This window comes from Corella eumyota, chromosome 6 (genome assembly GCF_963082875.1).
Source record: "Corella eumyota chromosome 6, kaCorEumy4.1, whole genome shotgun sequence".
NCBI classification, from domain to species: domain Eukaryota; kingdom Metazoa; phylum Chordata; class Ascidiacea; order Phlebobranchia; family Corellidae; genus Corella; species Corella eumyota.
In genome coordinates, this window is record NC_137495.1 from 13,713,580 (window position 1) to 13,785,668 (window position 72,089).

The 72,089-nt window shown below is 29.5% G+C and overlaps 3 protein-coding genes across 3 annotated transcripts; 2 read left to right on the top strand and 1 right to left on the bottom strand.

The window, feature by feature from the left end:
* The first annotated feature begins 1,438 nt into the window (after positions 1 to 1,438).
* LOC145755400 (thioredoxin-like protein 4A) lies at positions 1,439 to 2,209 on the top strand. The gene is made up of 2 exons (XM_082571625.1): positions 1,439 to 1,482; positions 2,056 to 2,209. Exons 1-2 carry the CDS (start codon positions 1,439 to 1,441, stop codon positions 2,207 to 2,209), a joined length of 198 nt encoding a protein of 65 aa, XP_082427751.1.
* A 2,397-nt stretch (positions 2,210 to 4,606) lies between these two features.
* Positions 4,607 to 5,377, top strand: LOC145755402 (thioredoxin-like protein 4A). Its single transcript, XM_082571628.1, has 2 exons — positions 4,607 to 4,650; positions 5,224 to 5,377. Exons 1-2 carry the CDS (start codon positions 4,607 to 4,609, stop codon positions 5,375 to 5,377), a joined length of 198 nt encoding a protein of 65 aa, XP_082427754.1.
* Positions 5,378 to 18,198: 12,821 nt separating this feature from the next.
* Positions 18,199 to 19,864, bottom strand: LOC145755903 (uncharacterized). Its single transcript, XM_082572137.1, has 4 exons — positions 19,600 to 19,864; positions 19,231 to 19,461; positions 18,887 to 19,101; positions 18,199 to 18,318 (listed from the first exon to the last, which is right to left on the bottom strand). The coding sequence occupies exons 1-4, from the start codon at positions 19,862 to 19,864 to the stop codon at positions 18,199 to 18,201; spliced, it is 831 nt and encodes a 276-aa protein (XP_082428263.1).
* Positions 19,865 to 72,089: the final 52,225 nt, after the last annotated feature.

Here is a 72,089-nt window from a genome sequence, read left to right on the forward strand (position 1 = left end):
TAGCACCTAGTGGTCAAATGCCGGAGTATTTAATATGGCAACAAATTTGTAACTGCCTATAGCCGTTTGCCTTATAAAGTAAGTAGCGCTTAGAGGCACACTACAGCAATAACTCTTCTTGGATAAAAAACCACTTCGTTTACATGTATTTAACACGAATAATGGCACACAAATTTCATCCACGTTCAAAAATTAGTACCCGAAGTTTCTAAAAGAAACGAATAACGCGTGTGAATATACAAAAAATATGATAACAATAACTACACAGGTATTAACTATAGTAAGGCACAAATTAATCTTACCAACACAGTATGCTAACCACTCAAAAATACTGGCAAATTCGGCAAAAACAGTGATACAATAACAGTAGTGAACACTAGAAGAATAAAAAACCTAACGTTAGTCTATATGCATTAATAAGAGGTTATTTGGCATAAAAGTAGATCCATTAACAAAATTTACAAGTATCAATAAAAACATACCAGTTATTAAAAAAGGTGTTCAACTCTTAATGGGCAGTGTGACACAATAAGGTAAGCTGCTCACTCACTGCAATAGTAGGCAAGCATGTTAAAAGTAAGAAATTACAGTCTACATCAAATAATACAAACAGCAGTTAACAATACAGCAATATTAAAATACCTGATATCCAGTCAGTACGATCTAACAGAAAAACAGTGTCAACCAACAGTACTACCCAAGTGAACAATCACAGTTCTAAAAGTGTGTTATAAAAAACATTAAAAAACACTGTTAAGATACCCCAAGACTATGTATGTTATTGGCAAGTTTTGCACGTGGTTAAAGATTAAGACATATTTTAAACATTTAAAAAACAGATTAGTAACTTATTTATACTACAAAAAATAATTACCAGAAATTCCAATCAGTCAATGAAAGATCCACCGTGATTAACAATTAACTATTATATCAGTGAAAACTAATTTACATAAAAACTCTTCCAAATTGTAACGATTTACTTTGATAACAATCAGTTCTAATGACTGTTCTAGAAAGTTCTTTTACGACATGTGGTGCAATACATTGCATGAGAGTATTAACCGCAATACGATTCAAAATTGAGGATAAACATATTAGCGCGTATTTAACACTACGTTTAAAGAAAGTTTAATTAAAATTAGTTTATTAAAGAAAATTAAGTTTCTATAGAATAATATGCTGTGTAGTGATAAGGTGTCATAATTTTAAAACAAATTTAAAAAAGAAAATGTTTTATTATAAAATTAAGTTATTTTGATCATTCTATTTAATTTTGACGTTTATACAACACAAATATTTTGCTTTAGAATTCTGTAGGTGACATTTTAATAAATCAACAATTTTTAATGTTTAGACCTTGTATAGTATAGCTGACAAAGTGAAGAACTTTGCTGTTGTTTACTTGGTTGACATTACTGAGGTGCCAGACTTCAACAAAATGTACGAATTATACGACCCCTGCACAACTATGTTCTTCTACAGGTTGTTGTTCACATTAAGAATGTAATTTTGTCGGCACAATAATTAAGCATTAGAAAGACTAACCCGCAGTTTGTGGTTTGATTCTTATTGGTTCAGTGAGCTAGCAATAAGGTATAGTGGTCAGAACACTTGGCTACACTACATAAGGTTCTGGGTTCAATCCCAACTGCTTGTATGTTGTTGCGCCCTTGAGTAAGGCGCTATGAACGGTATAAACTCCTGCTGAGCCAGCACTTAATTAGCAGCATAATTATCAGGCAATTATAATCTATAATATCTCGAACTGCCACAGGCAACTCGAGACTAGGTCGGAGTAACAGATGTTAGTCTATGTTTAAGTCGTGCTTTAGACTTTCCCACATCGAGGATAAAGATATATACAAAAAAAAAATATCCCGAACTACCAAAGGCAACTAAAGACTGGGTGGGGTAACTGATGTTGCTCACAGTTTAGGTCATGAAGTCGACCTTTCCATATCAAGAACGAATAAATACATGAAAGTTTAACAAATCAAATATTAAAATTAGGTTTAAAATATTTACAAATTATTAACTGAATAAAATTGTTTTCAGGAACAAGTACATAATGATCGATCTTGGGACGGGAAACAACAACAAGATTAACTGGCCGATGGAGGATAAACAAGAAATGATCGACATTCTAGAGACAATATTTAGGAGGGCAAGAAAGGGGACGGGGCTGGTGGTTTCCCCAAAGGATTACTAAACAAAATATCAATATTAACGAGTAGGAATATTCAAAAATTTATTGGTTTGTTGTCAGTTTAAAAAAATGAAGTTTATTTAAAACACAAAATTTTAATAATTTAATTTTATGCGTGGTATTAAGTATTTATATTCGATATTTTTTATAAAATTTTAATTTTTTTTTTCAAATTTTATTTGATTTATTTTTTTAGATGCCAACATGAAAGTTTAATGGATTAAGTGTGACGTCATAGATTGTAGTAGTCTCATGTCAGTCGTACAAGGATGTTATGTGGTTTTGCATAAGGCCAGTGTCATCGATTACAAGGAATTAGTTCCTTGCCAAAAATTATGGAAAATAAATGTTGGAGGTAGGCATTGTGATGTCATAAATTACATCTTTGTTATATTAGAATTCGACAACATAGTTCATTTATTCTAGAACTTAAATGGTGCAGATTACTACAGCCTATTCTTTAATATATTATGACGTCATATAGGAACAATGAACGTGCTGGAGGCTTGTTGTGCAAACAATGTCGGTTATTGTCTCTACACGAGCTCAATCGAGGCTTTCGGACTAAATTGAACCATGGAACCACTAGTGGGCGGTACTAAAGACACTATTTACTGTTACTCTTCTGTGACGTCATACAGAAGTACAAAGAAAGCGCGAAAGAGCTTGTGCTGGAGTGGAACGAAAAAAAAGATGAAAAATGGAAACATTTTAGGTAAAGTCACATTATTTTTATTTATTTTTTATGTTTTTATCCTCGATGCGGGAAAGTCGAACAAGTGTCCTAAACATAGAGTAACAATAGTTAGTTCAACCCAGTCTCAAGTTGCCTGTGGTAGTTTGAGATATTATAAATAATCATTGTTCGATAATTATGCTGCTGATTAAGTGCTGGCTCAACAGAAATTTATATTGTTTATAACACATTACTCAAGGGCGCTACAGCATGAGAGTAAGGGGGATTGAATCCACGACCTTATGGTGGTGTACCAAGTGTTCTTACTACTACACCACGCTGTCTGTCTACTCGGCATATAATTGTCTGCTTTTGTTCTTTTTATTATTGACAGCATAATATTTTGTAGAAACTGGTCACGTGTGCACTTAGAGGTTCTTGTATTTATGGCGAAGATGACAACTTTACCAAATCGATTCTTTTGCGCCATCTTGCGACTAAAGTAATCAAGTCTCTTATTTCACCAGAGGCGCTACAAACTCGAATATACGTTGAAAACGTGACTTAGTGTCACATGATCGCGGCCACAAAAATGCAGGTAAACAAAATTAAGTTGTTCACTGCTTTAATATTGGGTTAGTGTGCAAAAAGTTTCTGGTTCGAGCACCACCACAGCCATATATAGCTCCGGTTGTAACTAATATGTCTCTGCATGTTCTTACTGAAAGATTAGGTTTTAAGTTTAGTGAAAAATATTGGTTTATATTTTGGTTATATTAAAAAATTCTAATAAATTAACTTGTACTCTGACTATAACTTATATTGTACAGAAGTCTCCTTCTTTGGTTGGGGGAAACACCTACTTTCTGTGTGACGAAACCCCAGAATTATCTTACCTGAGATTGAACTTGAAATTCTACGAGCATTTGGGTTTCACCATCCACAAGAGGGAGCCAGTGTTGCCGTTTTGGTTGTTTATCCTCATTTCAACGTTGGTTGTTTAGTGTTGTCAGGTGCTGGGTTGGTTTGGGATCAAAAAAGAGGTAAATATTTAGTTTATTGAGTAGTTTTTAGCTGGGTTACTGAAAGGTTTTACTTAAAAACATATGCGCAAAAACACCATTTTACCATAAACATCGACCTAAATTTTGGTTAAATGTCGTGGTCTAAAACTTATCCCTTTGAAATAAACCTCATATCTATTTGGATAATACTTTGGTGACGAGGGTCAGTATGTTAAGTTATTGCAAGGGTTAAACATTTATTTCATGTATAATACTTTTAATGATAACTACTTTGTGATTTTTAGCCCAATATTACACCAAACATGGCCAAGTTGTCCTGCACAAGATTCACCGTCTCCAATCGAAAGTTTGTGGAACATTTTGGCTACAAACCGAGGTATAGTTGGCCTGAATCGTTAAATATAATGAAGGAATATGTGAACAAGATTGTAAATGAAGTAGAAAATAATAATTTGAAAAAAATAGATTAAAAAAAACAAAATGTTTTATTGATAAAATTAAGTTTTTTTTGATCATTCTGCGAAATATTTAATTTGGACGTTTATACAACACAAATATTTTGCTTTAGAATTCTGTATGGGACATTTTAATAAATAAACAATTTTTAATGTTTAGACCTTGTATAGTATTGCTGACAAAGTGAAGAACTTTGCTGTTGTTTACTTGGTTGACATTACTGAGGTGCCAGACTTCAAGAAAATGTACGAATTATACGACCCCTGCACAACTATGTTCTTCTACAGGTTGTTGTTCACATTAAGAATGTAATTTTGTCGGCACAATAATTAAGCATTAGAAAGACTAACCCGCAGTTTGCGTGTTGATTCTTATTGGTTCAGTGAGCTAGCAATAAGGTTTAGTGGTCAGAACACTTGGCTACACTACATAAGGTTCTGGGTTCAATCCCAACTGCTCGTATGTTGTTGCGCCCTTGAGTAAGGCGCTATAAACGGTATAAACTCCTGCTGAGCCAGCACTTAATTAGCAGCATAATTATCAGGCAATTATAACCTATAATATCTCAAACTGCCACAGGCAACTCGAGACTAGGTCGAAGTAACAGATGTTACTCTATGTTTAAGTCGTGCTTTAGACTTTCCCACATCGAGGATAAAGATATATACAAAAAAAAATATCCCGAACTACCAAAGGCAACTAAAGACTGGGTCAGGGTAACTGATGTTGCTCGTAGTTTAGGTCATGAAGTCAATCTTCCCATATTAAGAACGAATAAATACATGAAAGTTTAACAAATCAAATATTAAAATTAGGTTTAAAATATTTACAAATTATTAACTGAATAAAATTGTTTTCAGGAACAAGCACATAATGATCGATCTTGGGACGGGAAACAACAACAAGATTAACTGGCCGTTGGAGGATAAACAAGAAATGATTGACATTCTACAGACAATATTTAGGAGGGCAAGAAAGGGAATGGGGTTGGTGGTTTCCCCAAAGGATTACTAAACAAAATATCAATATTAACGAGTAGGATATTCTAAAATTTATTGGTTTGTTGTCAGTTTAAAAAAATGAAGTTTATTTAAAACACAAAATTTTAATAATTTAATTTTATGCGTGGTATTAAGTATTTATATTCGATATTTTTTATAAAATTTTAATTTTTTTTTTCAATTTCTATTTGATTTATTTTTTTAGATGCCAACATGAAAGTTTAATGGATTAAGTGTGACGTCATAGATTGTAGTAGTCTCGTACAAGGTTGTCATGTGGTTTTGCATATGGCCAGTGTCATCGATTACAAGGAATTAGTTCCTTGCCAAAAATTATGGAAAATAAATGTTGGAGGTAGGCATTGTGATGTCATAAATTACGACGTTGTTATATTAGAATTCGACAACATGGTTTATTTATTCTAGAACTTAAATGGTGCAGATTACTACAGCCTATTCTTTAATATATTATGACGTCATATAGAAACAATGTACGTGCTGGAGGCTTGTTGTGCAAACAATGTCGGTTATTGTCTCTACACGAGCTCAATCGAGGCTTGCGGACCAAATTGAACCATGGAACCACTAGTGGGTGCTAGTGAAGACACTATTTACTGTTACTCTTCTGTGACGTCATACAGAAGTACAAAAAAAACGCGAAGGAGCTTGCGCTGGAGTGGAACGAAAAAAAAGATGAAAAATGGAAACATTTTAGGTAAAGTTACATTATTTTTATTTTTTTTATGTCTTTATCCTCGATGCGGGAAAGTCAAACAAGTGTCCCAAACATAGAGTAACAATAGTTAGTTCAACCCAGTCTTAAGTTGCCTGTGGTAATTTGAGATATTATATATAATAATTGTCCGATAATTATGCTGCTGATTAAGTGCTGGCTCAGCAGAAATTTATATTGTTTATAACACCTTACTCAAGGGCGCTACAGCATGAGAGTAAGGGGGATTGAATCCACAACCTTATGGTGGTGTACCAAGTGTTCTTACTACTACACCACGCTGTCGGTCTACTCGGCATATAATTGTCTGCTTTTGTTCTTTTTATTATTGACGTCATTATATTTTGTAGAAACTGGTCACATGTGCACTTAGAGGTTCTGGTATTTATGGCGAAGATGACAACTTTACCAAATCGATTCTTTTGCGCCATCTTGCGACTAAAGTAATCAAGTCTCTTATTCCACCAGAGGCGCTACAAACTCGAATGTACGTTGAAAACGTGACTTGTTGTCACATGATCGCAGCCACAAAAATGCAGGTAAAGAAAACTTAGTTGTTTACTGCTTTGATATTAGGTTGGTGTGCAAAAGGTTTCTGGTTCGAGCACCACCACAGCCGTATATAGCTCCGGTTGTAACAGATATGTCTCTGCATGTTCTTACTGAAAGATTAGGTTTTAAGTTTAGTGAAAAATATTGGTTTATATTTTGGTTATATTAAAAAATTCTAATAAATTAACTTGTACTCTGACTATAACTTATATTGTACAGGAGTCACCTTTTTTGGTTGGGGAAAACACCTACTTTCTGTGTGACGAAACCCCAGAATTATCTTACCTGAGATTGAACTTGAAATTTTACGAACATTTGGGGTTCACTATCCACATGAGGGAGCTGGTGTTCAAGGGCTCTACAGCATAAGAGCAGTGGGGATTAAACCCAGGACCTCATGTAATAAATTTAAATGTTCTAACCACTACATTCCTATTTCGTTGTGGCAGTTTTTATTAGAGTTATTATGCGATCCAACCTGTAAAAATCTGATTAAATGGACCGGCGAAAAATGGCAGTTTAAAATGGAAGAACCTGATGAAGTGGCAAAGTAATTTTTTCTACCATTTTTATATTTTACATCCAAAGTTTTTTAATATTTTTTTTATTAGTGGTTGCTGTAAAGCGGCTTTTTGTAGTAATTTCTTTGGGATTTAGTACATAAAGTTGAGGCCACTGCATTCATACTGTAGCGTCCTTGATTAAGGAATTAAAAACTAAAGCTAAAAACTGTCAGCAGGTTAATTACCAGACAATTATAATCAACTAGCAGCGTGGTGTAGTGGTCAGAATAATTGCTACACCACCATGAGGTCGTGGGTTCAATTCCCACTGCTCTCATGCTGTAGCGCTCTTAAGTAAGGCGATATAAACGGTATGAACTCCTGCTGAGCCAGCATTAACTTAGCAGCATAATCAACAGCAAATATAATCTATGTATTATCCTGAACTGCCAGAGTTAACTTAAGACTAGGTCGGAGTAACTGATGTTCTTTTTTTTCAGGCGATGGGGCTTAAGAAAAAATAAACCAAAAATAATGTACGAGAAATTATCGAGAGGAATTCGGTATTATTACGATAAAAATATCATCGTCAAATGTCCAGCAAGGTAATAAAATGTTCAATGTTTTTATAACGATGTTTTATTACATAGAAATGTTAACATTGATTCCTTTGAAAAAATAAAATTTAAACAAAATTTTTGTAATATGTGGTTTTAAAATTTTGACATGTTAAGGTAACTAGTTTTTGTGGCATATTGGCTTTAACATTTTAGTTTTTTAACTCTCTTACTCATTTTTAATCTGACAGCAAATCTTACCGATAAGAACACTTAGCATCACTACAAAAGGTCTTAGGTTCGATCCCCAGTGATTTCATGCTGTAGCGCCCTTGAGTAAGGCGCTATATATAAATAGAACTCCTGCTAAGCCAATACCTAATCAGCGGCATAATTATTGGGCATTTATAATCAATAACATTCCAAACTGGCAAAGACAACTCGAGACTGGGTCACGGTACAAAAGTTGGTCATGAAGTCGATCTTTCGGCATCAAAGATAAATAAATATATAAACAAAAAGAATTCTGTTTTTTTTATTTTTTTAAAAAAAATTTTTAATATTTTTTTTGTTTTAGGCGTTATGTTTACAAGTACGTAAACAACTTGGAACGGATTTTGGGTTTCACAGCTTCTGAAATTCATAAAATGATTGGAATCCAACCTTTATTTGATGAAATTAAGAATTCAGAACTGAATAGCGAAAAAAATGCCGGTAAAAAAATAATTTTCACCATTTTCATGTTAAATTATTTATCTTCAATGTGGGAAGGCTGACTTCATGGCTTAAACATAGAGTTACATCAGTTACCCTGACCCAGTCTCGAGTTGCCTGTGGCAGTTTGGGATATTATTGATTATAATTGCCCGATAATTAAGCTGCTGATTAAGTGTTGGCTCAGCAGGAGTTCATACCGTTTATAGCATCTTACTCAGGGGCGCTACAGCATGAGATCAATGGGGATTGAACCTACGGCCTCATGTGTGGTGAAGCAAGTGTTCTTACCACTACACCAGACCACTTAAGGGTGTTACATCTTTAAAGTAGTGGGGATCGAACCAAAGACTTCATGTAGTGAAGCCAAATGTTTTAACCATCATAACTTTAGTAAATAATGACCTATTAATTTTTTTTTTTTTTAGACCCTGGCAAGTTTGGTTTAATTCTACCAAAGGCAAAGCAAGACGCATCGAGTTCAAATCCCACTGAATGCATTCAAGAAAACATTTTTTCTACGAACTTGGATACAAAGAATATTGCCAATCTTTCGGGTATGTACTTTTAAATTTTATTTATAAAAAATTTATTTTGTAGAAAAATAACTTTTTAAACTCCTGCTGAGCCAGCACTTAATCAGCAGCTTAATAAGTTAACAATTATAATCAATACCGGCAGCGTGGTGTAGTGGTAAAAACAACTGCTACACCACCATGAGGTCGTGGGTTCAATCCCCACTGCTCTTATGCTGTAGCGCCCTTGAGTAATGCGCTATAAACGGTATGAACTCCTGCTGAGCCAGCACTAAAATCAGCAGCATAACTACTGGGCAATTATAATCTATAATATTCCGAACTGCCAAAGGCAACTTGAGACTGGGTCAAGGTAACTGATGTAACTCTATGTTTAAGCCATGAAGTCAGCCTTCCCACATTGAGGATAAATAAAATACAAGACGTATTGATAATGCATTTTTTTTTATTTTTTAGATGTGATCAGCACTCTAAACTACAATGACAACTACGTAAACACATTAAATGAACAACCCCTGCTCTCCGAGACCGAAAACAAACAAAACTAAAATTTTAAGATTTTTGTTAATTTGATGAAATATAAAATTCAAAAATTTAAATTATTTTAGCACTGTCTCTATATGTATATATTAAATTCTGTCTAAAAATCATTTTTTTAAATAGTTTACTTTAGTAAAATTCGTTTTTAATGTACATATTTTAGCATCATAAATACATATTGTAAAAAAAATTTATTTTTGAGTAATATTTTTAAATTGTTCTCAAGTTAAGGTGGGGTTGTTGCCCGATAGTTATGCTACTAAATAAGTGTTGGCTCAGCAGTCCGGTAGTGTGGTTAAGCGGTCATAGCAGCGGATTACGAGCCGAATGGTTTCGGGTTCGAGCTGCACCATTGCCACACTATTCGCCCTTGAGCCCGGCGTTTACGGATAGCTCATACACGTCATAACAGCACACACTTAGCCAATAAAAATATCAAAACCTATCACAAAAAAAAGTGTTGGTTCAGCAGAAATTTAAACTACTTATAGTTGAACTGAATAGCGCTACAGCGTGAGGGCAGTGGGGGATCGAACCAAGAACCTCTTGCTGGAGCTTTTCACAGTACTTTGTTCTATTAATACGACGGTAAAAAACGACAAAATCAATTTAACGATTTAAACAGGAATATAAATAATAAGTTAACACAAAGATTTGTATATAAAATAAAAAAATATTTATTTTGGGCTGTGTAACTATGTTATATGTTCAAATTATTTTTGATATTTCAACTTTTTAACTAAATCAAATTTCGTAATCTCCTTTTAGTAAGGTAACTGATCGATAATCTTCTGGTAACAATAAAAAACCCTTTTCTGGTTTGAGTATTAAAATAATTATTTAAAATATATAAATATTGTTCAAGTTTGTTTTATTTTTCTTGCAATATAATGTTTTGTAGTGGAGGACAAATAATTAAAATAGTTAATGGTGGTTGTGGCGTTAGACGTAAATGTATCACTTAATCTGTTGATATAAACATCAACACTCGAAGGTCGCTACAAAGTCATTCATGTTTCGTGTAAGTTAAACATAAAAGTTGTTTTAACTTTAAGCTAGTATTATTAACAATGTTATAAAAACAAGTTTGTATTAGTAACGATTTAATAAAAAGCAAAATGTAAACACCGCTTTTTATTTTATATTCTAAAAACCAAAATTTAAAACTAACAAAGACATATTTTTTTTGGTTAAAAATTCACGCTAGCATATATAATAAAATAATATAATTTTTTTTATTTTAAAAATGTATATTTAAAACGGAAAAAACAGGTGCTTTTGAGGTAAAAAATGCGTGCTAGCGTACGTGGGGACCAGAGGATTTGGCATGAAGGTTCAGTCTACAGCGTGTAATGCCAGCATAAGATCGACCATAGATAATATTATAGATTATAATTGCCCGGTGATTACGCTGCTGATTAAGTGCTGGCTCAGCAGGAGTTTATACTGTTTATAATGCCTTACTCATGGGCGCTACAGCATGAGAATTGTGGGAATTAAACTCATGATCTCATAATGATGTAGCAAGTGTTCTTACCACTACACCATGCTGCCGGTTAAGGTTCTTATAACATATAATCGTTTTGAACGTTTATACTTTAATGTTGCTTGATTGCCCAACAGGCCAATTAAATATTCACCAATTTGTAAGAAATAAGTCATGAACAGTGTTTTCTTTAGGCGCAAAACACTTCGCAAAACCTGCAACTTTGCAGGGCACCTGCGCAGTAAAATCTTGGGGCTGCGCAAAAAAGAACGCCAATTTAACAAAATTTTAAAGTTTCGGTGTAATAAGTATATGTGAAAATGTAGATAACCATTTTTAAAACAAGAGACCCGTGGTGTGAATTAAGGATACACTACGAAAATTTTAAAAAAGGCACAAAACGACTCACTGCTGAAACGAGAATTGTTATTAATACAGAGGATTATGTAAGCGCACAAACAAAATGTCAGCAGTTTTATTCGTTAACTTACGTATTATTTTTTAATAAAACACATAAATTGATCATAAATTGATCTTGTTTATAAGGCGCTTTTTTTGGCACCTGTGCGGTAGGGTTTTTTTCTTAGCGGAAACACTGGTCATGAATAAAAAGGAGAAATTAGACCAATGAAAGACAGTATTTACCTTGCTGCTTGAGAGCACCTTATTTCAAATAGATTTTGCTTAAAGGCACCTTATTTAAAATATACTTTTTTGTTTATATCTGTATATAAAATAGTGTTGGCTATAGTGTTGGTGTATTTTTGACATTGCAAAAGTGGTTAGGGAATTAAATGTGATTTAAAGTGAGTGTTATCAGAATATGAAATTTTGTGTTAATTTTTCAGGTGTCTTGCTAAAAATAATATCATTGAAAACTATTAAATTTTGTTCGAAATTTTTATTATGGAAGAATCCAATGAATTGAATGATCCAGTGTTGCCAAACAATAATGATCCAGAGTTGACAAACAATAGTGATCCAGAGTTGCCAGACAATAATGATTCAGAGTTGACAAACAATAATGATCCAGAGTTGACAAACAATAATGATCCAGAGTTGACAAACAATAATGATTCAGAGTTGCCAAACAATAATGATCCAGAGTTTCCGAACAATAATGATTCAGAGTTTTCGAACAATAATGATCCAGAGTTGCCAAACAATAGTGATTCACAATCAAATTTAAATTATCAGGTATTTTATTGTTAATAAAAAATTGAGTCTTCTTTTTTTAACTAGGTACACCTTTTAACTTTGATGAAACACTTGTACTAAACGGTTCTCGTAAAAAAAATTTAAACCGTAAATACGAGATAGAATTAGTGAGGGCTGTAAAGTACAAGAGAGAGTCAGCTAGGACTGTAAGGTATAAGAGAGAATTAGCAAAGACCATAAAGTACAAGAAAGAATTAGCTAGGACTGTAAAGTATAAGAGAGAATTAACAAGGACTGTAAAGTACAAGAGAGAGTCAGCTAGGACTGTAAAGTATAAGAGAGAATTAGCAAAGACCATAAAGTACAAGAGAGAATTAGCTAGGACTGTAAAGTACAAGAGAGAATCGCAAGGACTGTAAAGTACAAGAGAGAGAGAGTCAGCTAGGACTGTAAAGTACAAGAGAGAGAGTCAGCTAGGACTGTAAAGTATAAGAGAGAATTAGCAAAGACCATAAAGTACAAGAAAGAATTAGCTAGGACTGTAAAGTATAAGAGAGAATTAACAAGGACTGTAAAGTACAAGAGAGAGTCAGCTAGGACTGTAAAGTATAAGAGAGAATTAGCAAAGACCATAAAGTACAAGAGAGAATTAGCTAGGACTGTAAAGTACAAGAGAGAATCGCAAGGACTGTAAAGTACAAGAGAGAGAGTCAGCTAGGACTGTAAAGTATAAGAGAGAATTAGTGAGGACTGTGAAGTACAAGAGAGAATTAGCTAGGACTGTAAAGTATAAGAGAGAATTAGCTAGGACTGTAAAGTATAAGATAGAATAAGCGAGGACTGTAAAGTATAAGAGAGAATTAGCTAGGACTGTGAAGTACAAGAGAGAATTAGCTAGGACTGTAAAGTATAAGAGAGAATTAGCTAGGACTGTAAAGTACAAGAGAGAGAGTCAGCTAGGACTGTAAAGTATAAGAGAGGGTCAGCTAGGACTGTAAAGTATAAGAGAGAATTAGTGAGGACTGTAAAGTACAAGAGAGAGTCAGCTAGGACTGTAAAGTATAAGAGAGGGTCATCTAGGACTGTAAAGTATAAGAGAGAATTAGTGAGGACTGTAAAGTACAAGAGAGAGTCAGCTAGGACTGTAAAGTATAAGAGAGGGTCAGCTAGGACTGTAAAGTATAAGAGAGAATTAGTGAGGACTGTAAAGTACAAGAGAGAGTCAGCTAGGACTGTAAAGTATAAGAGAGGGTCAGCTAGGACTGTAAAGTATAAGAGAGAAATAGCAAGGACCATAAAGTACAAGAGAGAGTCAGCTAGGACTGTAAAGTATAAGAGAGAGTCAGCTACAACTGCAAGGTACTTGAGTGAGTTAGCTAGGACACAAGGTACTTGAAAAAATAACTTAGGACCGCAAACTACCGTAGAGAATTCGCTAAGACTGTACAATAAGAAAGTTTTTCTGAGAACCGTAACGTACAAGTGAATTATTAATGTAACAATAATTTACTGGTTTACTTATAATAAATTGTAACGACACTTTAATTTTGTATTAACTTCAACTTTACAAAACTTGCGAGCAGAACCTTTTAGTTTAAATGTTTCTGGCGGTGAATTTGCTGAAATTTCAAGGAATTTGCCTCCAAGTAAGTTGTTTGTTAGTTTAATATGAGTGGGTTTGCCCGACTATAGAAACCAGACCAAGTCTTAATTTAAATATAGACTCAACAAAACATTATCTACACCACCATTAGGTTGTGGGTTCAATTTCCACTGCTCTCGTGCTGTAGCGCCCTTGAGTAAAGTGTTATAAACGGTATGAACTTCTGCTGAGCCAGCACTTAATCAGCAGCTTAATTACTGGGCAATTTTAATCTATATTATATCCGAAACTGGTAAAGGTAACTCGAGACTGGGTTAGAGTAACTGATATTAGTCTATGTTTAGGTTGCGCATTTAACCTTCCCACATCGACAATAAACATAATACAACTGTAGCTTTTTATCATTAAAATTTATTTTATTAAAGATGCTGTAATAAACTTTAATAATCCACAAATCAACATAATTCGTGAAGTTCACCAAAATGAAATCACCAAAAATATCACTTACCATGAAAATAAGCAATATGGTGGAGTACTCATGCCTGGGGCTTCAGTATATGATTCTGAATTTTATAAAACAGGTATTTTTACCAAATCTTTTTACTTTTGAACAAGTTAGTAGTATAGCTCAAATATTAAATAAATAAATCTTGTTGAGTTGGCATAATAAAACAGTTTTAGTTTTATCATAAGTTAAAAATCACTCTATAACAAGTTATTAACCTAGCATTGTTAAATTATGTTTTATTTCTGTTCATTTATTTATAAATCAATATTTAATGTTACTACCTGAAGGTAATGGGGTTAAGAAAAATTTAATCATGAAATTCCTAGCTCTTAAGTATCATAAAATTCCTAATTTTCTGTTATAAATTTGACAATGTTTACCCATAGTTAATATGTCGCTTGTTAGTACATTTAATGATTCGTTATCTCTTCTTTTTCTATTGTGAAGTTCATTCAATTCAGTTCATTTCGGGACAGAAAAACCTTTTCTAAATTGATACTTTATTGCGAGAAAATTAACACACAACTGTTCACAGCTCGCATCACGAATCTCTATACATATCATTTCAATACATTTTAAGTAACAAGTCAAGTGGTACAGCTTATGTGATAGAGAGAAGGTGTAAACACGTGACTATAGGTTAAACATGTGACTATATGTGTAAACACGTGACTGAATGCAGATAACAATTTTGACTAAATAAGATGATGTAAAATTCATAACACACTTCCCTTCCCAAAAAGTGATATACAATAAATGAATACACTATTTAGCTAACCCATGTTTATACAGCCGTGATCTACTAACTACCATCGGTTTGTTATGATACTTTGGTCTTTTAATCTGGTAAGTATTGTCTTTAAGTTTTTTCGTTATTACAAAGGCTAAGCAAGCATCTCTTTGTGAATTTTAAACCACAATTTTGTTGTAAAGCCAAATCGTTTCACCAGGAAATAGATGCTGCTGTTTATCTTTTCTTTTTATTTTTGCTTCCAAACAACCCGCACATTTTTTTTAGGGATGGGCTGAAATCAAAATTACTCAGATTCGACGAGCCTAAGTATTTTGTCGCGATACTTGGCCGAGTCCGAGTACTCGGTTATGACGTCATTTAAACGTATATTACTGTTCACGAGAATCTTTCCCGCATAATTTTAAACAGCAAAATTTGCCAAAAAACATGTATTTATGGATTATAAAGTGTTTAACGTTGGCAAAACTACTTACCGTTGATAGCAATATCATTTTAAGTCCAAACAAAAATGTTAAAGTCTCAAATTTATTATGCGTACCATTTTACTATGTAAAAAGTGTATTTGTTGCGCAATCGTTGCTTAAATAACGTGATATAATTGAGAGTAGATTATAAATTATTAAAAAAGGCAAACATCATGTTTTTTTTATGTTTAGTAAATCGTATACGATCTTGAATGACAAATTATTACTCGGCATCCGAGTACTGAAAAATGCTCGACGAGCGCGAGTATTAAAATATTCCTAGCATGGGTCGAGTACTCGCAACTCGGACCCATCCCTATTTTTTACTATGTTCGATTACATTGCACTTCAATGAAACCCAATAAAAACGATTTTGTAAATTCTTTAATATTGACGTAACACCTTTATGCTTTTGATGGGCCCTTTTAAAATGTTTGCCTGCAATGATACTGGAACAACTATTTGCAAGTTAAATTTGGATTCAGATGCTGACTCTCATTTTTAATACAATACAATTTTTTCCAATTACAAACAAAGATAGCTGCCCATTCAATATTGTTAAAGTGAAATTATGATCTTGCTTGGAGTATAGTCACCTTTGGTATTTGTCATTCCCTAACAAGAATAATGAACATAAAATGGTTCTTTGTTATGAACACAATTCTTTTTGTCAGTTACTTCTTTTAATTGTTGATTTAAGTTGATTTTAGTGTCAGAAACAAATTTAGTTGAATTAGTGTTAAACAAATATACTCAGAGTATTATTTAATCAAATAAATGTTACATAGCTATATACTACCGACATACAATGAAAAACATATTATAAAGCACAACATTGGAGAAGCAGTGGACATGGGTTCACGCAGTAAACCCATGTTTGGTTTGTTAGGTTTATTAAACTATGTCGGAGGAAAGTTTCTCTTATAAGGCGATTGCGATTAATCACTTTTAGTTTGTGTTTTTGTGACAGTCTAATTTTATACACTAAATCGTTTATTTGCTGGATATATATTTAAAGTAATAAGATTTAGCCTCTTGACTTATTAGATAATTTATGTCTCATTTAGGCTGTACCAAAATCACTCTAAAATATTGGGAACGTTACGTTGTGCCACCAACATTTCTTGTTTTAAAATCATACTGCTGTAAACGTTCCATCTAGTGAGCCATTTGGCCGTCCTGCTTTTTAAATTAAGCACAGCTAACCTAAAAAGTAGTTTTGTTAAATGGTTATTTTTTACACAACATATTAATTTGTAATTACTGCTTAGTTATTGATAACCATTAAAGTTATAATTTAATTAAAACAAATAAAAAACATCTCTATTTTTATAAATAGAATAACTTAGACCATAGTTGATATTTTAACTAAACAAATGTAAGTTTAAAAAAATATTTAAAGCTGGCATGGTATTCAGAAAACGGCAGCCAGTTGGCAATTACATACACCGTTACATTGTTTAAAAAATGGTACTGTTTAAACCCGATAAACAACAATATTTTGCATATATTTCTCCCACTATCTTAGCATGGTGTGCTATTAAAAATATTAGATTAATGAACTTATATTAATAAAAGAGTAATGCAACGGAGATTAATAAGTTTAATATCGATTTTCAAAGTTAACTTTATTAATTAATGGTTAACAGATTATTGGGATATGTAAGTATAATAAATGTATCATATTATTGCAATATAATACCACCTGTAAGAAACATTCTTTTAATCCAATATTTTTTACTTTAAAAGGTTCTACTTCTAATGAAAATGTACAACTGAGATCCTCCGCTTCAAATCAGGTTTTAACTTTAAAGTTGTCAATAAATATAAACATGTTTAAACTAAATAACAATGTTTAAATATTGTTTATGATAATTAATAGGATTTTGGACTTAGTTTGAATGATAAATATAATTGGGTTGGCATTACGAAACTTTTTAAGTTAATAATCTCTTTACTTATACGTCATTAGGAAACGAGAATGTTATTTAGCGAGAAAATTCGATATTACCAAACAATATCATATTACAAAATCACTTTTAACGAATGAGATCGCACAAAATTTAGCGAGTAGAATTTACTGTTTGTTAACTTAGCGACACACCGAAAAAATCTTTGCGGTACATAAATACTCATATGTTATAAACTAGTGGACTCGCCACACTTCGTGTGGCACTTATGTTGTACAGTTATCCATTAAGACCAGTCCAATTTTACCATGGCCTATATAAAATATTCTTTTTGAAAAATTGTTCTTATCGGTTCCCCTTATTTACTAATAATATTTTTATTATAAAATTTGATTAAAAATGAATTTGCCCTTATTTACATTTAACGCACACGCCGTCACTTATCGAACGTTTATCGCACATTTAAAGCACAATTTACCCTTATTTACATTTAAATTTGTTTTACATTTGCCCTTATTTACATTTGAATTTGCTCTTACTTATATATTTAACGCACACGTCGTCACTTATCGCCTTTACCTGTTAAAAGTCTGCAATAAATGAATTTAAATATTTAAAAAATGCGGTTTTTGCTATCTTTATTTAAGGAACTATTTAAACCCGAAAGTACTAAAAAAAGATTTTGTTTTAAAAAAGCACGGTTAAAACCGATCACAATTTAAATGAGATACAGTTAAAACGAAACAAAAAGGGTAATTTTTTATAAAGAAAAATAATTTAAATGGACACCACTTATTATAAATAAAAGTATTACAATCAGGCATCCGAAATTTCTGGGGTTAGATCCCCTAAAAGTTCTTCCGACATTGAATTTGCTAATTCTTGAGAAAGTACCAGCAAGTTTTCATATTTGTCTTTAATATCTATTTCCATTTTCTTTTTATTTTCATTTAAATTGTTTAATTCTTTATTTAATTTAGTAATCATGGCTTGATTTTGATTATGCTGAGATGCTATAAATCTTTTAATTGTTCCAAATTCTTCCATAACGGTATGCAAAATTTTGTTTGAAATTTGTACGCCTGTTTCGTTTTTATTTGTTAAAAACGCGACCATGGCTCTGTTTATATCCAGTTCTAACTTATTCTTTGTTTGATTAATCCTTTGAAGCATTTCTTCCATATTCAACAATATTTTAAATGTAAATTATCTGGTAATTGATTACTTTAAAAAAAGGAAGAAAAAATATTATTATTATTATTTGCAAAAAATAAATAACAAATTTTTACAATAATTCGTGTGCACTATTTACAATAATTCGTGTCAAATCAAACAGCCCAATTAAATCAAACAGTCCAAGGTTTAATTATTTAAATATTTTCAGCAAAATTGTTTAAAAATTCATTAATCTACAAAATTTCTTGATATACAATGTTTCTTGTTGCTGTTGGGGTAACCCAGATTTGCTTTTAATGGAAAATTTTATTTTATTTGGGTTGCCTACCCTTGAGGCAGCAACATATAACTGCCCATGCGTGAAAACTGGTTCCTCTAACCAGATACCAACTTTTTTTAATGTTTGACCCTGACTTTTGTTAATAGTCATTGCAAAAGCAACCCTTATTGGGAATTGACGACGTTTCCATTGAAAAGGAAAATCGTGATCTGATGGTTGCAATGTTACTCTAGGTATAAAAACCTCTCCACCAGCATTTTTCCCTGAAGCAATTTTGGCCATTAATAAATAAATTTTTTGAACTCCCTGTACGATTAGTTTTGTTCCATTGCATAGACTTTTGTTTCATTGCATTTTGGGATTAAGATTTCGTAACAAAATAACCGGCATACCTATTTTTAAATGTAGTTGGTGTGGTGGTAGTCCACTTATATTTAAAGAATTAAGATATTCTGTTGGAAATCTTGTACAATCATTTACTTCTTCTGTACTGTCTGCACTTGTACAAACAAACATATTGCCAGGAAATAGATTTGACACGACGTAGTTTATTTCATCTACTACACTGTTTTGGGGAGCCAAAATTGATCTTTCTGCCATCCAATTAAGATCATGGCAATATTCTAAAAAATTTGGGTAAATCCATTTGATCAGTTGAAGCATTAAATTTCTTATTGTTGTTTTCGTACTATCATCATTTAAAAAGCAAAGCTCAGTGGGTTATTCTATATAATCTGTGTCTTTGAAGTAATTTATATTACCATCACCTAGTCTTAACAGCCAGTCGTCAAATTTAAGTAAAGCAGTGCTACTACTACTTAGTAACACTCTCATGTTTTTTGATAATTGGTGTATGCTGATACTTGGCCATAATTTTAATTTTTTAAATGAGGCGTTAATTATTTGTGCATGTGATCCATGTTCAACTACAGGAAGAATTTGTATATCTTGCAACGTGCGATCAAGTGCCTCTAGCAAACTTTTATTTGCCATTGGTGCCTCATTCCATATTATAACCTTGGCCATGTTTATTAGTTTAGCTGTTGAACTTTGTTTTGAAATGCAAAATGTTGATTTGGATTGAAATGTAGAGGAGCTTAAATCTGGAATGAAATGTCCGGCCACCAATAAGCAATGTAGCAGCGATGCCTAGAAGCGACAGCTAATGCTATACCTTTGTCTTCTCTGTTAGAGGTGCGAACTGTTGCCAACAAAGCATTAAGCATATATGTTTTTCCTGCACCTCCTCTAGCGTCAACAAAAATAGCGAGAGGCTCGTTTTTCTTTAGCGACTGTAATACTTTGCTAACAATTTCGCTTTGTTCTTGAGTGAGAGATTGTGAGCTATTTGAACAATTATTCGCAATTTGAATAAGTGTTTCCCAGTCGTAACTTAACTCCTGTTGAATAATTAACGGAAGTTGCAACTCTGTAATAGTGTTATTAAAAATGTGTGCCTTTGCTCGCTCATCCGGAGTAATAATTGGTAGTTCAAAGTTATATAAATTCTTTCCATAACTATTAAGTCTTTTTTTAAGATCATGCAAGACCAAAACTTTTAAAAAACTTTCAGTAATTTGATCTGATCCATTCTGAAAGTCGTCCATCCAGTATAAATAATGTTTATTGAAAAGTTCTGCAGGGTTTGCAGGGTTACAAAACAACAAAATTGTAACAAAAAGTTCTCTTATTTGTGTACACATATTTGTTTGTTCTGCTTCAGTAAGTAAGTTTTCTCACTTATTGTCATCCTGTAAAACACCAAGCTTTCTACATACATCTTGAAAAGTATCACATTTATAAAAGTTAACTATTTTCAAAGCATCAAATAATGATTTACCTTTGCAATGGCTATGATGCAATAAAATTCTTAGGTAAAATACATCCCCTGCAAGTGGGTGGATAGTATATATTCTGCCTATGGTTGAAGAACGATTTTTTCTTTTTGTCCAAACATTTTTGGTATAAGTAAAGTATTCTGGGAAATTGCAGTATGTAATAGAAGTATTATAATTTATTTTATTTTATTCAAAAAACATGACTAATTCTGTAGCTTTTGGCCCTTTTTCAACAGTTTCCTTCTCATTGCCCTCTTATTATATTAGTTGCTGATTTGGTAAATGAACTTGGAGCGCTTGTACAGCAGGAAAACGCTTACTCATGTGAAAAGAAGATAGTCGCCAACATGCCTCGCTTGACCCAATTGACCGCATATCTTGATATTCATCGATTTCGTTTTTTGTGTGTGCCAAGTTTTCTTGTGTTATTTTTACCATGGCTTTTTCAGATCCTTTATGAATGTATTTAAAAAGATACTTAACAGCAAGGGAAGAAGAGCAAGATTTAACGTTAATATGGGCTTCATAACGCAAAGTGCAGTATGGATTAAAAGGGACCACCCAGCTATTGTTAATGATTTGCCTTGTATTCAACCTGTTGTCCAAATTCTTTGAAGACCGTCTCATATACGAAGGGTAGATTGTATTCTCATTCCAAACTGAACGTTGTATAAACGGTTTTGGAAATCCTTTACTACATGCACCATTTCTCATACACTGCAAATTGGTTCTAATAGAGCCACATGGGCCATGAATCATATTTTGCAAAACTATATTTTGCAAACGTTCAGTTTGTTTTTGCTCACAAGATTCATTAGGAAAAGAATTGGGATCTGGAGGAAGTTCTGCAGAAATTACATTATTGACATCGTCACATGTTCTTGATCTATCTTGTTCATCGAGTATAAGCAAAATGTGACTATGTGGAAGACCTCGTTTTTGAAATTCGATGGTAACATATATCCCAGCTATAGGCAAAAACTCGAGCCCCAATTAATTGTAGTTATTCCGTAACGGAATGCACAAAATTTAGAAATCCATATATATATATATAGATGTATTATATTATTGCAAAAAAATACCACCTGTAAGAAACACTATTTTAATCCAATATTATTTACTTTAAAAGGTTTTACTTCTAATGAAAATGTACAACCAAGATCCTCTGCTTCAAATCATGAGGTTGTTCCAGAACCAAGAAGAAGACAAAATGAAGGTAAGTTTAAATCTTGTTTATGATATGGAAGTGTTTTTGGTATATGTTCATCTTTGATATAAGTAGAATGACTTCACAGTGTCTTTATTAGGTTTGGTAATTTTAATCTGCTTATGTATTAAGCAATAGCAAAAGTGACTCATTTTTGCACCAATAAAATAACACTTTAAGATAGATGCAGTTGATATTAAACCTGAGACCTTAGGCAACAACACCTGATAATATAACCACTGGTATGACGTCATAAAGTCCTGTGTTTGATTCCTACTGTTTCCTTGTCAAAAAGTTTTTAAATAAGATGCTACAAGCAATACTGTAACATATCAATTCAATGCATATATTTTATAATAACAATTTTTCTTTTGTATATATCTTTAATGTTGATGTGGAAAGGTTGACTTCACAACCAAAACAGAGAGTAGCGTCAGTTACTCCAACCTAGTCACAAGTTAATAGAGAAATAATATTGGTTATAATTGCCTAATAATTTACCTGCTGATTGCTTTTTTGGGGCTTAGTAAAAGTTTGTCTTGTTTATAGCGGCTTACTTAAGGGCGCCACAGCATGAAAGCGTTAGGGATTGAACCCAGAACCTCATGTAGTGTAGGAAATGTTCTGACCACTACACCACGCTGCCAATCTTTTTTAAATAGAATAAAAATCACAAAATATAAAATATAACACAGTTGTCACCAACAAAATTGCTCTTTAAGATGGATTAAATTAAATTTTTATCTTTTATGCTTTTATAATAAATTTAAACAGCACCTTGTTAAAATAACATTAAATTAAACACATAAATATCATTCTGAACAATTATTATTTAAAGTTTAAACTGATTTTTCTTTAAGCCACTTTTACGTAAAATTTATAAAATAATTTTAAATAATGCCCGAAACATTTATATTAATAAAGCAGTTGATTAATGGAAAATATTGAAATGACCAAAATATTGAAAAAGGCATTAGCATTAAGTTCATTCTTTTATCAATGTATTTTTAAATATTTATTTTAAGTTTTGTTTAATTATTTTGCAAAAAGTTTTAAAACTAACGCTATATTAATTTTATTTTATTTTTTAAAAGGTTCTACTTCTTATGAAAATGTACATCCGAGATCTTCTGCCTCAAATCAGGTTTTGACCTTGATTTGTTTTTATATTTTGTTTTATTTACGTTAATGAATAATGTTTAAATATTTTTATAGTATTAACGTCACTCAAAACCCTAATTACTTATAATTTTAAAATAATTAGTTTTAAGTGAATGACAAGTTTTGTTTTAAAGGAACAACCTGAAGAATCACCAACTCCAGCAAAAAAATGTAAAAAAGATATTTCAAAACCAAGAAAAAGACAAAATGAGGGTAAATTTTCGAAAAAAAATTGTTGTTTAGCTTTTTTAATTGGAAGTTTTTATGCTGATGTTTTTATATTAAAACACGCTGAAAGTAACTTAGCGCAATTCTTTACCCGAAAATCATATGGGTTTACTCAACTCTAAATTTAAATAAAATATCACAAAGAACCAACCAATTAAAACTCATTTAAAATTTATACTTTATATTTACTAAATCCTATATAGTCCAAGTAACAAAACAATACCCCCTTCTAGATTAAAAATTTCCACTACTTTACTAACATAATCTTTTAATAAACAAAAAGCAATATGACACAAATCCCACATATATTCCATGGTCGACAATAAGAAGTTTCTTTATAAAACTTTTTTTTATTTAAAGTAAGAATTTATGAAAAAACAACATTAAAGTTCATCACCTTAAAAATACATGCATGCTATGTTAAATATATTGTTAAACATATTTCAAGCAATTAACACTTTGGTCATTAAAACGCAAGCAATCAAGGCATCTGCATTTAGTTTGTTTAATTTCTTTTGTTGTACTTAGAGCTTGATTTTAAAAATTAACGTCATATTAATTTAAGCATTTAAATTATAGGTTCCACTTTTAGTGAAAATGTACAGCCGAGATCCTCTGCTTCAAATCAGGTTTTAACTTTAAATTTATTAATAAAATGTTGTTATATTTATGTTAAAGGATGGAGTTTAAAAATTGTTTAAATATTTAAACTTTGAATTTATAAAGTTAAATATTTTTAAATAATTAATTTTAATAATAAATTTAATTAACTTTTAAATCATTTTTGTTTTAAAGAAACATTTTGGAAAATCACGAACCCCGGGGAAAACTTACGAAAAAGAGTTTCCAGTACCAAGAAGAAGGCAGAATGAGCGTAAGTTTAAGCAATTATCCAAACAAATTTATTTTTATTGTATAAACTTATACTTTGGCATCTTTAATATGACATAGCACTGTATTTTAACTTGATATTATTAACATTAAAGGTTCCACTTCAAATGAAAATGTACAGCTGAGATCATCTGCTTCAAATCAGGTTTTAACTTTAAAGACGTTAATAAAATGTTATTCTATGAACCTTGAAGGACCAAGATTAATATTGTTTATGGTATTTATTAAATTATATTTTTTAGTTAAAGGGAAAATCTATAGAAATACAAACTTCAGTTTCACATGAGGTTAATCCAGAACCAAGAAGAAGACAAAATGAAGGTAAATTTACAAAATAATCATAACTTTTATTTAACATTATCGCGCATCTGTCATGTTTAAAAATAAATATTTGGGACCGTAAGTTAGTTTAATATTTTAAGATTTTGAGCAACAACACAAATTGATATTTACACGAAAATATAATTAATAAAAAAAAGCTTTATGTAATCTCTTCCAACAATAACGGAACCCTTTATATATTGTACTTAATATGTTAACTTTGTAAAAACTTTGCCCATCTAATAACATGGTTGTTAATTAATTTAGCATGCTTAATAAAAATGCACTAAATCATGTCTAAACAATCCCGTTCAATCGTCGAATATTTAGTCTCAGCGATTGCAAGTTTTTGCTCGCAAAACCGAGAAAAATGCTGCTTTTCATAAAGTAACATTGCACCTAACTCATTCGTTTGTAGCACAACTGGTCAGGAGGTTTTAATATTAGTTTGCACATAAATTCTGTGTTCTAGAAAGTTGACGATGGCTTGGCTTAAACACTAATACAGTTTCTTTAGCACTCCTGCATGATTTTTACTTAATTTGTTTGTACAATTGTCATCTAAAAAAACTTTCAACATTTTATAACCTCATTAGCATAGGCCTGGTACTTTGGACAAAGGTTGCATCTAAAATTAGCTTCCCAAATGGTGTCTTCAGGCATCACAAAGAGCTGGTTGTCTTGTAAATATATTTTATTTGCAATGGTACTTGCCAGTAACCATTTGTTATATCCAATTTCATTAAATATTTATCTTCCGATAATTTTTGATATATTTTCTCCGCTGTCACCATAGGTTCAGGATCAAACATTGTCACTTTATTTAATTTTCTTAAGTTTATACAAGTCGGATTCATTTCTTTCTTTTTGTATGATCACTACTAGCATCTCAAATGGCAATTTAGATCTCTAAATTAAACTCAAATCAGCTTTAATTTAAATCAAAACCCATTTAGTATTGAACAAGGTTTAGACTGGATCCGAAATCCAATTTATTTTTTGCTTCACACAGTTCATTGTACCCCGTTATCACACTTTGTTGCTTTTAACTCTGGTAACTGTTCCTCAACAACAGGCTATTATAGTTCATTTTGTTTCTATATTGTCCTATGGCAGTGAAATTAGCCACGACACTTTGCCAATCGTCTACTTTAAAAGCATCTTTTTGTTTAGATATTTTAAGGCAAATTTACGTAAAATAATTTTGTTTTATTCATTGATGTCTGGTTTATAATTACTACTACCAACTTTCCTAACTACCTAAAAACTTTGATTCAATAATTTATTAATGTAGGTAACAACACCAGAACCAATTCGCAAATTGTTGTTTTGTTTTGCAATCAAAGTATTTTTGTAGCGCATTCCTTATGGCCTCTCTTGTTCCTAACTTCCAGCTCTAAAACAGTGTGGGTCCACATCTTCTTTTAAGATGTGCATTGGCCCCCGCACCTATCTTTTATACAGCTGCTCAAACGATAAAACCCGGTAAACTCTTGCAGCACCTCCTGAAATGCGAGGTAATGTGTAAAATTTAACGATGCCATTTGTTTGACTTCTACAACAAAGTCGCTTTAGCATGGACTTTACCAAACCATTAAATCTCCCCAAAGGTTATGGCTTATGGAATGATAAGGATTCTGTTTCTTCATGCATTTCGAAAAAACTTGGGTTTCCATGTCACTTAATAACTCTTTAGGTATGTCAAGTCTACACTACGTATTTATTAAAGCTTCAGCAACTCTTTCTGTGGATTTTAATCAACAACTCTCCTGAGTACCATGTTGCGTAATCTTTAGGTGTCAAGATGTACTTGTGTTCCTTGTAACTAGATGGGTGTATCAGCCCTTTTAAGTCTATTGTTGCAAGTTTAAACAGAATTTCAAATAAAGAAACACTTGCTGCAACAAATTGTTTTTTACTCTAAGGTTTAAAACCCCTTTTCAAGTTTTTTGGTTTAAACTGCTCCGAACTCTTATTGGTTTTGGGTTTTGCTTGTCGCACTTTTTTCTGATCTCTATCTTCAGTTAAGTTGTTTTGCTTTAGGAGCACACTCTTCAAATGCTTATAATTTACAGCGCCTTGGGCCATAAAGAATAACAATGAAAGAACAAGAATAATACAGGTTAATATATATGGTTGCTAGTCAAACCATACTCCGGTTTATGCAACTTAGCAATTCATACTCGAAACAACAAGAATTTAAACAAAATTTTTTGCGGGAGTTTTTCACCTTGCAAACCGTCTCGCAGGCTGCTGTATCAACAAGCAATTCTACTGGAGTTATTTGTGAATATCTTGTGTCATTAAATATTATCTATGCCCATTTTTCAACAAATAAATATTGGATATATGCATTATTAAATGTGTTATATGTAGTGATATATTATTGTGTTGTTGACATCCTTTTTTATCAGTTGACTTATTTTTTAAAGTTATTGTTACACAGCAATTAACTTTTATGGTTGCCAGCTTACGCTATTTGTTACATAGTAATAGTGACATAATTACCTCCCTGCTATGCTGACAAAAAAATCAGCACTACTAAAAAAAGAGTGACGCATCTAGGAAAAAATCGGCTTTGTGTATTTATCATCGGTTTGTTTGTGTATGGTAGTGGTCCGAACACTTTCTTACCATACACCAGATCCTGGGTTCGATTCCCAGTGATCTCATGCCGTAGCGCTCTTAACCAAAAAAAAGTAAATGTAAATATTTATGATTGCTTTTATGACATTTTTTACCTGTTATATAATTCCATTATAGCAATATTAGTTAGGTTTTACAATTTATTATTTAAAAAAATATTAAAAAAATATATTTTTGCATTAATATATGTGCTGTTAACAATAAATATTTTATTAAATATAAAAAACAAATAATAATTTGAGACTTTATTATTTTAGATAATTCTTTATGTGAACAACTTTCCACAAAATGTTTTGAGCAAGCTAGAAGTTTTGCCAATGAATTTTGCTCTCCTGTCCAGTTAGTCAAACAATTAGAATTTGTTGAGTTAGAACTTGCTCAATATTCTTCCACTGATATTAAAGATTTAGATTCAGTTGATCACTTTCATACCAGAAAAGAACAATTTGAAAGAATGTCCGAGTTAACTGAACCTGACTATCACCCTGGCACAAAGATTAAAGTGAATGAAGTATTTGAATTAGCAAAAAGAAATGCTGAAGCAGCAGCTGAACAAAAATTCAATAAAACGACAAAAAATGAAGCTAAACGACTTGAATTAGACAAGAAAAAAAGAGATTTTATTAAAATACATTCTAAAGTCGTGGCACTTGTTGGGCACGCAGGGACTGGTAAATCAACTTTTATTAAAATTCTGATTCAGGAAATTTTTTCTGAAAATAGCGACTTTCTTCAGAATATAAAATTTATATTCAGCATTATTTTGCGATCAGTTGATTTTCATTTTCGTAGGGAAATGTCGATTTTCAGGTTTCTTGTTGCAAATTCATCTATAGATTGGAATCAACCAGAGTCTACTGATGTAGAATCATTAAATTGCATTATAAACAGTTCTGACACTATCCTCATCTTTGATGGACTGGATGAGGCTGATAGTACTACCTTAGGGAAAGCACCCAAAATCTTGGTATCTACAAATGGCTCTGCTGAAGATTTTCTAAAAAACATTTTTACTGGAAAGTTATTTCCCAATGCTTATAAGTTTATCACTTCTCGACCAAGGCAAATGTATGAGTGGCATCCTTCTTGCAGACCTATCTTAGTGTTAAAACTACTTGGTTTCAATAAGGAAGCACAAGAAAACATTTGCGTGCAAATATGTGGGGAAAATTCACCTAAAGTCTTAACCTTCTTACAAGATCATCCAGATATTGATGCTTACAATTATGTTCCTGTCAACTGTATCCTATCCATGCACTGCATCAATCAAGCAATTTTGTCTGGTTCAGAGGTTAATCTAAAAACTATGACAAATGTTATGCTTGCTTCTTTATTGCATTATATGAGGTCAGATCATTTTCCTGACAACACAGACATTCTTGAGAACGAATTTAAATGTCTTGCTTATCTTGCCTGGAATGGGTTTGAGCAGAAAAAAATTATTTTTGATCAAAAAGACATTAAAAAGGCTGGAATTACTGAAAAAATGCTTAAAACTTTTCTTGATACTTTTGTTTATGATTCTTCAAACATGAAAGTCAAGATATTAGAAGGAGACAAACGAAGCAACTTCAGTCATCTTACCTGGCAAGAACTGTTTGCTGCCATGTATTTATTCTTATGGGCAAGTCTGATTGATTTTCAAGAATGTGTTCCACAGTTTTCCACTAGTCGATGGGAAGTAGTCACAAAATTTCTGTTTGGATTTTACAGTTCCAAGGATTTGTCTGAATTTCAATCTGGTTCTTCAACAGTTTATGATAAGAAACAAGCTGTTCTAGAAACATATGCTAAAGATTTGTGTAAAAATGTTGATTCTTCATCAACTATTATTGAACTTAGCAGTTATTTGTATGAATCCAACGATGATGACCTCAACCAGTCTGTTCTAAGTCTTCTACCTGATTATTTAGACCTTAAGTTTAAGAAAACATTGTTGCCGAGTGACTACATTCATCTTGGCTACTTGTTTGAACAATTGTCCAAACCTCTTTCTTTAAGGATGGAGTTAGGAATAGGAGTAGGGATGGACTTTAGTGAATGGACTTCTCAACTGCTTAGTATCTTTAAAGGTTTAAAAGTGAAGGTAAGCAAAAACATTATTGTTATTTTAAATATGATTTCCAGGTTTAATTTAAACAGGAAATTTATTTACTAAAGTAGATAAAAACACCAAAATTTATAGATTTGTATTCAATATTATTTTAATAATTCTGTAGTTATAATAAAACTTTTTGTTTGAATTAGTAATTTGCAATTTTGTAAAAAGTAAAATTATAACAATGCTTATATTGTTTAACAATGGTCCATTGTTGAGATACAAACCCCCATTTTGTACTTTCCCCAAATTACATTATTCATTAAATAAAGTTTTAATTAATTTTTGAAAGCAAAACTCAACATTTTTTACCTGAATACAAAATAAATTTAGAATATTAAATAAAAAATAATGTAAAAACTCAAACTTTTAGTATTTAGTATGCCTACTTAAAGAGGGCAGCTTATATTACTATAAAGGTAGGTTACAAAACTACTGGGGGTAAATTAACAAGAGGGGGTAAATGTATAAAATTACATCCTCACTAGGGGGCATGCTTTGTAAAATATATTTATTATCCTGAACTCTGTTATAATTGTTAAGGTATCTTATGTTATTGTTTTTTAAAATCTACAAAAATGTATTTAAATTCTTTTGTATTGATTAACACAGTTGATAGCAACAAATATTACAAGTTTGCATAACAAGTCTTATTATTCACAATTATAACAAAGAAATCAAAAATCGATGTTAACTTTAAATTTGTTTCACATAAAAAAAATTGGGTTAAAATACTATTTACCCCCATATTATTACTGGGGATTTTATTATTATCCCTAAATATTTTTGTACTCACTGGGTTAGTTGCAAAGTATTGTTATTTAAATATCTGGGCTTAAATTACTTAGGTTATCAAAACTAAATTTTAAATTTATTTAAACTAGCTTTAAAGAAGAATTAAAATGTTGGTAATTATTATTTTAGTTCAAAATGCTCATAATTACTATTTTATAAAAAATACATTTTTTAAAACTTTTTCTTAGGTAATTAAATTAAAGTAATCTTTAAATTAAGTAAAATATAAATTTTGTTTTAGATAAAGTTGAACTTATCATATAACGAAATCGGTGATAAAGCTGCAACATTACTGGGTGAGGTTATTGACAAGTTTGAGAAACTTAATATTAGACATTGTCGCATCACAAAAGTTGGTGGATTGGCCATTGCTAGAGCTTGTTCAAAACTAACGAATACTGTAAGTATATTACTTTATTGCTTGGTATTTAAAGATTAATTATTTAAACAAGCACTAGATTTAAATAACATTTATATTAAAATTACTTTATGTAACAACAAAACTTTTTTATTTAGTTTATAGAAATATAAACACAATTTTATTTTCAATTTTATAACAAGAAGTAAAAACGGTCACAATGCCCAATACATTTAACAATGGTCTATTGTTAAGTTACAATTTATTGTATTATATTTAAATAAAATATTTTTTGTATTTCCTCAGGATCAAATTATTTAAAAATTGAAAGTTTTAAAGAAATATTTAAAACAAAATTACCTCGTTAACTTTTGGAGAATTTTAAACTTAAAGTAAACAAAAATAATTAAATTTAACAATTAATACATTATTTTAATGACATTAAACAAATTCAGTTTTAAACATTTAAATATTTTGGCTCATTTATTAAAAAAACGATTATAAATTAGCAGTAAAATTTTATTAAAACAATATGTGTGATAATAAGTAAATTTTAATTAAAGTTTAAATATTCTAAATAAATAACAAGTTAGTAAAAATTAAATGTTGGTCATTTTGTGTTACTTCAAAATTTTAGTTATTATTATTATTTTTATAAAGTATTTTGTTAAACAGTTTTTATCTCAGTTATTTTAATTCAAGTAACCTTTAATTAAAGTAAACTATAAATTTTGTTTTAGATAAAGTTGAACTTGTCAAGGAACAAAATCGGTGATGCAACTGCAACATTACTGGGTGAGGTTATTGACAAGTTTGAGAAACTTAATATTAGACATTGTCGCATCACAGAAGTTGGTGGATTGGCCATTGCTAAAGGTTGTTCAAAACTAACGAATACTGTGAGTATATTACTTTATTGCTTGGTATTTAAAGATTAATTATTTAAACAAGCACTAGATTTAAATAACATTTATATTAAAATTACTTTATGTAACAACAAAACTTTTTTATTTAGTTTATAGAAATATAAACACAATTTTATTTTTTAATTTTATAACAAGAAGTAAAAACGGTCACAATGCCCATTAACTTTAACAATGGGTCATTGTTAAGTTACAACTTATTGTATTATATTTAAATAAAATTATTATTTGTATTTCCTAAGAATCAAATTATTTCGTAATTAAAAGTTTTAAAGAAATATCTAAAACAAAATTTTACTTTATTAACTTTTGAAGAATTTTAAACTTAAAAAAAAACAAAAATAATTAAATTTAACAATTAATACATTTTTTTAGTGACATTAAACAAATTCAATTTTAAACATTTAAATATTTTGGCTCATTTATTAAAAAACGATTTATAAATTAACAGTTAAATTTTATTAAAACAATAAGTGTGGAGTTATTAAAGTCGAGTTAACTTAATCCCCGGTTAACTTTTTATTTTTTTTGTGTTATTGAAGTTGAGTTAAACTTGGATTAACTAATCTTAGTTTAACTTGAGATTTTTTTTAAAAACTCGTCTAAACCAGTTTGAAATCGCTATAGCGAATCAAAACAGCGAACAACAAATTTTTGTTGATTTTCGCTGTAACCAAGGACGTTTTGTTCACTTTTTTGCACAAGATTTAAGTTTTTGTAAATAATAAAACTAAACGTGATTTTGAAGGGTTTTAGTAATAATTTAACATTTAAATTTCTTTATTAAGTTAGACTTAGTTAAGATTAGTTACTGTTAGTAAACAAAAAACAGGCCTTTAGCCTATTTAGGCTTAAGACTACTGTTACAAGGAAAGTTTGATCGTCTCGTAATTTAGCCTAACGTTTAGGTGGCGATATAATAAAGGTCCTAATTGTATTAAACCCTCACCCTTAACTGTTTATTAGGATGAGACGATCTCCCTAATTTAGTAAAACCTAGGATACCCCGCTTAAACGGTTCACCTTAAAAACCAATTTGGCCAACTCTGTTATTTATATTAACATGTACGGTAGGTATGTAAGCTTACTTTTAATAATCAATAAAAACTACTAAAACAATACTTGCAATAAAAATATAAGAGTAATAAAACAGTATAAAAACAATACGACTACACCTAACCGCACCCAAGTCAGAACTAACCTTTTGGTAGGCGCTACATACAACATTCGGCGCTACATACACGTTTAGGGCAAGAAATCCCGATAAGGTTAATTAATTAGATATACTAGGGCATATACAGACTATCAGGTGTCAGGAGCCACTGACGCATGACAAAACATATATGTTACACTACTATTATAAAAAAAAATATGTACGCTATAGAAACTTTTTTGGCAAATTGTTCTTGAATATTTTCAATAGGAATAACTGATTGTAAAGTAATTTTTTATTAAAATAGATACTTTGAAAATCGTTGAAATAAAAAATACAAATTACGAAATTCCAAAAAAACAATTAAAAGATATCACAAATCCCCTGGAAAAATATACAGAAAGAGAAATAGTCCAGTGTTACAGATTTAATAAAAATAGCATTTTACAGCTTTATAACATTATTAAAAAAGATTTAAGTTTAAAAATCAGAAGCCATGGTGTTCCAGCATTGTTGCAGCTTTTGGTAACCCTTAGGTTTTATGCAACAGGAAATTTGCAACGCAGTGATGGAGACTTAGTTGGGGTACATAGATGCACAGTGTGCCTTATCGTACATCGGATTTCTAAGTGTATAGCTTCACGCAAACACTTATTTGTAACATTTCCTCGTGGATTGGCTCTGCAAACATGCATGGAGGATTTCGGGCAAGTTTCAGGGTTTCCCAACGTAGTTGGAGCAATAGATGGCACACATATCCTTATTGTTTCACCTGGTGGTGATTCTCCTGAGGTGTTCAAAAACAGAAAAGGATTTTTTTCGTTAATGTTCAGGCCATCTGTGATGCTCACCGAGTATTTACCAACATTGTTGTGCGTTGGCCAGGATCAACTTATGACTCCCAAATTTTTGAAAATTTAAGAATTCGTGACCATTTTGAAGATTGATTTGTGTCTGGTCTGTTGTTAGGTGACAATGGTTACCCTTGTAAAAAATATTTAATGACTCCTTTACTTCATCCCTTAACATTACCACAAAAAAGTACAATAAAGCTCACATAAAAACAAGATCAAGAATTGAACAGTCTTTTGGCATTTTAAAACAAAGGTTTCGGGCCCTTACAATTCCACTTCGGACACGTCCGGACAATTCAATAATTATATTAGTTGCAATTATGTGTCTTTATAATTTTGCACTAAAAACAAGGCAAGAGAAACTGGCACCTTATGACGCTGAAATCTCAGTAATTGAAACAAATGGAGAAGCTGGTCATTTATTGGCTGGGTGAGCTGTGCGAGACCAAATAATAAATAACTATTTTCAGTAATATTTAAATTTAAGAAGAAATTTTTGCGTTAATGTAGTTAGACTGCATAAAAATTTTTGTTCATGTGTTTTATGTAATCTTTTTGTAGCTAGGAATAAAATGGATAAAAAAAATTAGAACTCTTAACTACGATCAAAGCGAAGGAGAACTGTTGGAATTGGTTAAATCTTATCCAGTTATAACTTCAAAATTAACAAATTCTTCTACCACAACTGCAAAAAAAATGTTTGGTGTGATTTAACAAAAAAATTAATTTAATCAATAAATGATGCAATAGAACACCAGAAAATTTACAAAAATTATACAAAAATATTAAAAAGAGGCCAAATCAGCAAATACAGAACAAAAAAAATAAGAAAAACAGGAGGTGGCCCACCACCTAATTCCATTAGCTCTTTTACACAGAAAGTCATTTGTGAGTAACAATTATATTTTTATGATAAACTAAATAATACACAACGATAAATTTACTGCAAACCTGCAAAACTTGCCTTGCTGATTCTTGATATTACTGGTAGCACCCCAGTCATGATCAAATTGTTACTAAATGTTCTTCAAATGGAAAAATTTTTATAGCCGGTAAAGAATAACCAGGTTAAATTTTATGTTGTGAAAATTATTACCAATAAAGAGTTCTAGTTTTAAAAAAAGAAGTTACAAATATTTAATTTTAAATTATGTTGTAAAAAAGTAATACCAATCTGTTCATAGATGTTGTAGTACAAGATTCACCTAAGGAAAAACAAAAAAAATAGTGTCAATCAAGTACTAAGTAAGTCAATGCAAAAATATGAATATAGTTGTCACCTTTAGGTTTATTAATTTTTGTAATGAAGTTATTTAAATAATTTTAAAGAAAAAAAGGTCTTTAAAAAGAAAAAGTGATTCTGGTGACGTAAGCGAGGCAAAAATGTTACTACTTAGGCAGGAAATAGAAAATAAAAAAGAAATTCATATACTAACCAAAAAGTTATTAATAAAAAACCAAGAAGAACACGATTTAAAAATGAAAGAACTTGAAATAAAAATAGAGCAAACAAAAAATTTAAAAAATTACCGAGCAGCATGTTTAAACAACTTTTATGAAATTTAATAGTTTGCATATTTATTTGTTGTATTATTTATGTTTTTATATTTTGTTACTCAAAAAAATAGTTATCTATAAAATTTAAATAAAAGGGTTTACTTTCCACTTTGCATGAATATAATACCAAAGCTTTTCTAGATTGAAAATATGATACCCTGTCCAAAATAGGTATTTACTGAGAGCAAAATGCTTAAAACCATCATCGCACATTTCCTTGTTTAGCCAAGCCAGGGTGGACGGTTTTAACTTCAACGACATAAAAGTATTCTCCAAACTTCGTGACCTGCCCATTGTTAGGGATTGATAAGATGTTTATTATTTCTAATTTCAATAACTACAATAAAGGTTAAATATATTGCCCTTGTGACAACTCAATAAAATACTACTTAATTAGTTAATTATAAATCTTTTAACCAAATTTATTTGGCAGAGCCCATTTAAAACTTAGGTTGTTATTGACTATACACATTTTATATGCATTTAATAGGAGACAAAAATAGGTAAAATACCTTACAATGATATGCCCGGTACATCACTGACGATTTACGGACTGACAAACTGACTAAAGCCATTACAACCAGTACTAACTTACTAATTATACAACTTTGCTTTACTGTTGTATTGTTTTCCATAAGCTACCTATGAATTACCTGTTGACTCTGTCCAAACGATCACAACAACTTTTAGGCCAATCTAGTTTTACTGTTAGACTATTGCCGTAATTTTCTAAACTACGAACTCAAAATGAAACATTGCTGTTCTAGCAAAGAATGCACCACACATGTTAACAAGTTACTAAACCAATTGACCTAAAAACGAATAAACCATGAAACAACAGAAAATAAATTGTTTGATAAAGTAGCTAATTGATTTTAAGTTAATCCGAGTTTAAACTACCTCAATCGGCGGGTTAACTTTTTAGCGATTTAACTTGACTTTAATCACTCCACCCTAAGTGTGATAATAAGTAAATTTTAATTAAAGTTTAAATATTCTAAATAAATAACAAGTTATTAAAAATTAAATATTGTTCATTTTTGTGTTACTTCAAAATTTTATTATTATTATTTTTATAAAGTATTTTGTTAAACAGTTTTTATTCTAGTTATTTTAATTCAAGTAATCTTCAAATTAAGTAAAATATAAATTTTGTTTTAGATAAAGTTGAACTTATCATTTAACAAAATTAGTGATAAAGCTGTAGCATTACTGGGTGAGGTTATTGACAAGTTTGAGGAACTTTATATTAGAAATTGTAACATCACAGAAGTTGGTGGATTGGCCATTGCTAGAGGTTGTTCAAAACTAACAAATACTGTGAGTATATTAATTTATTGATTGGTATTTTTAAATTTATTTATTTAAACAAACACTAGATTTAAATAACATTTAATATTAAAATTGCTTTATGTAATAACAAAACTTTTTTATTTAGTTTATAGAAATATAAACACAAATTTATTTTCAATTTTATAACAAGAAGTAGAAAAGTCACAATGCCCATTAACTTTAACAATGGGTCATTGTTAAGTTACAGTCTATTGTATTAAATTTAAATAAAATTATTTTTTGTATTTCCTCAGGATTGAAATATTTAAAAATTAAAAGTTTTAAAGAAATATTTAAAACAAAATTTTACTTTATTAATTTTGAGAGCAATTTAAATTTAAAATAAACACAAAAATAATTAAATTTAACAATTAATACATTATTTTTAGTGACATTAAACAAATTCAGTTTTAAACATTTAAATATTTTGGCTCATTTATTAAAAAACGATTTATAAATTAACAGTAAAATTTTATTAAAACAATAAGTGTGATAATAAGTAAATTTTAATTAAAGTTTAAATATTCTTTTTAATTAAAGTTTAAATATTAAATGTTGGTCATTTTGTGTTACTTCAAAATTTTAGTTATTATTATTTTTATAAAGTGTTTTTTTAAACTGTTTTTTATCCCAGTTATTTTAATTCAAGTAACCTTTAAATTAAGTGAAATATAAATTTTGTTTTAGATAAGGTTAAACTTATCAGAGAACGAAATTGGTGATGAAGCTGTAACATTACTGGGTGAGGTTATTGACAAGTTTGAGGAACTTAATATTAGTTATTGTAACATCACAGAAGTTGGTGGATTGGCCATTGCTAGAGGTTGTTCAAAACTAACAAATTCTGTGAGTATATTACTTTATTGCTTGGTATTTTTGAAGTTATTTATTTAAACAAGCACTAGATTTAAATAACATTTAATATTAAAATTACTTTATGTAATAACAAAACTTTTTTATTTAGTTTATAGAAATATAAACACAAATTTATTTTTAATTTTATAACAAGAAGTAAGAAAGATCACAATGTCCATTAACTTTAACAATGGTCCATTGTTAAGTTACAATTTGTTGTATTATATTTAAATAAAATTATTTTTTGTATTTTCTAAGAATCAAATTATTTCGTAATTAAAAGTTTTAAAGAAATATCTAAAACAAAATTTTACAAAAATAATTAAATTTAACAGTTAATACATTTTTTTTAGTGACATTAAACAAATTCAGTTTTAAACATTTAAATATTTTGGCTGATTTATTAAAAAACGATTTATAAATTAACAGTAAAATTTTATTAAAACAATAAGGGTGGAGTTATTAAAGTCGAGTTAACTTAATCCTCAGTTAACTTTTTTTTTTTAGTTGTTATTAAAGTCGAGTTAAACTTGGATTAACTAATCCTAGTTTAACTTACGATTTTTGTCTAAAAACTGGTTTAAACCGGTTTGAAATCACTATAGCGAATCAAAACAGCGAACGACAATTTTTTGTTGATTTTTGCTGTAACCAAGGACATTTTGTTCACTTTTTTGCACGAGATTTAAGTTTTGTAAATAATAAGGCTAAACGTGATTTTGAAGGGTTTTAATAATAATTTAACATTTAAATTTCTTTATTAAGTTAAACTTAGTTAAGATTAGTTACTGTTAGTAAACAAAAAACAGACCCTTAGCCTATTCAAGCTTTAGATTACTACTATAAAAAAATGAACGCTATACAAACTTTTTACACAAATTGTTCTTAAATATTGTCAATAGGCGATTGTTAAGTAATTTTTTCGATTGTTAAGTAATTTTTTATTAAAATGGATACTTTGGAAATCATTGAAATAACAAATACAAATTACGAAATTCCCCAAAAACGATTAAAAAATATCACAAATCCCCTGAAAAAATATACAGAAAGAGAAATAGTCCAGCGTTACAGATTTATTAAAAATAGCATTTTACAGCTTTATAACATTATTGAAAAAGATTTGGGTTCAAAAATTAGAAGCCATGGTGTTCCAGCATTGTTGCAGCTTTTGGTAACCCTAAGGTTTTATGCAACAGGAAATTTGCAATGCAGTGTGGGGGACTTAGTTGGGGTACATAAATGTACGGTGTGCCTTATCGTACATCGGATTTCTAAGTGTATAGCTTGCGCAAACACTTATTTGTAACTTTTCCTCGTGGATTGGCTCTGCAAACATGCATGGATGATTTTGGGCAAGTTTCAGGGTTTCCCAACGTAGTTGGAGCAATAGATGGCACACATATTTCTATTGTTTCGCCTGGTGGTGATTCTCCTAAGGTGTTCAGAAACAGAAAAGGTTTAGGGTTTCAGTTAATGTTCGTTCAGGCCATCTGTGATGCTCACCGAGTATTTACCAACATTGTTGTGCGTTGGCCAGGATCGACTCATGACTCCCGAATTTTTAAAAATTTAAGAATTTGTGACCATTTTGAAGATTGATTTGTGTCTGGTCTGTTGTTAGGTGACAATGGTTACCCCTGTAAAAAATATTTGATTACTCTATTACTTCATCCCTTAACATTACCTCAAAAAAATGCAATAAAGCTCACATAAAAACAAGATCAAGAATTGAACAGTCTTTTGGCATTTTAAAACAAAGGTTTCGGGCCCTTACAATTCCACTTCGGACACGTCTGGACAATTTAATAATTAAAATAGTTGCAATTATGTGTCTTCATAATTTTGCACTAAAAACAAGGCAAAAAGAACTGGCACCTTATGATGCTGAAATTTTAGTAATTGAAACAAATGGAGAAGCTGGTCATTCATTGGCTGGTTGAGCTGTGCGAGACCAAATAATAAATAACTATTTTCAGTAATATTTAAATTTAAGAAGAAAGTTTAATGTTAATATAGTTAGACTGCATAAAAATGTTTGTTTATGTGTTTTATGTAATCTTTTTGTAGCTAGGAATAAAATGGATAATAAAATTAGAACTCTTAACTACGATCAAAGCGAAAGGAGAAGTACTGTTGGAATTGGTAAAATCTTATTCAGTTATAACTTCAAAATTAACAAATTCTTCTACCACAACTGCAAAAAAAAAGCTTGGGTTGATTTAACAAAAACATTTAATTTAATCAATATATGATGCAATAGAACACCAGAAAATTTACAAAATTTATACAAAAATATTTAAAAAAAAGCCAAATTAGCTAATACAGAACAAAAAAAATAAGAAAAACAGGAGGTGGCCACCACCTAATCCCATTAGCCCTTTTACACAGAAAGTCATTTGTGAGTAACAGTTATATTTTTATGATAAACCAAATAACACACAACGATAAATTTACTACAAACCTGCAAAACTTTGTTTTAAATAATAGCTCTAATTGCCAATGAAATCAATTCACTGCATAACAGTTTTAATGATGATGCCTTGCCGATTCTTGATTTTACTGGTAGCACCCCAGTCATGATCAAATTGTTACTAAATGTTCTTTAAATGGAGAAATTTTTATAGAATGTAAAGAATAACCAGGTTAAATTTCATGTTGTGAATATTATTACCAATAAAGAGATCTAATTTTGAAAAAGGAGTCTTTAAAAAGAAAAATCGATTCTGGTGAGGTAAGGGAGGCAAAAATGTTACTACTTGGGCAGGAAATAGAAAATAAAAAAGAAATTCATATACTAACCAAAAAGTTACTAATAAAGAACCAAAAAATAAATATAAAAGAACACGATTTAAAAATGAAAGAACTTGAAATAAAAATAGAGCAAACAACAAATTAAAAAAATTACCGAGCAGCATGTTTAAACAACTTTTATGAAATTTAATAGTTTACATATTTAATTATTGTATTATTTATGTTTTTAAACTTTGTTACTCAAAAAAAATAGTTATCTATAAAATTTAAATAAAGGGGTTTACTTACCACTTCGCATGAATATAATACCAAAGCTTTTCTAGATTGAAAATATGATACTCTGTCCAAAATAGGTATTTACCGAAGCAAAATGCTTAAAACCATCATTCGCATTTCCTTGTTTAGCCAAGCCAGGGTGGACGGTTTTTAACTTCAACGACATAAAAGTATTTTCTAAACTTTGTGACCTGCCCATTGTTAGGGATTGACTGGATGTTTGTTATTTCTAATTTCAATAACTACAATAAAGGTTAAATATATTGTCCTTGAGACAACTTAATAAAATACTGCTTAAATAGTTAATTATAAATTTTTTAAGTAAATTTATTTGGCAGAGCCCATATAAAACTTAGGTTGTAACTGACTATACACATTATATATGCATTTAACAGGAGACAAAAATAGGTAAAATACCTTACAATGATATGTCCGGTACATCACTGACGATTTACGGACTGACTAAAGCCATTACAACCAGTACTAACTTACTAATTATACAACTTTGCTTTGCTGTTGTATTGTTTTCCATAAGCTACCTATGAATTACTATTGACTTTGTCTAAACGATCACAACAACTTTTAGGCCAATCTAGTTTTACTATTGGACTATTGCCGTAATTTTTTTTTTTGATGAAGTAGCTAATTAATTTTAAGTTAATCTGAGTTTAAACTACCTTAATTCGCAAGTTAATTTTTAGCGATTTAACTCAAGTTTAATTCGCGATTACTGTTAACTCGACTTTAATTACTCCACCCTAAGTGTGATAATAAGTAAATTTTAATTAAAGTTTAAATATTTCAGATAAATAATAAGTTATTAAAAATTAAAATTGTTCATTTCTGTGTTTATTTTATAAAGTGTTTTGTTAAACTATTTTTTATCCTAGTTATTTTAATTAAAGTAACTTTTAATTAAGTAAAATATAAATTTTGTTTAAGATAAAGTTGAACTTATCAAGGAACGAAATCGGTGATGAAGCTGCAACATTACTGGGTGAGGTTATTGACAAGTTTGAGGAACTTGATATTGGTGAGTGTAACATCACAGAAGTTGGTGGATTGACCATTGCTAGAGGTTGTTCAAAACTAACGAATACTGTGAGTATATTACTTTATTGCTTGATATTTAAAGATTAATTATTTAAACAAGCACTAGATTTAAATAACATTTATTATTAAAATTACTTTATGTAACAACAAAACTTTTTTATTTAGTTTATAAAAATATAAACACAAATTTATTTTCAATTTTATAACAAGAAGTAAAAAAGGTCACAATGCCCATTAATTTTAACAATGGGTCATTGTTATGTTACAATTTATTGTATTATATTTAAATAAAATTATTTTTTGTATTTCCTTAGGATCAAATTATTTAAAAATTAAAAGTTTTAAAGAAATATCTAAAACAAAATTTTACTTTATTAACTTTTGGAGAATTTTAAACTTAAAATAAACAAAAATAATTAAATTTAACAATTAATACATTATTTTTTTAGTGACATTAAACAAATTCAATTTTAAACATTTAAATATTTTGGCTTATTGATTAAAAAACGTTTTATAAATTAACAGTAAAATTTTATTAAAACAATAAGGGTGATAATAAGTAAATTTTAATTAAAGTTTAAATATTTTAAATATATAACAAGTTAGCAAAAATTAAATGTTGTTAATTTTTGTTTTACTTCAAAATTTTAGTTATTATTATTTTTATAAAATATTTTGTTAAACAGTTTTTATCCTAGTTATTTTAATTAAAGTAATCTTCAAATTAAGTAAAATATAAATTTTGTTTTAGATAAAGTTGAACTTATCATATAACGAAATCGGTGATAAAGCTGCAACATTACTGGGTGAGGTTATTGACAAGTTTGAGAAACTTAATATTAGACATTGTCGCATCACAAAAGTTGGTGGATTGGCCATTGCTAGAGCTTGTTCAAAACTAACGAATACTGTAAGTATATTACTTTATTGCTTGGTATTTAAAGATTAATTATTTAAACAAGCACTAGATTTAAATAACATTTATATTAAAATTACTTTATGTAACAACAAAACTTTTTTATTTAGTTTATAGAAATATAAACACAATTTTATTTTCAATTTTATAACAAGAAGTAAAAACGGTCACAATGCCCAATACATTTAACAATGGTCTATTGTTAAGTTACAATTTATTGTATTATATTTAAATAAAATATTTTTTGTATTTCCTCAGGATCAAATTATTTAAAAATTGAAAGTTTTAAAGAAATATTTAAAACAAAATTACCTCGTTAACTTTTGGAGAATTTTAAACTTAAAGTAAACAAAAATAATTAAATTTAACAATTAATACATTATTTTAATGACATTAAACAAATTCAGTTTTAAACATTTAAATATTTTGGCTCATTTATTAAAAAAACGATTATAAATTAGCAGTAAAATTTTATTAAAACAATATGTGTGATAATAAGTAAATTTTAATTAAAGTTTAAATATTCTAAATAAATAACAAGTTAGTAAAAATTAAATGTTGGTCATTTTGTGTTACTTCAAAATTTTAGTTATTATTATTATTTTTATAAAGTATTTTGTTAAACAGTTTTTATCTCAGTTATTTTAATTCAAGTAACCTTTAATTAAAGTAAACTATAAATTTTGTTTTAGATAAAGTTGAACTTGTCAAGGAACAAAATCGGTGATGCAACTGCAACATTACTGGGTGAGGTTATTGACAAGTTTGAGAAACTTAATATTAGACATTGTCGCATCACAGAAGTTGGTGGATTGGCCATTGCTAAAGGTTGTTCAAAACTAACGAATACTGTGAGTATATTACTTTATTGCTTGGTATTTAAAGATTAATTATTTAAACAAGCACTAGATTTAAATAACATTTATATTAAAATTACTTTATGTAACAACAAAACTTTTTTATTTAGTTTATAGAAATATAAACACAATTTTATTTTTTAATTTTATAACAAGAAGTAAAAACGGTCACAATGCCCATTAACTTTAACAATGGGTCATTGTTAAGTTACAACTTATTGTATTATATTTAAATAAAATTATTATTTGTATTTCCTAAGAATCAAATTATTTCGTAATTAAAAGTTTTAAAGAAATATCTAAAACAAAATTTTACTTTATTAACTTTTGAAGAATTTTAAACTTAAAAAAAAACAAAAATAATTAAATTTAACAATTAATACATTTTTTTAGTGACATTAAACAAATTCAATTTTAAACATTTAAATATTTTGGCTCATTTATTAAAAAACGATTTATAAATTAACAGTTAAATTTTATTAAAACAATAAGTGTGGAGTTATTAAAGTCGAGTTAACTTAATCCCCGGTTAACTTTTTATTTTTTTTGTGTTATTGAAGTTGAGTTAAACTTGGATTAACTAATCTTAGTTTAACTTGAGATTTTTTTTTAAAAACTCGTCTAAACCAGTTTGAAATCGCTATAGCGAATCAAAACAGCGAACAACAAATTTTTGTTGATTTTCGCTGTAACCAAGGACGTTTTGTTCACTTTTTTGCACAAGATTTAAGTTTTTGTAAATAATAAAACTAAACGTGATTTTGAAGGGTTTTAGTAATAATTTAACATTTAAATTTCTTTATTAAGTTAGACTTAGTTAAGATTAGTTACTGTTAGTAAACAAAAAACAGGCCTTTAGCCTATTTAGGCTTAAGACTACTGTTACAAGGAAAGTTTGATCGTCTCGTAATTTAGCCTAACGTTTAGGTGGCGATATAATAAAGGTCCTAATTGTATTAAACCCTCACCCTTAACTGTTTATTAGGATGAGACGATCTCCCTAATTTAGTAAAACCTAGGATACCCCGCTTAAACGGTTCACCTTAAAAACCAATTTGGCCAACTCTGTTATTTATATTAACATGTACGGTAGGTATGTAAGCTTACTTTTAATAATCAATAAAAACTACTAAAACAATACTTGCAATAAAAATATAAGAGTAATAAAACAGTATAAAAACAATACGACTACACCTAACCGCACCCAAGTCAGAACTAACCTTTTGGTAGGCGCTACATACAACATTCGGCGCTACATACACGTTTAGGGCAAGAAATCCCGATAAGGTTAATTAATTAGATATACTAGGGCATATACAGACTATCAGGTGTCAGGAGCCACTGACGCATGACAAAACATATATGTTACACTACTATTATAAAAAAAAATATGTACGCTATAGAAACTTTTTTGGCAAATTGTTCTTGAATATTTTCAATAGGAATAACTGATTGTAAAGTAATTTTTTATTAAAATAGATACTTTGAAAATCGTTGAAATAAAAAATACAAATTACGAAATTCCAAAAAAACAATTAAAAGATATCACAAATCCCCTGGAAAAATATACAGAAAGAGAAATAGTCCAGTGTTACAGATTTAATAAAAATAGCATTTTACAGCTTTATAACATTATTAAAAAAGATTTAAGTTTAAAAATCAGAAGCCATGGTGTTCCAGCATTGTTGCAGCTTTTGGTAACCCTTAGGTTTTATGCAACAGGAAATTTGCAACGCAGTGATGGAGACTTAGTTGGGGTACATAGATGCACAGTGTGCCTTATCGTACATCGGATTTCTAAGTGTATAGCTTCACGCAAACACTTATTTGTAACATTTCCTCGTGGATTGGCTCTGCAAACATGCATGGAGGATTTCGGGCAAGTTTCAGGGTTTCCCAACGTAGTTGGAGCAATAGATGGCACACATATCCTTATTGTTTCACCTGGTGGTGATTCTCCTGAGGTGTTCAAAAACAGAAAAGGATTTTTTTCGTTAATGTTCAGGCCATCTGTGATGCTCACCGAGTATTTACCAACATTGTTGTGCGTTGGCCAGGATCAACTTATGACTCCCAAATTTTTGAAAATTTAAGAATTCGTGACCATTTTGAAGATTGATTTGTGTCTGGTCTGTTGTTAGGTGACAATGGTTACCCTTGTAAAAAATATTTAATGACTCCTTTACTTCATCCCTTAACATTACCACAAAAAAGTACAATAAAGCTCACATAAAAACAAGATCAAGAATTGAACAGTCTTTTGGCATTTTAAAACAAAGGTTTCGGGCCCTTACAATTCCACTTCGGACACGTCCGGACAATTCAATAATTATATTAGTTGCAATTATGTGTCTTTATAATTTTGCACTAAAAACAAGGCAAGAGAAACTGGCACCTTATGACGCTGAAATCTCAGTAATTGAAACAAATGGAGAAGCTGGTCATTTATTGGCTGGGTGAGCTGTGCGAGACCAAATAATAAATAACTATTTTCAGTAATATTTAAATTTAAGAAGAAATTTTTGCGTTAATGTAGTTAGACTGCATAAAAATTTTTGTTCATGTGTTTTATGTAATCTTTTTGTAGCTAGGAATAAAATGGATAAAAAAAATTAGAACTCTTAACTACGATCAAAGCGAAGGAGAACTGTTGGAATTGGTTAAATCTTATCCAGTTATAACTTCAAAATTAACAAATTCTTCTACCACAACTGCAAAAAAAATGTTTGGGGTGATTTAACAAAAAAATTAATTTAATCAATAAATGATGCAATAGAACACCAGAAAATTTACAAAAATTATACAAAAATATTAAAAAGAGGCCAAATCAGCAAATACAGAACAAAAAAAATAAGAAAAACAGGAGGTGGCCCACCACCTAATTCCATTAGCTCTTTTACACAGAAAGTCATTTGTGAGTAACAATTATATTTTTATGATAAACTAAATAATACACAACGATAAATTTACTGCAAACCTGCAAAACTTGCCTTGCTGATTCTTGATATTACTGGTAGCACCCCAGTCATGATCAAATTGTTACTAAATGTTCTTCAAATGGAAAAATTTTTATAGCCGGTAAAGAATAACCAGGTTAAATTTTATGTTGTGAAAATTATTACCAATAAAGAGTTCTAGTTTTAAAAAAAGAAGTTACAAATATTTAATTTTAAATTATGTTGTAAAAAAGTAATACCAATCTGTTCATAGATGTTGTAGTACAAGATTCACCTAAGGAAAAACAAAAAAAATAGTGTCAATCAAGTACTAAGTAAGTCAATGCAAAAATATGAATATAGTTGTCACCTTTAGGTTTATTAATTTTTGTAATGAAGTTATTTAAATAATTTTAAAGAAAAAAAGGTCTTTAAAAAGAAAAAGTGATTCTGGTGACGTAAGCGAGGCAAAAATGTTACTACTTAGGCAGGAAATAGAAAATAAAAAAGAAATTCATATACTAACCAAAAAGTTATTAATAAAAAACCAAGAAATAAAAATAAAAGAACACGATTTAAAAATGAAAGAACTTGAAATAAAAATAGAGCAAACAAAAAATTTAAAAAATTACCGAGCAGCATGTTTAAACAACTTTTATGAAATTTAATAGTTTGCATATTTATTTGTTGTATTATTTATGTTTTTATATTTTGTTACTCAAAAAAATAGTTATCTATAAAATTTAAATAAAAGGGTTTACTTTCCACTTTGCATGAATATAATACCAAAGCTTTTCTAGATTGAAAATATGATACCCTGTCCAAAATAGGTATTTACTGAGAGCAAAATGCTTAAAACCATCATCGCACATTTCCTTGTTTAGCCAAGCCAGGGTGGACGGTTTTAACTTCAACGACATAAAAGTATTCTCCAAACTTCGTGACCTGCCCATTGTTAGGGATTGATAAGATGTTTATTATTTCTAATTTCAATAACTACAATAAAGGTTAAATATATTGCCCTTGTGACAACTCAATAAAATACTACTTAATTAGTTAATTATAAATCTTTTAACCAAATTTATTTGGCAGAGCCCATTTAAAACTTAGGTTGTTATTGACTATACACATTTTATATGCATTTAATAGGAGACAAAAATAGGTAAAATACCTTACAATGATATGTCCGGTACATCACTGACGATTTACGGACTGACAAACTGACTAAAGCCATTACAACCAGTACTAACTTACTAATTATACAACTTTGCTTTACTGTTGTATTGTTTTCCATAAGCTACCTATGAATTACCTGTTGACTCTGTCCAAACGATCACAACAACTTTTAGGCCAATCTAGTTTTACTGTTAGACTATTGCCGTAATTTTCTAAACTACGAACTCAAAATGAAACATTGCTGTTCTAGCAAAGAATGCACCACACATGTTAACAAGTTACTAAACCAATTGACCTAAAAACGAATAAACCATGAAACAACAGAAAATAAATTGTTTGATAAAGTAGCTAATTGATTTTAAGTTAATCCGAGTTTAAACTACCTCAATCGGCGGGTTAACTTTTTAGCGATTTAACTTGACTTTAATCACTCCACCCTAAGTGTGATAATAAGTAAATTTTAATTAAAGTTTAAATATTCTAAATAAATAACAAGTTATTAAAAATTAAATATTGTTCATTTTTGTGTTACTTCAAAATTTTATTATTATTATTTTTATAAAGTATTTTGTTAAACAGTTTTTATTCTAGTTATTTTAATTCAAGTAATCTTCAAATTAAGTAAAATATAAATTTTGTTTTAGATAAAGTTGAACTTATCATTTAACAAAATTAGTGATAAAGCTGTAGCATTACTGGGTGAGGTTATTGACAAGTTTGAGGAACTTTATATTAGAAATTGTAACATCACAGAAGTTGGTGGATTGGCCATTGCTAGAGGTTGTTCAAAACTAACAAATACTGTGAGTATATTAATTTATTGATTGGTATTTTTAAATTTATTTATTTAAACAAACACTAGATTTAAATAACATTTAATATTAAAATTGCTTTATGTAATAACAAAACTTTTTTATTTAGTTTATAGAAATATAAACACAAATTTATTTTCAATTTTATAACAAGAAGTAGAAAAGTCACAATGCCCATTAACTTTAACAATGGGTCATTGTTAAGTTACAGTCTATTGTATTAAATTTAAATAAAATTATTTTTTGTATTTCCTCAGGATTGAAATATTTAAAAATTAAAAGTTTTAAAGAAATATTTAAAACAAAATTTTACTTTATTAATTTTGAGAGCAATTTAAATTTAAAATAAACACAAAAATAATTAAATTTAACAATTAATACATTATTTTTAGTGACATTAAACAAATTCAGTTTTAAACATTTAAATATTTTGGCTCATTTATTAAAAAACGATTTATAAATTAACAGTAAAATTTTATTAAAACAATAAGTGTGATAATAAGTAAATTTTAATTAAAGTTTAAATATTCTTTTTAATTAAAGTTTAAATATTAAATGTTGGTCATTTTGTGTTACTTCAAAATTTTAGTTATTATTATTTTTATAAAGTGTTTTTTTAAACTGTTTTTTATCCCAGTTATTTTAATTCAAGTAACCTTTAAATTAAGTGAAATATAAATTTTGTTTTAGATAAGGTTAAACTTATCAGAGAACGAAATTGGTGATGAAGCTGTAACATTACTGGGTGAGGTTATTGACAAGTTTGAGGAACTTAATATTAGTTATTGTAACATCACAGAAGTTGGTGGATTGGCCATTGCTAGAGGTTGTTCAAAACTAACAAATTCTGTGAGTATATTACTTTATTGCTTGGTATTTTTGAAGTTATTTATTTAAACAAGCACTAGATTTAAATAACATTTAATATTAAAATTACTTTATGTAATAACAAAACTTTTTTATTTAGTTTATAGAAATATAAACACAAATTTATTTTTAATTTTATAACAAGAAGTAAGAAAGATCACAATGTCCATTAACTTTAACAATGGTCCATTGTTAAGTTACAATTTGTTGTATTATATTTAAATAAAATTATTTTTTGTATTTTCTAAGAATCAAATTATTTCGTAATTAAAAGTTTTAAAGAAATATCTAAAACAAAATTTTACAAAAATAATTAAATTTAACAGTTAATACATTTTTTTTAGTGACATTAAACAAATTCAGTTTTAAACATTTAAATATTTTGGCTGATTTATTAAAAAACGATTTATAAATTAACAGTAAAATTTTATTAAAACAATAAGGGTGGAGTTATTAAAGTCGAGTTAACTTAATCCTCAGTTAACTTTTTTTTTTTAGTTGTTATTAAAGTCGAGTTAAACTTGGATTAACTAATCCTAGTTTAACTTACGATTTTTGTCTAAAAACTGGTTTAAACCGGTTTGAAATCACTATAGCGAATCAAAACAGCGAACGACAATTTTTTGTTGATTTTTGCTGTAACCAAGGACATTTTGTTCACTTTTTTGCACGAGATTTAAGTTTTGTAAATAATAAGGCTAAACGTGATTTTGAAGGGTTTTAATAATAATTTAACATTTAAATTTCTTTATTAAGTTAAACTTAGTTAAGATTAGTTACTGTTAGTAAACAAAAAACAGACCCTTAGCCTATTCAAGCTTTAGATTACTACTATAAAAAAATGAACGCTATACAAACTTTTTACACAAATTGTTCTTAAATATTGTCAATAGGAATAAACGATTGTTAAGTAATTTTTTATTAAAATGGATACTTTGGAAATCATTGAAATAACAAATACAAATTACGAAATTCCCCAAAAACGATTAAAAAATATCACAAATCCCCTGAAAAAATATACAGAAAGAGAAATAGTCCAGCGTTACAGATTTATTAAAAATAGCATTTTACAGCTTTATAACATTATTGAAAAAGATTTGGGTTCAAAAATTAGAAGCCATGGTGTTCCAGCATTGTTGCAGCTTTTGGTAACCCTAAGGTTTTATGCAACAGGAAATTTGCAATGCAGTGTGGGGGACTTAGTTGGGGTACATAAATGTACGGTGTGCCTTATCGTACATCGGATTTCTAAGTGTATAGCTTGCGCAAACACTTATTTGTAACTTTTCCTCGTGGATTGGCTCTGCAAACATGCATGGATGATTTTGGGCAAGTTTCAGGGTTTCCCAACGTAGTTGGAGCAATAGATGGCACACATATTTCTATTGTTTCGCCTGGTGGTGATTCTCCTAAGGTGTTCAGAAACAGAAAAGGTTTAGGGTTTCAGTTAATGTTCGTTCAGGCCATCTGTGATGCTCACCGAGTATTTACCAACATTGTTGTGCGTTGGCCAGGATCGACTCATGACTCCCGAATTTTTAAAAATTTAAGAATTTGTGACCATTTTGAAGATTGATTTGTGTCTGGTCTGTTGTTAGGTGACAATGGTTACCCCTGTAAAAAATATTTGATTACTCTATTACTTCATCCCTTAACATTACCTCAAAAAAATGCAATAAAGCTCACATAAAAACAAGATCAAGAATTGAACAGTCTTTTGGCATTTTAAAACAAAGGTTTCGGGCCCTTACAATTCCACTTCGGACACGTCTGGACAATTTAATAATTAAAATAGTTGCAATTATGTGTCTTCATAATTTTGCACTAAAAACAAGGCAAAAAGAACTGGCACCTTATGATGCTGAAATTTTAGTAATTGAAACAAATGGAGAAGCTGGTCATTCATTGGCTGGTTGAGCTGTGCGAGACCAAATAATAAATAACTATTTTCAGTAATATTTAAATTTAAGAAGAAAGTTTAATGTTAATATAGTTAGACTGCATAAAAATGTTTGTTTATGTGTTTTATGTAATCTTTTTGTAGCTAGGAATAAAATGGATAATAAAATTAGAACTCTTAACTACGATCAAAGCGAAAGGAGAAGTACTGTTGGAATTGGTAAAATCTTATTCAGTTATAACTTCAAAATTAACAAATTCTTCTACCACAACTGCAAAAAAAAAGCTTGGGTTGATTTAACAAAAACATTTAATTTAATCAATATATGATGCAATAGAACACCAGAAAATTTACAAAATTTATACAAAAATATTTAAAAAAAAGCCAAATTAGCTAATACAGAACAAAAAAAATAAGAAAAACAGGAGGTGGCCACCACCTAATCCCATTAGCCCTTTTACACAGAAAGTCATTTGTGAGTAACAGTTATATTTTTATGATAAACCAAATAACACACAACGATAAATTTACTACAAACCTGCAAAACTTTGTTTTAAATAATAGCTCTAATTGCCAATGAAATCAATTCACTGCATAACAGTTTTAATGATGATGCCTTGCCGATTCTTGATTTTACTGGTAGCACCCCAGTCATGATCAAATTGTTACTAAATGTTCTTTAAATGGAGAAATTTTTATAGAATGTAAAGAATAACCAGGTTAAATTTCATGTTGTGAATATTATTACCAATAAAGAGATCTAATTTTGAAAAAGGAGTCTTTAAAAAGAAAAATCGATTCTGGTGAGGTAAGGGAGGCAAAAATGTTACTACTTGGGCAGGAAATAGAAAATAAAAAAGAAATTCATATACTAACCAAAAAGTTACTAATAAAGAACCAAAAAATAAATATAAAAGAACACGATTTAAAAATGAAAGAACTTGAAATAAAAATAGAGCAAACAACAAATTAAAAAAATTACCGAGCAGCATGTTTAAACAACTTTTATGAAATTTAATAGTTTACATATTTAATTATTGTATTATTTATGTTTTTAAACTTTGTTACTCAAAAAAAATAGTTATCTATAAAATTTAAATAAAGGGGTTTACTTACCACTTCGCATGAATATAATACCAAAGCTTTTCTAGATTGAAAATATGATACTCTGTCCAAAATAGGTATTTACCGAAGCAAAATGCTTAAAACCATCATTCGCATTTCCTTGTTTAGCCAAGCCAGGGTGGACGGTTTTTAACTTCAACGACATAAAAGTATTTTCTAAACTTTGTGACCTGCCCATTGTTAGGGATTGACTGGATGTTTGTTATTTCTAATTTCAATAACTACAATAAAGGTTAAATATATTGTCCTTGAGACAACTTAATAAAATACTGCTTAAATAGTTAATTATAAATTTTTTAAGTAAATTTATTTGGCAGAGCCCATATAAAACTTAGGTTGTAACTGACTATACACATTATATATGCATTTAACAGGAGACAAAAATAGGTAAAATACCTTACAATGATATGTCCGGTACATCACTGACGATTTATGGACTGACTAAAGCCATTACAACCAGTACTAACTTACTAATTATACAACTTTGCTTTGCTGTTGTATTGTTTTCCATAAGCTACCTATGAATTACTATTGACTTTGTCTAAACGATCACAACAACTTTTAGGCCAATCTAGTTTTACTATTGGACTATTGCCGTAATTTTTTTTTTTGATGAAGTAGCTAATTAATTTTAAGTTAATCTGAGTTTAAACTACCTTAATTCGCAAGTTAATTTTTAGCGATTTAACTCAAGTTTAATTCGCGATTACTGTTAACTCGACTTTAATTACTCCACCCTAAGTGTGATAATAAGTAAATTTTAATTAAAGTTTAAATATTTCAGATAAATAATAAGTTATTAAAAATTAAAATTGTTCATTTCTGTGTTACTTCAAAATTTTAGTTATTATTATTATTTTATAAAGTGTTTTGTTAAACTATTTTTTATTCTAGTTATTTTAATTAAAGTAACTTTTAATTAAGTAAAATATAAATTTTGTTTAAGATAAAGTTGAACTTATCAAGGAACGAAATCGGTGATGAAGCTGCAACATTACTGGGTGAGGTTATTGACAAGTTTGAGGAACTTGATATTGGTGAGTGTAACATCACAGAAGTTGGTGGATTGGCCATTGCTAGAGGTTGTTCAAAACTAACGAATACTGTGAGTATATTACTTTATTGCTTGATATTTAAAGATTAATTATTTAAACAAGCACTAGATTTAAATAACATTTATTATTAAAATTACTTTATGTAACAACAAAACTTTTTTATTTAGTTTATAAAAATATAAACACAAATTTATTTTCAATTTTATAACAAGAAGTAAAAAAGGTCACAATGCCCATTAATTTTAACAATGGGTCATTGTTATGTTACAATTTATTGTATTATATTTAAATAAAATTATTTTTTGTATTTCCTTAGGATCAAATTATTTAAAAATTAAAAGTTTTAAAGAAATATCTAAAACAAAATTTTACTTTATTAACTTTTGGAGAATTTTAAACTTAAAATAAACAAAAATAATTAAATTTAACAATTAATACATTATTTTTTTAGTGACATTAAACAAATTCAATTTTAAACATTTAAATATTTTGGCTTATTGATTAAAAAACGTTTTATAAATTAACAGTAAAATTTTATTAAAACAATAAGGGTGATAATAAGTAAATTTTAATTAAAGTTTAAATATTTTAAATATATAACAAGTTAGCAAAAATTAAATGTTGTTAATTTTTGTTTTACTTCAAAATTTTAGTTATTATTATTTTTATAAAATATTTTGTTAAACAGTTTTTATCCTAGTTATTTTAATTAAAGTAATCTTCAAATTAAGTAAAATATAAATTTTGTTTTAGATAAAGTTGAACTTATCAGATAACGAAATCGGTGATGAAGCTGCAACATTACTGGGTGAGGTTATTAACAAGTTTGAGGAACTTAATATTTTAAGGTGTAACATCACAGAAGTTGGTGGATTGGCCATTGCTAGAGGTTGTTCAAAACTAACAAATACTGTGAGTATATTACTTTATTGCTTGGTATTTTTAAATTTATTTATTTAAACAAGCACTAGATTTAAATAACATTTAATATTAAAATTACTTTATGTAATAACAAAACTTTTTTATTTAGTTTATAGAAATATAAACACAATTTATTTTTAATTTTAGTTTAACTTCACTTACTAAAATTAATTACAACAATTAAATTTATTGTTTCAATAATTATCGGATAAATAGTTGTTTTAAATTAATTATTTGAATTAGAATAATTTTTAAATTAAGTAAAATATAAATTTTGTTTAAGATAAAGTTAAACATTTAAAATTAAAATTGATTTATTTAAACAAAACTTTAATTTTTATCAAATTTATAATTTTGTAAAAAAAGTTAAACAGTCACAATGCCCATTAACTTTAACAATGCTCCATTGTTAAGTTACAATCCATTGTATTAATATTTACTAAAATAAGTTTTAGTATTTTTCCAGAATCAAATTATATGAAAATTAAAAGTTTTAAAGAATATGATTCTTATTTAATAAAAATGCAACATGTAAATAAATGCAACATGTAACCTAACCACAAGAACAATTTAAATCTTTAGAAAATGTTTAAATTTAACAATAATTATTTTTTGAAGTTATATTAAACAAATTCAATTTTACACATTTATATTTTTTAAGTTAATAAAAAGCAAATTATAATTTAACAATAAAATTTTATTTAAACTATTGGTGTACTAATAATATATTTTAATTAAAGTTTAAATGTTTCAGATGCAAAGGTTGGATATTAGCCACAACGATCTTGGAGATGAGTGTGCTGTTGCTTTCTCATCATGTCTCCACAACTTTCAATACTTAGGTGTATGGGATTGTGGTTTTACTGTGGATGGGAAAAAACTATTGAGGAAAGCAAGCAAAAAAGTTCCAAATATGGAACTGTAAGTGTTTACTATACAACATTATTTAAATATATTTACTATAGGACAAACATATTGACTATATTTTTTTTTTTTTTTTGGTTGATAATTTTTAAGGCATACATTTACATTTTACTAGGCAAGAAGAATAACTTCAAATTTAAAAACAAATACAAACCCCTAAAACACGTTAGTTTAAACCCTCTAAAACATGTTATTTCAACTGTCAATTTGTTTTTATTTAGGAATTTATAATCAACCACTTTTCAGTTATAAAGTAACTGAAGCATCGAATAAAGTAGGTTTTTAGTTTACATAAATATTAGTGATTTTATAAGGTTTATAAGTATTTGTTAAAGTTATATTTAAAATGTTGATAATTTTACCCAATAATTAAATTAGATTTTATCAAAATTACACCCACTTATATTTAACTAGGTTGTGGCCCTGAAATCATGGAAACTTTGTTCATTTTGTTTAAAAAAAAACTTTTCTGTGCAAAAAAGTAAATTGTAAGAAAAGTAGAAAAGTTATTTTTAAAGTTATTTTCATTCATTATTTGGTTCTAATATTTCTGTGTTGTTTACAACGTGCTCTTTATCGTATAAGCGCTAATTTTAGTTTTTATTAATTCATTTTACAGTTTTATTTTCAATTATTAATTTTCATTCATTATTTGGTCTTTAGTATTTTTATGTAGTATACAACGTGTTCAGATAAGTGCTAATTTTTACTATATTTGATTTTGTAGAAATATTAGGAATAATTTACTTTTATTAAACTGTTTGTTTATTTAAGTTTAAGATTGATTCCATTGTTAAAAAATGCATTTTAATTAAGAAAGTTTATTAAGGAAGTGTGCACGTGGTTTACTAATATGTAGTTTTGTGTAGTTTTTAGTAAGGATCTTTAGGTTTTAATGTTGTTATTTTCTATATATATTAAATGTTGGCAGGGAACCTCTCCTAATATAAAACTTTTGCATAAATGACAATATTAAACTTTATTTTACTTGTATCTTATTAACCTATAAAAACATTTCAACTCCTTTATTGTTTTATATGTGCTACAATAAAGGCATATAGGGCATGGCTTTAAACTTCTTCTTGTCATGTATTTAACCAGTTAAAATGAATTTTAAAGATGTATGTCAATTAGTACAAATATTATTTTAATGAAATTTTGAATCTTTTCTATTATTTGGACCCAGGACATTATTTGACTTGCCACCACTGTTGTATGTTAACTTGAGTCTTGTGTAGTTATTGTAGATGTGTTTAAAGTGCTTGTATGTTATGCAAATATTAATTTTTGACCGTTTGCCAAACACTTTGTAGAAGCGATTAAAATTCCTAGTTATTCAGCAATATTGTGTTTTATTTGTAACGATGCTTATAAGATCATGTTTAAATATCCAGCAATGTTAAATATTATTTAAAGTACTTTACTGGAACAAGTACAATCTTAACAATTCTTCCTTTCCCACAAAAAGACCTAAACCCATACTTGGACAAATAACTTTTCAGTAAATTTAAGAAAAGTTGCCCATAAACAATTTGTCTCCTAGTAAGTGTATAGGGTCATCTTTAAAACAAAAAATTACTGTTTTCTTGACAATCCTTTAAATTACATTTACAAGCCTACACTTACACACTTATTTTTAATAATATTTATCTCTTAAAATGTTTTGAGGATAAACGTTTACGCAACAACAGATGTTTTAACAAATTCGATAAACACAAAACAGCGTAAACTTTTGCTCGTACAAATTTTTGGATTTTTAGTTTTGCGAAAAATTTACGAAATTGCACGAAATAATAAAACCAGTTTAAAAAGTTGTATTTAAATTATATATTTGGTAGTGGTTGGTGTAGTTAAAAGGTAACCATGTCGTACATGCTTCCCCATCTTACAAACGGCTGGCAAGTCGATCAATCGATCTTAAACGAGCAAGAAAAAGTTGTCGTGATTCGGTTCGGTCACGATTGGGACCCGGCCTGCATGAAAATGGACGAGGTATTTAATGATTTTAAATATAAATAAGTTCAATAATGTTTAAGTTGGTACCGGCGTCGAATTTTAATATTTTCACGTATTAAGAAACGATATTTTAGACAAAATTTTAGGTAAACTAGGCATAAGTTTAATATTTTTGCTGAAAAAGTGGATTTGTGTTATTTTCTTAGACTTTTTAGAAATATGTTTTCTGCGTTTAAAGAAAGTTTAATTAAGACTTAAAATATTAAAGAAAATTAGGTTTCTATTGAATAATATGCTGTTGTAGGGGTTATTTAATTTCGTACTGTTGTTTATGTAGTTATTTATCGATTATTCGTTAGGTTAATTGTTTATTGTTGATTTGGGGTCACCACAGATTCTACCATAGCCTTCATTACTGAAATCCTATGATGAATCTGACTATTTGAATTTAGTTATTTAATATTTTAAGTTTGTTGGTTAAATCTGGCATTATAATAAATAGTAAACTTTTGTCTGAGTTATAAAAATATGACGTAAGTAATTTGATTGTTTCACATATTATATTTAACGTACAACGAAAGATATAACACGGGCATAACTTAATAACTACGTAAAAACTGCGTCAAAATACTAATTAATAAAACTACATTCGTGCTATAGTTACAATGTTTCAACTAACATAATAACGACAACTGTGGTTGTTCGTCTACCAAAAAGGTAGACGAACGCGTCTGACGTAAGGTCTGTTTGCAAGAGTCTCTCTTTTTTTTATAACAGTAAAAACAATGGGCTTTTATACCCAAAAATAAGATAATTATGTTTACGAAGAAGGGCAATAAAATAGGTACGAGTTTATAAGTATAATCAATGTTTAGGTTTGGTCCTTTTGTTGGTCGTTGACATCGTGTTGCAGGCATCATGTAAACTGGTTAGAGGCGTTTTACTGCGGCAAATGACGACGTGGTCGTTGATTAATAAAATCGCGCAGTTTATTGTTTTGTTGTTAGACCGTCTTTAATTGCTTTAAGGTTGCTTGACCGGTCCGAACGCATAAACCTTACATGAATAAAGCAGCTGCTGTATTGCAATGCCTTGACCTTGATAAACCCAAATAAACTCATACCAAGGATTAATCATGAAATGATTAATCCACACTGTGTAGTGTTAAGGTGCCATAATTTTTGAACAAATTTAAAAAAAGAAAATGTTTTATTATAAAATTAAGTTTTTTTTGATCATTCTGCGAAATATTTAATTTTGACATTTAATATTTTGCTTTAGAATTCTGTATGTGATATTTTAATAAATCAACAATTTTTAATGTTTAGACCTTGTATAGTATAGCTGACAAAGTGAAGAACTTTGCTGTTGTTTACTTGGTTGACATTACTGAGGTGCCAGACTTCAAACAAAATGTACGAATTATAAGACCCCTGCACAACTATGTTCTTCTACAGGTTGTTATTTGCAGAATGTAATTTTGATGGTTTTGTTTTAGTATTGGGTATATTGTTAAGTATTAGGATGACTAACTTCTGGTTTGGGGTTCAATTCCCATTGGTTCTGTGAACCGACAACATGGGTAGTGGTCAAAACACTTGGCTTCCCTACATGAGGTCCTAGGTTCAATTCATACTGCTCTCACGCTGTGGCGCCCCTGAGTAAGGAGCTATAAATGATATAAACTTCTGCTGAACCAACGAAATTTAATCAAAGCACATAAACTTTAATAATTTAACTTTATGCAAAGTATTTATATTCAGTATTTTCTACTAAAATTTATAATTATCTTTTTTTTTTGTATAAATATTAGAAAATTTTTTAAATCTTATTTTGTTTATTTTTTTAGATGCCAACATGAAAGTTTAATGGATTAAGTGTGACGTCATAGATCATAGTAGTCTCATCTCTGCTGTACAAGGTTGTCATGTGGTTTTGCATATGGCCAGTGTCATCGATTACAAGGAATTAATTCCTTGCCAAAAATTATGGAAAATAAATGTTGGAGGTAGGCATTGTGATGTCATAAGTGATGGGATTGTTATAACAGAATCTGACAACACTTGTTTTAGAACTTATAAGGTACAGATTTTTGTTGTTAAATATATTATGATGTCATATAGGTCAGGAACAATGAATATGTTAAAGGCTTTTTGTGCAAACAATGTCGGTTATTGTCTCTACACGAGCTCAATCGACGCTTTTGGACAGAACTATGTAACCACTAGTGGGCGGTAGTGAAGACACTATTTACTGTTACTCTTCTGTGACGTCATACGGAAGGACAAAGAAGGACGCGGAGGAGCTCGTACTGAAGTGGAACGGAAAAAAGATGAAAAATGGAGAGGTGACGTCATTATAATTGTCTGCTTTTGTTCTTTTTATTAATGACGTCATAATACTTTGTAGAAACTGGTCACGTGTGCATTTAGAGGTTCTGGTATTTATGGCGAGAATGACAACGTCACCAAATCGATTCTTTTGTGCCATCTTGCGACTAAAGTAATCAAGTCTCTTATTCCACCAGAGGCGCAACAAACTCGAATGTACGTTGGAAACGTGACTTGGTGTCACATGATCGCAGCCACGAAAATGCAGGTAAACAAAACTTAGTTGTTCACTGCTTTAATATTGGGTTGGTGTGCAAAAGGTTTCTGGTTCGAGCACCACCACAGCTGTATATAGCTCCGGTTGTAACTAATATGTCTCAGCATGTTCTTACTGAAAGATTAGGTTTTAAGTTTAGTGAAAAATATTGGTTTATATTTTGGTTATATTAAAAAATTCTAAGAAATTAACTTGTACTCTGACTATAACTTATATTGTACAGGAGTCACCTTCTTTGGTTGGGGGAAACACCTACTTTCTGTGTGACGAAACCCCAAAATTATCTTACCTGAGATTGAACTTGAAATTCTACGAGCATTTAAGTTTCACGATCCAGAAGAGGGAGTCATTGTTGCCGTTTTGATTGTTTATCCTCATTTCAACGTTGGTTGTTTGGTGTTGTCAGGTGCTGGGTTGGTTTGGGGTCAAAAAAGAGGTAATTATTTAGTTTATTGAGTAGTTTTTAGCTGGGTTACTGTCATAAAGGTTTTACTGAAAAACATATGCGCAAAACACTATTTTACCAAAACTTTAACCCGAATTTTGGTTAAATGTCGTGGTCTAAAACTTATCCCTTTGAAATAAACCTCATACCTATTTGAATAATACTTTGGTTACGAGGGTCAGTATGTTAAGTTATTGCAAGTGTTAAACATTTATTTCATGTATAACACTTTTAATGACAACTATTTTGTGATTTTTAGCCCAATATTACACCAAACATGGCCAAGTTGTCCTGCACAAGATTCACCGTCTCCAATCAGAAGTTTGTGGAACATTTTGGCTACAAACCAAAGTATAGTTGGCCTGAATTGTTGAATATAATGAAGGAATATGTGAACAAGATTGTAAATGAAGTAGAATATAATAATTTGAAAGAAATAGATTAAAAAAAAACAAAATGTTTTCTTGATAAAATTAATTTTTTTTTGATCATTCTGAGAAATATTCAATTTGGTCATTTATACAACACAAATATTTTGCTTTAGAATTCTGTATGTGACATTTTAATAAATCAACAATTATGTTTAGACCTTGTATAGTATAGCTGACAAAGTGAAGAACTTTGCTGTTGTTTACTTGGTTGACATTACTGAGGTGCCAGACTTCAAGAAAATGTACGAATTATACGAGCCCTGCACAACTATGTTCTTCTACAGGTTGTTATTTACAGAATTTAATTTTGATGGTTTTGTTTTAGTATTGGGTATATTGTTAAGCATTAGGATGACTAACTTCTGGTTTGGGGTTCAATTCCCATTGGTTCAGTGAACCGACAACATGGGTAGTGGTCAAAACACTTGGCTACACTACATTAGGTCCTAGGTTCAATTCCTACTCACGCTGTAGTGCTCTTGAGTAAGGAGCTATAAATGATATAACCTTCTGCTGAACCAACGAAATTTAATCAAAGCACATAAACTTTAATAATTTAACTTTATGCAAAGTATTTATATTCGGTATTTTCTATCAAAATTTGTAATTATCTTTTTTTTTTGTATAAATATTAGAAAATTTTTTGTTTATTTTTTTAGATGCGAACATGAAAGTTTAATGAATTGAGTGTGACGTCATAGATTGTAGTAGTCTCATGTCAGTCGTACAAGGATGTCATGTGGTTTTGCATAAGGCCAGTGTTGTCACTTACAAGGAATTAGTTCCTTGCCAAAAATTTTGGAAAATAAATGTTGGAGGTAAGTATTGTGATGTCATAAGTGATGGGATTGTTATAACAGAATCTGACAACATTTGTTTTAGAACTTAAATGGTTCAGATTTTTGTTGTGAAATATATTATGATGTCATATAGGTCAGGAACAATGAATGTGTTAAAGGCTTTTTGTGCAAACAATGTCGGTTATTGTCTCTACACGAGCTCAATCGAGGCTTTTGGACCAAACTATGTAACCACTAGTGGGCAGTAGTGAAGACACCATTTAATGTTACTCTTCTGTGACGTCATACGGAAGGATAAAGAAGGACGCGGAGGAGCTCGTACTGGAGTGGAACGGAAAAAAGATAAAAAATGGAGAGGTGACGTCATTACAATTGTTTGCTTTTGTTCTTTTTATTGATGACGTCATAATACTTTGTAGAAACTGGTCACGTGTGCACTTAGAGGTTCTGGTATTTATGGCAAGAATGACAACGTCACCAAATCGATTCTTTTGCGCCATCTTGCGACTAAAGTGATCAAGTCTCCTATTCCACCAGAGGCGCTACAAACTCGAATGTACGTTGAAAACGTGACTTGGTGTCACATGATCGCGGCCACAAAAATGCAGGTAAACAAAACTTTGTTGTTCACTGCTTCAATATTGGGTTGGTGTGCAAAAGATCTCTGGTTTGAGCACCACCACAGCTATATATAAGTTCGGTTGTAACAGATATGTCTCTGCATGTTCTTACTGAAAGATTAGGTTTTAAGTTTAGTGAAAAATATTGGTTTATATTTTGGTTATATTAAAAAATTCTAATAAATTAACTTGTACTCTGACTATAACTTATATTGTACAGGAGTCCCCTTCTTTGGTTGGGGGAAACACCTACTTTCTGTGTGACGAAACCCCAGAATTATCCTACCTGAGATTGAACTTGAAATTCTACGAGCATTTGGGTTTCACCATCCACAAAAGGGAGCCAGTGTTGCTGTTTTGGTTGTTTATCCTCATTTCGACGTTTGGTGTTGTCAGGTGCTGGGTTGGTTTGGGATCAAAAAAGAGGTAATTATTTAGTTTATTGAGTAGTTTCAGCTGGGTTAGTGTCATAAAGGTTTTACTTAAAAACTTATGCGCAAAAACACTATTTTACCATATGTAGGGACTGAGGTCAAGAAAAATCTAATCTTAAAAAGTATCGACTCCTAAGGGTGCTCTTATCCAAATAATATGGCAACAACGTATAAAGTATAAGTCTCTAATGTCTAAAATAGGGTTTAAGACCCGTTAGAAATGGTCAAAAATAGCAAACCGAATCTACAGACAACATCTATTTATTAATCAAGCACGTTCCTCACATAATTATCCCGAAAGTTACATTACACATATACAAAACGGTATTACACGTACACACTACAAAAATCTGGTTTCTAGGTTACATACATAGCGATAAACATAATTACGAGTACATTACACACAAAAAAAACGTCTTTTGTATATCGACTACATCCTTTATAATGGTATTTAACTGTTAACTAATTCTAAATTAAAACTTGGCAAAGTAAAAATAGGTGGGTGTTTTAGGAACCAAAAAAATATACTAACTGTCAGAAAATAAAATCGCGCAGGAAAAACACAAAACGGAGAACTGTCAATCCACATTTTTACATCAAAAAGGGTTACACTATTAACCCTTATTCTATGAAATTTATAGAGTAATACAGTACGACTGAACAGGAAATTAGGCACAGCTTCCACTGGCTCTACATAACAAATAGCGACAATGTTTTACAAGGGCACGCGAAAAATATACAATTGGACCATGTTCAATATAATAACGAATAAATTTAGAGCGTCTAACTGCCTTATGGGCGTTAGACTTGTCCTTGAATAAAGGGGTTAATTTGTTTGTCCCCTTTATAACCTGTATATATTTAAATAGACATAAATACATTCTCTACGAGTTTTTTCATATCAATAAGTCTTTTGTACGGTGTTTAAACCGCACGGGATGGCAGCGAGTTTGCACTGTTTCGGTTCGCTGAACGAAAGTTATTATTGTTCCTGCGAGAAGGGGTTTCTTACGTATTTCTTTTGTTTATCTCATCGATATCAGCTAATTTTGGTTGGAAACGTTTTGTTTTGGGTACCCCAGTGGCCAACATGTGTGTGATTGCCCAAAGCCAAACAGGTTTTCTTGTCGTTCGGTGTGAACCGGCATCAAGCCTGGTTTGAGGCTAGGAAAGCCTTGGCATTGGAATTGATGGAGATGCTAAGCGCTTTCCTACACATAAACATCGACCTAAATTTTGGTTAAATGTCGTGGTCTAAAACTTATCCCTTTGAAATAAACCTCATACCCATTTGAATAATACTTTGGTTAGGAGGGTCAGTATGTTAAGTTATTGCAAGTGTTAAACATTTATTTCATGTATAATACTTTTAGTGACAACCACTTTGTGATTTTCAGCCCAATATTACACCAAACATGGCCAAGTTGTCCTGCACAAGATTCACCGTCTCCAATCAAAAGTTTGTGGAACATTTTGGCTACAAACCAAAGTATAGTTGGCCTGAATCGTTAAATATAATGAAGGAATATGTGAACAAGATTGTAAATGAAGTAGAAAATAATAACTTGAAAAAAATAGATTAATTTATATATATGTGATTCAATTTTGTTGGAATGTTTGTATTAGAATTTTGTTGTGAAATAAAATAAAGACAACAGGCAATAAACTTTTTTAGTGAAGGATAAATTATAGAAATATGTTTTGCCAGTTATGACGTCGGTCGTAAATACGTCATCCACTCTCTGTATATAATGTAGGGTATGAAATGAGCTGCAGGTATGCTAGTTGTAGGAATATGGTTATGACAAAGGTTAACAGTTTGAATCACACGTAAATTTATGATTTACTTTATATAAATACCTGGATCTGTTCATAATTAATTATAGGTTTATTAATTGAGTTATAAATATTGATTTTGGGGTTACCACAGATTCTATCATAGTCTTTCAGTCTTTATTGCTAAATCATATGATGAATCTGACATTATAAGTTTTAATAGTAAAGTATTAAGGTTTATTGATTAAGCTCGAAACTGTATTATAAGCTAATGACTGACATATTAGATTTTAACATTATATTAACTAAGGCGATAATAAATCGCTGTTAAGCGTAAGTCTGTTTTAATTGTGAAATAACACGCAAGTAAATTAATTATGTTACAAATTATATTTTAACGTAAATACACAAGGACACCAAAAACTAACTTAAAATACACCAACATATATAAAACGAGCACCTAAAAGTTACGCAAATAACTATATAAATCTACACAAACACTAAATAAAACTGAATAAAAACTACACGAAACTGTGATAAAATTATCATAGACGTTTACACACATAAAAATGCTAACATTTTAGCGACAACTTGCTATGTTCGTCTACGATCCATCAGACATAAAGTCTGAGTAAAGGTAACTGAGTAATGAATGGACTGGTTAATTTGGTCAGTAAGAGAATGGGCATTTATACCCAAAAATAACGTTAATTATGTTTACGGAGAGAGGTGTAGGGTTTTCTTAACGTTTTAATTAAATTAATATTATTAGTTGTGATGGTTTGTGGTGGTTTATTGAATTTTGGGTTGTGGATTGTTAGTTGTCTAATTTGGGGTCACCACAGGTTCTATCATAGCCTTTATTGCTAAAGTCTATGATAAACCTGACTATTTAATTAATGAATTGTTTAAGATTCAAGACTCCGTTTAACTAGAATTGCACCTAAGCTTTCTGATTAATTTAACTTGATAATAACAAACTTTTAACTAAGGATTGCGAGTTATATTGTACACACGAATAATATAAAACAAGTACTTGATTACACTAAATGCGCGATACTAAATTAAAACTGACATTACATTTTTATATTAATGCGTCTGGCCATAAGGCCAGACTTGACTGCTGTTGTCTAAACTTCAGAGTCGGCGAGTAAATAAAAACTAAGCAACTAAGTGAGTAAGCGTAAGAGTAAGAGCGTAAGAGCAAGAGCGTCAGAGCGTAAGTGATTTTATAAAATAAAATACAAGCTTATATACCCAAAAGGCGGGATAATTATAAAAACAAGGTGGCGTCGGGAAAGTTATACGAGTCGTCCTTTTCTTGGTTTCTTCTATTGCGATGACGTTTTAGAACCGGCCTGGAGCGGTTAGAAGTCTGATTGCTGGCATTGTTCCGATAAATTGCGTTGTTTGGCCTGTTAAATTGTATTGTTTATGGCCTGACCGGTAAAACGTCGTCATTTGCCGCTAATTTCTTGACGCCCGAACCAACTTTGAAGACGTGTCGGCTCGGTGAACTCGTATGAACTTAACCCGTTGGAAAGCGGTTAAGAATTAAGCGCTTGCCACAGAGGTAATAAAAATAGGTACGAGTTTATGAGATAAATAATGTTTTTAGTTTGTTTCTTTTGTTGTTCGTCGGCACGTCAGGCTGCAGGCGTCATTTAAACTGATTAGAAGTGTTTTCCCGTGGTATATGACGCCTCCCGTGGTATATGATGTTAATTTAGTATTTTTCCCGTGGTATATGATCCCGTGGTATATGATTCCCGTGGTATATGTTTTCCCGTGGTATATGATGTTAATTTAGTATGAATAAATTGTGAATTTGGTTTCAAAAATCTTAGTTTGCTGTGGGTTGGGAGAAAAGAAGTTTGGACTGGAAGAAAATTATTTTCATAAAGTTTCTAGAGAGACATATGCTGTATAGTTGTCGAAACTGAATACTTTGCATGGTGGTGTCAAGGATATTCTTTGCTGAAATTTTAAGTAAAAAGACATTATTTAAATATGTTTTTTAATTATTTCCTGTTTAAATTGTCAATATATACTTTCTAGAATTAGTAAAAAACTAGGTTCAAAGTAGTTTAAAGGTAAGTAAAAGTGAAGCAAGTAAAACTAGTTTATTTTATGCAAATCTAGTGCGAGTTACTTTTACAAAACTTAGTTGATTAGTTTGTAAAAAAACAGTTAAAGAAAGTTTTACTAGTTACCACACAGGATCACACAGGATCACACAGGAAAACATTTTTACTAGTTACCACACAGGATCACACAGGACCACACAGTACCTTACAAGATCACACAGGATGCGTAAACTGTTTATTTGTGATACTGTCATTTGATTAAAAACAAAATACCTATGATGGGATACTTTTTATTAACCCCAGCCCTTACCTTCTTCTTGGAAATGCCTTTAGTTGCCCTAAAGACAAAAGGCAATTTTTTTGTTTTATTTTTTTTCTTGTGTAGCAAATGTATTGACTTGTATGGCCTGAGTGGTCATGTGAAGTCCTGCGAGGTCCTAAAAGGTAATTAGTAGGACAGGTGTATGGCTGACAAATTCATTGTTTCTTGTGGTGATAGGAATATTCTTTGCTGAAATTTCAAGTTAATAAGCATACAATAAATATAAAAAAAAAGAGTTTGTCAACTATTAAGTTATAAACTTATAATTTCTGAAACTTGTTGATTTTAAGTTAGTGCTTTAAGTAGCAAAGAAGGGTGATATTTTGATTTGCTGTTTTTTTTGTTAAATTCTTATTATTTTAAGCTAAATTCGTTTTTAAATTTGACCAATATTAAAGGCCGCTGTTGATGTTACAATGTACTGATGTTAAAATTGGCAATTTTAAAAATTAAGTCCCACTCTTGTCGCATAAAAGTCTATGAATTTAATTAAATTATTTTATTAGTTTTTAGATGCGAATTAATACAATTTACACAGACTAACATTACATAATGGGGCTTTATACAAACGTTATATTTTTAAGAAAACTGTGGTTAATAGTGTGCATATTTAAATTACTATAGCAAAGATTTGCTGTAATCACGCAATGCAGCAATTTTATAATAATCAACAAAATAAGTAAACATGAAAATTAAGAGAGACACTAGTTATTGAATATTAATACAGTTTTGCACTTTAGTATAAAATCAATAGATTTAGGTGAAATTTTTGTAAATATTGCTTTAAATAATAGCTTTCACATGACTTAACATAAAAACTTATTTTTTTGTTGCTAAACTTATATTATTTAACAATTTATAATAATTCTAAAAATTAAGCATGTAATAACAGTATAATTTTAATTTTACTTAAAATTTTATTTAAAATATTCTCTATTGCTTTGTGATGATATATTTTATATAGCTGCTAAACATCACACATTTCGTGAACTATGTTTAAAACTAATATTGTGATCAAACCTTTTAATTTTAGTAAAACCAGACACTTGACACTCTTCAGGCTATTCTTAAAATCTTAACTTATTACAAAAATTATAGTGGGGCAAGTTTGGGTTGTCTGGTATAATGTGTCCCCAAATTTGGGACAAAGGTAAACCAAAAAAGGTTATACATGGTTTTTATAATACATACATGCTCTGTGCTTAAGTACTTTAAATAAAATTCTTGTTATTTATATATAATACCGGGCATATTTTTTGGCAGGCAGTTTGTAATTTTTAAATAAAGTTTGTTTGGAGTTATTTATTGTTTTTGGTTAACTGCTATATGTAGATTATTGCAATTTCACTTTAACATTAGTTGTGTGACTACAAAAACCGCCATCCCATTTAATTTCAGCAAAACACAAAATTGTTTATTTTATTGAGCAAAATTTGCTTAATTTTATTGGATTAAATAATTCTAGTATCTTGATACAGTTAAATGTGTTGGGGAAAATATTTTTACTTTGAGTTGTTTGTTAATTCCTAAATATATTAACCAAATTTGTGCATCATCTATGACTAACTTACTGTTTATTTTTATTGTAAAGATTGAGTAATTTCTATATAGGAAGCAAAACAATAGAGCAACTACTTATAAAGGATTTCCTTTTGCTGCAACAGGATATTTTCAACGGCTTGAATACTCGAGCTATGGCATATTAAAAGTATTGGGGTCTGACTAATTGTTTATTGTGCTGTATTAATTTGTTTTTTTTATTAATTTTTGTACTGAACAACTATTTAATTATTATTTATTAAATTTTGTTAAGAAATCTGTTAGCCTTATAATACCGGACACCACAAAAAATTCAGAGGTTTTTCGCGCATTAATGACAGTGAATAATAAGATATATAATCAATATTACATCAATGCGACGGGATAAAATGACAAAATCAATTTAATGATTTAAAACATGCCAAAAAGATTAATATTAACATAAAGATTTTAAGTATGTTATGGCATGGTCACCTAACCCAGAAATATAACTTATGTGTTTACTTTTGAAGGTCAAGGTCATCTGCTTAAAATAAACTTTTAAACATCATCTTATTATTTATTGATACAATTTTCTGTTTTTTTTAAATTTGTAGGAAGTTTTTATCATGGAGGAAACTGAATCAAATGATCCAGAGTTGCCAAACAATAATGATCCAGAGTTGCCAAACAATAATAACCCAGAGTTGCCAAACAACAATAACCCAGATTTTCCAGACAATAATGATCCAGAATCAAATTTAAATACTCGGGTATTTTATTTACTTTAAACTTTCTAGATAAAGGTTTATAATTAAACTTTCCCCAAACCATCTAACAGTACAAGGTTACTAAATATATTTAAAAAAGGGTTAAAGGGAGAACAAATTTTAAACTTTTTGTCAGTTATAAGAATATTAATCCTTTAATTTTGATATTTTAGGGGGATTGGATAAGGTTGTGTTACTATAGTGATTTTACATTTATTAAAATTAACATAAATTTTACAGAACTTGCAAGCAAGACCAGTTAGTTTAAATATTTATGGCGGCGATTTTGCTGAAATTTCAGGGAATTTGCCTCCAAGTAAGTTGTTTATTAATTTTATATGATTGGGTTTGCCTGACAATAGAAACCAGGGCCGACATTACGAAACTTGTTAAGTTAACGATCTTGTTACTTATATATCATTAGCAAGCGAAAATGTAGTTAGAGAGAAAATGGGTATTACGAAACAAAAAATATCAAATGTCACGAACGAGATTGGGCAAAATTTAGCGAGTAGAATTTACTATTCATTAACTTAGCAAGAAGTATTTTGTCTTGGTTATCACTTTACATCTAAGATATATTTTTAAGTTTATAAATATACTGTCACTTATTAACATAAATTGTTACATATACAATTGGTGTAATAAATGCTTAACATATAATGCCATGAAACCTTAAACTGAACAATCTGCCAAACTCAATTTAATTTAGCATTTAAACATAAAGGATTCGAAGGAAAACACTATTTTGAAATAGATGATATAACCAAACTGTTTAATCTTTAGTCATGGTTTTCTTGTGCCGGTTAAAGTTTTTTTTAAGTATATATATAAAATAACTATATTTTGTTTTGTAAATAAATGTTTTTTTTAAACATTTACCATATTATTAAATTACCATACAAATGGACTATTGCTGGGCTATCCACTATAGCCTTAACTTTTCATTATAATATGACAATATAAAAGCACCCCTGTGGATAAAATGTAACATCACCGCTCTGATGTAGCCCCGAGATATCCAGTAAAAATGTAAGAGTTGTTCCTTTGCGTAGCACGAAATCCTTTTTTTGTACTCTCTTATTTTTAATGAACTAGGTGGTTTTGTAATTAGTTAACGAGCAAGATAACTCGTTAAATTTTGAAGCATTAGCAAGATCGTTAAATTTAACCTAACGAGTTTCATAATGCTGCTCTAGACCAAGTCTTAGTTTATTTATAGACTTAACAAAACATTATTTTATGTAATATATTAGCAATGCAAATTTTATTATTAATATTAAATTATTTTTATTATAGATGCTACGATAAACTTTTATAACCCACAAGTCAACGTAATTCGTGATTTTCATCAAAATGAGATCACTCAAAACATCACTCACCATGAAAACATCACTCACCATAAGCAATATGGTGGAGCATACATGCCTGGGGCTTTAATATACGATTCTACATTTCCTAAAACAGGTATTTTTAAGTTATTTTCACAATACATAATTATATTCTGAAAATTGCATTTTTGATCTGATAGGAGAGTTAAAAAAACTGTGCTAGTAAATTATTAACCTTATATCGTTAAATTATGTTTGATTTTTAAAAATTTATTCAATAATCAAAATTAAAAGATTATGGCTTATATAATAATGATGTACAAAATACTACATTAAATATGTAAATGGGGTTGAGCATAATAGTTTAAGCAAATATAAAACAATTTAAATATAAACGAGGTGTTAACTGTCTTTTAAATATTGCATGGAACTAGTTAAATTATTTACCTAACTCAAGAAATTTAAGTTGTTTGTGATGCAAAATTAAATAATACTTACAATCAGGACTTTTATAATGTACAGTTAGAGTCAGTTTATTTCATTTATGATTTCGGGCTTTATTTTGAATCGGCAGCATGGTGTACCTAAACCATATTAGGTCCTGAATTCGAATCCCGATGCTCTCATGCTGTAGCGCTGTTGAGTTAAAAGCTATAAATGGTATGAACTTCTGCTGAGCCAGCACTTAATCAGCAGCTAAATTATCGGGCAACCATAATCTATAATATTTCAAACTCACGCATTCTACTTTCCCGCATTAAAAATAAAGATATTTACAACGAAAAATTTGTAATTGATTTTTACTTTCAACACAACATTAGGAGTTTGCCAACTATTTTTTATATTTTAAAGTTTTTTGTTGTTTTTTGTTATTTCATAGCAAGTATAAAAGTTAGCTCTAATTAACTTGTGTATCTACATCAAAGGTTCCACTTCAAATGAAAATGAACGGCCAAGAACTTCTGGCTTAAATCAGGTTTTAACTTTAAAATTATTCGATAATTTGAAGGTAAGTTTTATTCTTGTTTATTTTATGGAAGTGTTTCTAATATTTTTTAAATATTCTATGCTTGTCTATGATCTGTCTATGATAATATAAATATATCATCTGGTCAATAACATTATATAATTCTAAACACTGATTTAGTTTGGGTATAGTAACTGTAGAATTAGGCTGTGAAGTCAACTTTTAACAATTATTAAATTGTTTATTTGTCACTAATCTTATTATTAACATAATCAAATGTTGGTTGTTGTAAAATATTTATTACCATTCGAAACTAACTGTTCAGGTTTTAATGTAATTATAGGTGGGCACAGCTAACCTAAAAAGTAACTTTATTAAATGGTTATTTGTTACACAATATATTAACTTGTTATCACTGCTTAGTTATTGATAACCATAACCTTAAAATTTAATTAAAACAAACAAAAAACAATCCTATTTTTAAAAATACAATAATTTAGACCATAGTTGATATTTTAACTAAACAAATGTAAGTTTAAAAATATTTAAAGCTGGCATGTTATTCAGAAAACGCGACCAGTTGGCAGTTACATACACTGTTACATCATTTAAAAAGTGGCACTGTTTAAACCCGATAAACGACGATATTTTGCATATATTCCTCCCCTATCTTAGCATTGTTTATTAGTAAAAAAATTAGATTAATGAACTTATATTAAAAAAAGCATAATGCAATGGAGATTAATAAGTTTAATATCGATTTTCAAAGTTAACTTTGTTAATTAACGATTAACAGATTATTGGGATCTTTAAGTATAATAAATGTATTATATTATTGCACTATAATACCACCTGTAAGAAACACTATTTTAATTCAATATTATTTACTTTAAAAGGTTCTACTTCTAATGAAAATGTACAACCGAGATCCTTAGCTTTAAATCAGGTTTTAAAAGTTGTCAATAAATGTAAACATGTTTAAACTAAATAACAGTGTTTAAATATTGTTTATAATTATTAATAAAATTTTGGACATAGTTTGAATAATAAATATGACTGGTAATTATAAAAAAATCTTTGTAGTTACCTAACCACAATTTTACTGTTTATAAAGGAACAACCTGAAGAATCACAAACTCCAGATCCACATGAGGTTGTTCCAGAACCAAGAAGAAGACAAAATAAAGGTAAATTTAAACCTTGTTTATAATATGAAAGTGTTTTTGGTTTTTGTTTATCTTTGATATAAGTAGACTGACTCCACAGTTTAATCTTGCATCGAATGTAAATGTCTTTATTAAGTTTGGTAATTTTAATCTGCTTATGTATTTAGTAAAAGCAAAAGTGACTAAATTTGTCACCATCAAAATAGCACTATATATGTGTAAGGCTAGTTCAGTA

Excerpts from the sequence above, each read along its gene's own strand:
- LOC145755903 (XM_082572137.1), bottom strand. The coding sequence starts at position 19,864 with ATGGCCAAGGTTATAATATGGAATGAGGCACCAATGGCAAATAAAAGT. Across the intron at positions 19,462-19,599 it reads GCTGTTAAGACTAGGTGATG|AATATTGCCATGATCTTAAT; the intron begins GTAATATAAATT and ends CAAATTTTTTAG. Across the intron at positions 18,319-18,886 it reads TATATGTTGCTGCCTCAAGG|AAAATGGAAATAGATATTAA; the intron begins GTAGGCAACCCA and ends GAAAATAAAAAG.
- LOC145755400 (XM_082571625.1), top strand. The coding sequence starts at position 1,439 with ATGTACGAATTATACGACCCCTGCACAACTATGTTCTTCTACAG. Across the intron at positions 1,483-2,055 it reads ACAACTATGTTCTTCTACAG|GAACAAGTACATAATGATCG; the intron begins GTTGTTGTTCAC and ends AATTGTTTTCAG.
- LOC145755402 (XM_082571628.1), top strand. The coding sequence starts at position 4,607 with ATGTACGAATTATACGACCCCTGCACAACTATGTTCTTCTACAG. Across the intron at positions 4,651-5,223 it reads ACAACTATGTTCTTCTACAG|GAACAAGCACATAATGATCG; the intron begins GTTGTTGTTCAC and ends AATTGTTTTCAG.